Here is a 55678-nt window from a genome sequence, read left to right as displayed (position 1 = left end):
ATTAGTAGGCAAATGAATGAATATCCATACTCCTGCTGTCCCTATAAACTTGTTCACATATATTTGTATGTGCACCTGAGTGCATAAGCCTGCTCATATCTATGCACATACTTTGTGTTAGTTAGGACTAGGATTGGCTATAAGTAACAGAAACCTCCAAAGAGTAGGGCTTAAATAAGGTAGAAATTTGTTTCTTTCATAGAAACTAAGTTGGGAAAGAACGGGAAAGAACGGTGAGGCTTGGTATTGTGACTCCATCAGCTGATTAGCTACCCAGGCTCCTGTTTTGCTCCTTTACTGTCTTCACTGCACAGCTTCCACTTCATGGTCCAAGACAACTGCTCAAACCCAGATATTATGTTCATATTCCAGGCATCAGGAAAAAAGAGACAAAAAAGGGTATGCCATCTCCCTACAGGTACAATTTCCAGAAGTCTTACATAGGTATACCTCATTCTACTGCACTTCACAGATAATACATTTTATAAAATGTTTGTTTATTTATTTTGAGGGAGAAAGAGCATAAACGAGGAAGGGGCAGAGAGAGAGAGAGAGGGAGAGAGAGGATCCCAAGCTCTGTGCTGACAGCACAGAGCCTGACGCAACACTTGATCCCACGACTGCAAGATCACGACCTGAGCCAATATCAAGAGTCAGACATAACCACCTGAGCCACCCAGGTGCCCCCAGATAATGCATTTTCTGCAGATTGAAGGTTTGTGGCCACCCTGCTTTGAGCAAGTCTATCAGTGCCATTTTTACAACAGCGTTTGCTCACATCATGTCTCTGCATCACATTTTGGTAATTCTTGCAATGTTTCAAAATTTTTCATATTATTATATTGTTATAGTGATCTGTGATAAGTGATTATGACTTGCTGAAAGCTCAGATGGTAGTGAGCATTTTTAGCAATAAAGTATTTTTTAAATTATGGTATATCAGGGGTTTTTCTTTACACATAGTGCTACTGCACACTTAGTAGACTACAGTATAGTATAAACCTAACTTTAAATGCACTGGAAACCAAAAAATTTACTTGACTTGCTTTATTGTGATATTCACTTTGTTTCAGTGGTTTGGAACTGAACTCACAATACCTCCAAGGTGTGCCACATCTGCTTATACCTCACTGGCCAAAACTTAATCACATGGCCACACCTAGTGTCAAAGAAAGTTGGAAAATGTAGCCTTGTACCTGGTTAAAAATAGGCGTGTCCTTTTCCACATAAAAAGAGAATAAAGGGAGGTGCTTCAGTGGCTCAGTATTAACTGACTTTGGCTCAGGTCGTGATCTCATAGTTCATGGGTTCAAGCCCCACATCAGGCTCTGTGCTGACAGCTCAGAGCCTGGAACCTGCTTCAGAGTCTATGTCTTCCTGTCTGTCTTCTCTCTATGCTCCTCCCCGCTTGAGCACGTGTGTGCGTGCGCTCACACACTCTCTCTCTCAAAAAATAAATAAACAGTTAAAAATGTTTTTTTTTAAGGGGGAATAAAGGAAATTGGCATTTTATGCCTCATACTAGGAAGCAGACAAAAAGGCTGGAATGCCTCCAAAAGAGGAAGGGCTGGAATGCTGTGGCTAAAAGAGAGTGGAGGATGGGGAGCAGACAACAGGGGAGGTGGGTGGATGTAGGTGGTGGTTAGTAAAGGGACATACACACACACACACACACCACACACCACCCCCCAACCCCCCCCCCCACACACACACACACGGCTTTCCCCAGGCCCCACCCAGTCTTGCTGAGGGAGAATTTTGAGTTCATCTCTGCTGGGGAGTGATACCCATTCCCTTCTCCTCATGTTTTCCTAAAGAAACAACTTCTATTAACAGTACTACTAGCCTCTTTTTACCTGGGGCAGAGGACTTTCTTGATGGGTGGGCTTTTTACCTGGGACATGACTTTCTTGATGGGTGGGCTTGTAAGAAAGAACTATGTGCATGTGACTCTGTCCTTTCTCCCTTTGGGAAGCCAGCCCATTGATAGGACTTGGTGTTCCAGACTGCCCCTGTGGTGAGAAGGGCTGGGTTTTACACCTGTGCCTGAGACCTCTGGATTCTTGTGATTCAAGGGTAGAGGGGTAGCAAGCCCATTTTGTCTCCCAAATAAGCCATGTTCTCCAACAGGCTTTTAACAGTAATAAATCAGATATTTATTCCATCTCTCCCGTGTCTATTCTTCAATGGAATCAGATTTAAGCAGGAAAATGAAGAGCATTTATGGACTTACCCTTAGAGCCTCTACCCACACTGGTTCCAGACTAGCAACCCCTGGCAATTAGCAGATTAACTGGCCACCCAGTGGTAGGGAGGCTCCAGGGGCCCTGGTCAGCTCCTGGCCCCTCCAGGCCTCTGGAGGAAAGGAATAACATCTTTGGCACCACAATTAAAGCTAATGACTTGAAAATTGGACAACACAGACACAGCAAGTTGAAAAAATTCACTGCATATAAATAGCTGATGCTTTCTCCTATCCTGAAAGCAAGTTTTTCAAGTGGGAAGGAAGGTCAGTGCTAAAGACACTAGATGACAATGACAGGAGCAAAGCAAAGGCCCAAAGAGGGTCCTGAAGGCTTGGAACTTCAGCACATCACAGGGCTTCCTGCTCAGGCTCACCCTTCATGTTCTCTAGCCCATTGGTCTCCCCTGCTCAGAAAAATTCAAGACAGGGGATGTGGTCATGCTAATCCTGGGCTAAGGGTGACAGGACCTTCCTTCAGTACAGCTGAGCCCGAGTCTAGAAAAAGAGGCACTTCTGAGGACCTGTGTGGGCTTTCCTGGCACCAGTGCTGCAGCTGGTCACCAACCTGGTGACCCAGTCTCAGATGAATTATGTGACCCTAATTTGTAGTCAGGTGATATTTACAGAAAAACTTTAGGGGCAGGGCACCTGGGTGGCTCAGTCCCTTGAGTGCCCGACTTCAGCTCAAGTCATGATCTCACGGGTCGTGGGTTCGAGCCCCGTGTCAGGCTCTGTGCTGACAGCTCAGAGCCTGGAGCCTGCTTTGGATTCTATGTCTCCCTCTCTCTCTGCCCCTTTCCCACTCACACTCTGTCTCTTTCTCTCAAAAATAAATAAACATTGAAAAAAATTAAAAAAAAAAAAAAGAAAAACTTTAGGGGCACCTGTGTGGCTCAGTCAGTTAAGCATCCTACTCAGGTAATGATCTCATGCTTTGTGAGTTCAAGCCCCACACTGGGCTCACTGCTGTCAGTGCAGAGCCTGTTTCAGATCCTCTGTCCCCCTCTCCCTCTGCCCCTTCCCTGCTTGTGCGCTCTCTCTCAAAAATAAATAAACATTAATATAAATAAACAAATTAAAGAAAAACTTGAAACCCCCCAGGCTAAAGTACTTTATCCTTGAGTGCACTCGTTCAGACCTTTGCCCTCCTTACCCCTGGCTGCAGAGAGGGTGGAGGGGTGACTTTCTGACACTTTGTCCCATCTGTAGAAGAAAATGAAGAACTCACGGAGCCATCAGTCCACACTGATGGGTTCTCCTCACAGCCCCATGCTCCTGCTCAGATGCTCCTTGTCCCCAGCACTGCCAGTGTTTCTTGCCTTTGCCATGTGCTCTGTTCCCTTTCCTTTCTCTCCCAGTCACTCACCACCTGCTCCAGGGCACTCCAGCCGGAGAAGCCGGTTGACCCAGAGTGTGTGTAAGCTGTCCTGAATACCAAGCCGGGTCGTGCTTCAAGAGCAGGCTGTGAGGAGAGGGCTCCTCAGAGACTCAGGATATAAGCGGGCAGCTCAGCTTGGCACACCAGCCTTGTTCCCCCTGCCACACCTGTGCTCTGTCCAACATGTCCATGTGAAATGCAAGCTGATTTCTGAGGTGGGGATGGCAATTAAATGGAAAGGAGAGGGGTAAACGAAAGAAGGGGTAAACTGGAGAGGAAGAGTAGAGAGGAAAGCAAGAGACAAGACTGATCAAGAAAATGCTAAAAATCCTACACACAGAAGAGTGAAGGAAGAGGAAAAAAACAACAGAACGGAGAATCCTAAACATCTTGGAAGCATGTGATTCCAAGTGAACCCTTGGGCTGGATTCTCAGTAGCCCCAGGGGTCTACCACCCCTTGCTCAAAGCCTGTGGCCCTTCCTCTGACTTCCTGCTACCTGCCCTTCCTGAGCTTTTTTGTCTTTTTTTGTTTTTTTAATTTTTAGACTAGTCAAGTAAAGCAGTGGAAGTGGAGAAGGAACAAAGAAATTTGTAACTGGCTGTGATCAATTAATTGTAAAACCACTGTACCCAGACCAGCCCCTCTTAGGCATTTTCAGCTCCTCAGACCTTCCCTGGACTGGATCCCCAGGCTGCCCTGTACTTCTGGGTCAGGGCAGCACCAGGCCACTCCAAATATAGTTAGTTCATTGTTCATTCCCTCCTTTGAGGAGCCCTAAGGGGAACATTTACTCACTGCAGCTCAGCCCTCACACTCTTCTGCCACTGGCCCTCAGGGAGCTTCTGAGGAGAACCCACAGGGCCCCATCCTGCAAGCTCCATCCTGACTGACTAGCACACAGGTGTTCCATTCCTGTGAGCTCCAAGCCCTCACAAGGAGGGCTAGGGATTCAGGGTTGTTGGGGCCGGGAGGAGTCTGACTGCCCTCCAAAGCCCAGGCTCTTGAGTAGCTGAGCAAATGGAGGAGCTGCCTCTCTCCAAGCCCCGACTCAGTGTGATCCTCACCTGGTTGCTGCCCCTGCATCTCCAGCCCTGCACAAGTCACAGAATGCCTAGAGTGGCTGCTCTTCACTGGAATGCAAAGACCTAGGGACACTGTCTATGAAACAGCCCTATGGGAAGAATCACACCTATGTCTTATCAACACTCTAAGTGTCTGGGGTTCCTGGCTGGCTCAGTCAGTGAAGCACATGACTCTTGATCTCGAGGTAGTGAATTCGAGTCCTACATTGGGTATAGAGATAACTTAAAAAAAATTCTAAGTCCAATTGTCAATTTACAGGAAATATGCAGGCCAGAGGAACATGTTAAAGAATACTCCTGGGCTCATTTCCTTCCATGGACACCACTTGGTAACACCCACATCAGTATAAATAGCCCAGAAAACAACCAAAGACTGGCAGAATATACACGCCAGAGCTAAATATAAAGAAGCCACATCGAAGAGGGTAAGAAGGGTGGAAATGTGGTCAGGAGCTAAATGGACCCAAGGACTGTCTGCATTTGAGAGGGACACAACAGGCACAGAGAAGAGAGAGTGGCAGATCCCCAACTGGGCACCACAGGCATGGGGAGACCTGCACAGGGAAAATGAATCTCCAAAACATTTGGCTTTCAAAACTAGAGGGGCCCAACAATCAGGAGGGCTTAACACCTGAACTTTGAAAATCGGTTGGCTCAGCTCTGGGAGAGCCAAGAGGGTAGAGTCTCCACCCTTAAGAGACAGCATAACGAACAGCCCCATTGAGATACAGCATAGAATCAGTAGTTTGAAAAATGTCTGGAGTATATGGGAAGTTATATTTACTAATCTCAGAGTGTGTGATGGAGCAGCAGGGATCACTGCGAGACCTTTCCAAGAACAAAAGAGCTGGCAGGCACCATTTCTTTCCCCCACCTCAGCCAAGAGGCACAGACACCCACAGGAACAGGTGCAGTGGCAACATTCTCCACCTAACTTGCTAACTGTATGCCCTGCCCCTGTGCTCTTCTGCAGACCCACTCCTCCAACCTGGCCTCAGCAGGAATTTTCCCCAGTGGCTACAGGTTCCCCCTGGCAGCTGATTGGCTAGGACCTTGCTGGCATCATGTGGCCCATCCCTGCATTCTCCTATGGAACTGTCTCCTCCAACATGCCCTTGGTAAGAGTCCATCCAAACCCACACCACAAGCCTGGCAGTGTGTGAGCAGCCCCAAAAGGAGCCAGCACCACCCTCAAAATGACTACTACCCCAGGGAGAGGGGAAGAAAACGACACACACCAGTTTAACTGCAGCCCCAGCAGTGGAATGGGGGCAAACATCTGGTCTGACTGCAGGCCATGTCCACCATGGAAAGTTTCTCAGACGACAACACAGGGAGAACACCCAGAAGCTCTGGAAAACACTTAGTGTGACTCAACTCAAACCTGAAGTGGTCCCAGACTGGCCCACTAACAACACAGGGACCAAACCCTACTCACAACAGGCAATGCAGTTGACTAGACTGATGGCAAAAGTGGCTTAGCCACAACAGCAGGGCACACACAACACACATAGGAGAACATACCCACAACACAGCCCTGAAGCACCAGGTTCTAGTGAACGGGGGACACTGAACTGCAGAGCACTATAGGACCTCTTCTTCACAAGGCCACTACTTTCAAGAGTAGGAGACATAGCTGACTTTCCTAACACATAGAAATGACAGAGTTACACAAAATGAGGAAACAGAGTAATATGCCCCAAAGGAAAGAACAGGACAAAATCACAGCAACAGAACAAAACAAAACAGAGATAAGTAATATGCCTGATAGAGAATTTAAAGTAATGGTCATAAAGACACTCACTAGACTTGAGGTAAGAACTTCAGTGAGACCTTTAACAAAGAGATAGAAAACATAAATAACCAATCAGAGATGAAGAACTCAATAACTGAAATTAAAAATACACTAGAGGGAATACACAGTAGACCAGAGGAAGCAGAAGAAAGCATCAGAAACACAAGAAAGAGGTGTTGGTGAGGACGTGGAGGAAAAGGAACCCCTGTGCACTGCTGGTAGGAATGCAAACCGGTGCAACCTCTGTGGAAACCAGTATGAGGGTGCCTCAAAAAATTAAAAATATAATTACCATATGATCCATTAATTCCACTACTTAGTATTTACCCAAAGAATATGCAAACACTAATTTGAAAAGATATGTGCACCCATGTTTATTGTAGCATTATTTACAATAGCCAAGTTATGGAAGCAGTCCAAGTATCCATGGATAGATAAACAGATAAAGAAGTGGTGCAGGGGTGCCTGGGTGGCTTAATAGGTTGAGCTTCCAGCTCTTGATTTCAGTTCAGGTCATGATCCCAGGGTTGTGGGATTGAGCCCCACATCAGGCTCTGAGCTGATAGAGCAGAGCCTGCTTGGGATTCTCTCTGTCCCTTCCCTCTCTCTCTGTCCCTCCCCTGCTCACATGCGCTTTGCAAATAAATAAATAAATAAATAAACAGATAAATAAATAAATAAATAAATAAATAAATAAATAAATAAAGAGGGGTGCTTGGTTTTCTCAGTCAGTTGAGCATCTGACTTCGGCTCAGGTCATGATCTCACCATTCATGAGTTTGAGCCCCGCCTTAAGCTCTCTGCTGACAGCATGGACCCTGCTTCAGATCCTCTGTCTCCCTCTCTCTGTCCTTCCCTCTCTGTCTCTATCTCTCTCTCTCAAAAATAAATAAACATTGGGGAAAAAAGAATAAAATCTTGCCACTTTCAACAACACCAATGGAGCTAGAGAGTATAATATTAAGTGAAATAATACCAAGACAAATACCATATGATTTCACTCATATGTGGAATTTAAGGAGCAAAACAAGTGAACAAAGAAAAAAGAGACAAAAAAAAAGACTCTTAATTTTTTTTCATGTATTTTAGAGAGAGAGAGAGAGTGCTTGCAAGTGGGGGAGAGGGAGAGAAAAAGAATCTCAAGCATGCTCTGTGTGAAGCTGGTCATGGGTCTTGACCCCATGATGCTGGGATCATGACCTGAGCCAAAACCAAGAGTTGGATGCTCAACCATCTGAGCCACCCAGGTGCCCCTAGACTCTTAACTATAGAGAACAAACTGGTGGTTACCAAAGGGGAGGTAGGTAGGGGAATGGGTGAAACAAGTGAAGGGGATTAGGAACACACTTTATCATCATGAGCACTGAATAATGTATAGAATTATTGAATCGCTATACTGTAAACCTGAAACTAATATAACACTGTGTGTTAATTATACTGGAATTAAAAAAAAAGAAAAGAATACTGTAGGAATGCAATGAGCAAGTTCCAGACTGGGAATGTTCTACAGGTCAAACCTAGTTTTTTCTCCAAACAAATTTCAAGAAACAAAAAAAATAAGGAGGGAAGAGGGGGGAGGGATCACAGGCAGACAGATCCAGAGGTGTGGCTGAACTGACCTTCAGTCATCACCATTAGAAATCAGAACCATTATCTACCTCCCTGCAGAACCTGGACAGCAACAGTGAGCAGCTAGTGATGGAGCACTCATAAATGGAAGACAGGGTTGCAGTCCCATGGGAATGGAAAGAAAGAACCATGTGCACAACCATCTTAGCCCTCCCCTAGCTTTGCTTTGCTTGCGAGCTCTGATGCCAGGGTCTGAAGTGTAGAGTCAGGATTTCTCATCCTCAGCACTACTGATATTTTGAGCAGGATAAGTCTCATCCTCAGCACTACTGATATTTTGAGCAGGATAAGGCCATGTTGTCCACTGTAGGATGCTTAGCAGCATTTCTGTCAACAGCACCCCATCCCACCCTGCCTCCCAAGCTGGAACAACCAAAAATGTTCCCACACATGGCCAAAATGTGGGGGCACCATTGCCCCTGTTGAGAACCACTGGGGTAGACATTCCTCTAACCCTCTGAGTTAGACAGAGTAGCAGGAGTACCAGAATTCCCATTTCCTGAATGCTGGGCTTCACAATTCTGAAGAGGCCCCATGAGCAGAAGCTGAGTTTCTCATACTCAACCTCTGGTTCCCTCTTTTTAATCCCACACCCCTTCCTAGCAGTGGAGATGCTTAGATTCTCTATGTAATCATATCTCATTGCCAATTGGCATCACCCTGATTTGTATATAGGGAAGATGTGTTCATTTCTTTAAACTTTTTTTTTAAGAATCTTTATGCCATTTCTTTAAACTTTTTTTTTTTTAAGAATCTTTATGCCCAAGGTGAGACTTAAACTCATGACCCTGAGATCAAGAATCACATGCTTTACCTATTGAGCCAGCCAGGTGCCCCTCTGTTCATTTTTTTATAACCTGGGAGTAGGGAAACCTCTATGAACCAAAATTCAGAGGCAATTTTTTCAAAGGATTGATACATTCAGTTACATACCATTAAAAATCTTTTGCATGGCAAACAAAACAAAACAACCCTACCTGTTAAGTCAAAAGACAAATGAAAAGGTGGGGAAAAAATGATTTCACTTGATATCACAGCTCAAGATTGAATATCCCTACTATATAATACTCCTGAAAAGCAACAGGAAAATACCAAAAACCAAGCCCTACAGAAACATGGGCAAAATATAGACAAACAAGTTACAGAAGAAGAAATGAAAACGGACTTTAAACATATGAAAAGTTCATTTCATTCATAAGAAGAGAAATTCAATCTAATATTTTACTGAGATACCATTTCTCATTATCAGATTGTAAAAAATCAAGAAGTTTGATAACATACTCTGTTGGCAATACCATGTGGAAACAGGCATTCTCATTTACTGCTGGATTCTACAACCCCTAGGGAGGGAAATTTCTCAATATCTAACAAAATTACATATGCATTTTCTCCTTGACCCATCAATCCCATTTTGAGACTCTTTCCCAAACTTGTAGAAATACAAATTAATTTATTCATGACTTTTTCATTGTGGCATTACTTGCAATTAAGAAAAAAGAAAAAAGAAACAACTTAAGTATCCACCATGGGGGATTGGTTGAATATACCACAGGACATCTCCACAATGGAGCACTGTGTAGTCAAACCAAGAAATAAGTGACATCACTATGCAGATTATGGATTAATCCTGAGTATATAGTATAAAGTTAAAAAAAAGTCAAGTATACATATTAGGCTACACTTTGTATAAGAATTGGGGGACACACAAATACGTATGTATGTATATATGTATGTATATACATATATATAGTATATTTATTTTTATTTCCAAATATATGTGGCTTATAGTTTTGGGGAAATACAATTAACTGAAAAAGTTAGTAAGCATCCAGTTCATTCCACTGAGAGTAACACCATGGCAAAGATCATGCCTAGTTATACTTTTTAAGCCTGAAGACTCTGGTCTTCTACCTGTTGGATTTTGAGCTCTGACAGTCCCTTCTATGTCAAGTTAATGGCAGCCTCCATGAGGCTGGAGGAAATGTAGGCCTTGAGCAGAAAGGGCTTGGACAGAGGACTGAAAATCTCAGTCCTCTCTGTCCATGTCTGCTGCAGTCTCTCTGCTTTTGAATGAGGAGGCACTCGTCTTATCCTGCTGAGGCTGGAAGCAGTTTGAGATATGGAAGCAGCTGGCCTGTTCGACCTGACATCACCAACTTAGATACTGGTCTCCTGAAGAAAGCACCTTCCTGAGCAAAGCTGTAATCTCATTCCCATCTGTCTCTGCTTACCAAGTATCCACCCTTGTCTAGAGTTGACCTTCCTGAAAGTGGCAAGAAGAAGCCAGCAAATACCAATATTGTGAATTTTTCTTTCCTCTCTGTATAATGTTATATATAGCCTTGACTGGTGCATAATCTGTCTTCCAGAGAAAACAGACAACAGGTTGAATAGATCTATATTGAATCATACTACTAGCTTTCTACTAGCCAGTGATTTATAACGCCTCTACTGTTTCTCTGCTTCCACAGAACAAAAGCCCCATATTTTAGGTTATTTTACATGCTGCACTCAACTTCCAGGTATTATATTTGGTATAATTAGGATTGAGTTTAGCTATGAGAAACATAAAATCCGAGTGGCAATAGCTTCAACATAAGAAACATTTCTTTGTCTCTCATGTAAATAAAGGCTGGAAGTAGTCAATCCAAGGCTGGCAGAGTGATACACAGGTGTCAGAATCAAGACTTCTTCCATTGGTTTTTCAGCATACACCTCAACATCTAGCTTTAATCTCATGGCTTAATATGGCTGCCTGGGCTCTAATCATCACATCAACATTCCAGCTAGTGAGAAGGTAGAAGAGATAGAAGACAGTTGGTCCCTTTAAGGACTCCTCCCACAAGTTTTATACACACTTCTACTCACAGACCATTGACCAGAACTTAGTCATATGGCCACACACAGCTGCAAAGGAGGCTGGGAATGGTAATCTTCATTTCAGGCAGCCATGTGTCCAACTGAAAATCATAAGCCTCTATTTCTAAGGATACAGGGGTAACATATACCATGAGACAACATCAGTCTTTGCCATATTACTCCTGAAGCAGAGCATAAGAGAAGGAGTAGGTCCTCATCTCAGATCACCAGGCTGTACAGTTACCCAACTTGTCCTCACCAGGTTTCCTTCCAAGATTAACTCAGGGTTTGATTTTTTTTTTTTCCAAAAGGATGATATCTCCTTCCCCCATGCACTGTTCCTATTGGCCTTCCTATAGACCATGGTTTCTTCCTACAGTGTTAACTCTTCCTTAAGAGCATAGGAGAACAGAATGTCAAAGCCAGAAAGATCTCTAAGAAACACACAGCTCCAGAATGGGAGAAAATATTTGCAAATGGCATATAACATAAAGGGTTAGTATCAAAAATCTATAAAGAACTTACTAAACTCAACACCCCAAAAAACAAACAATCGAGTGAAGAAATGGGCAGAAGACATGAATAGACACTTATCCAAAGAAGACATCCAGATGGCCAACAGACACATGAAAAGATGCTCAACATCACTCATCATCAGGGAAATACAAATCAAAACCACAATGAGATACGACCTCACGCTGGTCAGAGTGGCTAAAATTAACAACTCAGGAAACAACAGATGCTGGCAAGGATGTGGAGAAATGGGAACCCTCTTGCACTGTTGGTGGAAATGCAAACTGGTGCAACTGCTCTGGAAAACAGTGTGGAGATTCCTCAAAAAGCTAAAAATAAAGCTACCCTACAACTCAGCAATAGCACTACTAGGAATTTATCCAAATAATACAGGAGTGCTAATTCATAGGGGCACATGTACCCCAGTGTTTATAGCAGTGCTATCAACAATAGCCAAAGAATGGAAATAGCCCAAATGTCCATCGAATGATGAATGGATAAAGAAGACGTGGTATATATACACAATGGAATACTAGTCATTGATGAAAAAGAATGAAATCTCGCCATTTGCAGCAACCTGGATGGAACTGAAGGGTATTATCCCAAGCAAAATAAGTCAGTCAGAGAAAGACAGATATCATAAGATTTCACTCATATGTGGAATTTGAGAAACTTAACAGAAAGACAATGGGGAGAGGGAAGAGAAAATAAGGTATAGAGAGGGAGGCAAGCCATAAGAGACTCTTAAATACAGAGAACAAACTGAGGGTTGATGGGGGTGGGGGAAATGGGTGATGGGATAGAGGAGGGCACTTGTTGGGATAACCACTGGGTGTTGTATGTAAGTGATGAATCATGAGAATATATTCCTGAAACGAAGACTACACTGTATGTTAGCTAACTTGACAATAATTTTTTTTTAAAAGAATAAAGAAAACACCCAGCCCAGCACCTGTAGTGACAAAAATGAGCTCTTTGAGTTTAGAGGCTGTGAGCAGGTTTGACAAGGGTCAATGCACACACACACTCACATGAGCTAGAGCTCAGACCTCCAGGGCCAGCACTCTGTTCTCTCTCCTGTATTGGTCTTTTCAAATGACTCCTATGTCCAGGCAGGTCTGCGCAGTCACCTAGATGGGAATCAATCCAGAGCAGAGTGCACAGCCCAGTCCACTTCCCTCCTTGGGAAGAGGTTCTGTTCTCCATCACTCTATTCTGCTTTTTTTTTTTTTTTTTAACGTTTATTCACTTTTGAGACACAGAGAGAGACAGAGCATGAGTGGGGAAGGGGCAGATAGAGGGAGATACAGAATCTGAAACAGGCTCCAGGCTCTGAGCTGTCAGCACAGAGCCCAATGTGGGGCTCGAACCCACAAACTGCGAGATCATGACTTGAGCCAAAGTCAGACGCTCAACCGACTGAGCTACCCAGGCACCCCTATTCTCCTTTGTTGCACTTGGCCTTAGATGAGTTATTCAGGGCTAAAGAAGAGCAAGGCTTTTCTGAAAGACGTCTGGGAACCTAGATGAGCTCCGAGCATCAGGACATGTTTGAAGCAAGTGAAGGAGGAGGTTCAGGAAAAGGCCTTTTCCAGGTACCTGGGTGTCTCAGTCGGTTAAGCATCCAACTTCGGCTCACGTAATGATCTTGCACCTGAGTCAGGCGTAGCACCTGCCTGGGATTCTCATTGTCTCCTTTCTCTTTGCCCCTCCCCCACCTGTGCTTTCTTTCTAAATAAATAAATAAATAAATAAGCCTTTACCAGAGCTCACCAACTAAGGCATTGATACCTTGGCCTTCCACCCCTTTCCAGAGCAGACAGTGATGCAAGAGCTCCTTATGTACTACAGAAAATTGTGTCTGATAGAAAAGAAAACTGAAGGGTGCCTGGTGGCTCAGTCGGTTGAGCATCTGACTCTTGATTTCGGCTCAGGTCATGATCTCATGGTTTCAGGGTTCTAGCCCCATGTGGGGCTCTGTGCTGACAGCACAGAACCTGCTTAGGTTTCTCTCTCTGCCTCTCACTTGCTTGCATTCTCTCTGTCTCTCTCAAAATAAATAAATAAACTTAAAAAAAAGAAAAGAAAACTGATGCCTCATTTTTCCTTAAAAATCTCATTTGCATATTTTTCTTTGTTCCATTTCTACTTCTAACCTGCCTGGCCCAGGCCTATGACCTATAAACCAAGACCCTGCTTCCCACCAACCAGTGCAGGGATGATGATTTAGCACCTTCTCTAGGCCTCACCTGAGCTGCTGTCATGAAAGAATGGCGGGGAGGGGGGGGGCGCGGGGGGAGACACAAGTCTATGAACCCAGGGAAATGCTCACAAGGCTCTTGTTACTTGGCCTTTTCTTCATTCACTGAACAAAGTAGGTACTTATTCTATTGCAGCAGTGTTTATAATAAGAGATATTTGAAAGCAATCCGGATGCAACTTGTAGGGGCTTTGTTAATTGAACTATGGCATGTTCCCACAATGAAACACTGAGTTAGAAAAAGGAAGTATTCCCCGACCCAAAATGGAAAAATCCCCAGGGCATATTGTTAAATAAAAAGAGCAAAGCCGAGAACAGTGTGCATAATATGCTGCCTTTTGTATCAGAAAAGAGGAAACAGAATATTCATATTTGCATTTGTTTATTTTGCATAAAGAAGCATGAGAAACTAATACGTATGGTGGGAAAAATGGGTGTGGTGGGAAGGAGGATGGGGTGAAGTTGGGACAGGCTTAAGACTTTCCAATCTATCCTTTTCACATTTTTAAAAATTTTGAAATGATATTGCATATGTATTCAAAATTTTTTATTTTAAATATAATAAAATTTAAAAATTATTATGGCACTATTCCCTCATCTTGTACTATGTACTCTAAATTTGTACAGAGCAACAGAGTAGGACGTCCCAAAGTCAAGAACAGGCCTTTCTACCTGGGAGGGGAGCTGAGGCAGCAAAAGCAAAGCGTATGAGTGAGGTAGTGGCAGGTAATAAGGCAGAAGCAGGGAGGGGGGCGGGGCGGGGAGATGGTGCTGGAACGAGATCCTGAGTACTATTTACTGTGGGTAGGAAATGGACCAAAATAGTAACAGTAGTGGAAGTATGGGTGATTTTTGTTTCATCTATACTTTTTAAAGTTTACAAATTTGCTACCATAAGCATGTTTTACAATCAGAAAGTATTATTACTGTAACTTATTATATGAAGTGTTACTCCCAGCAGTGACAGGAGGCGACAGCAGAGGATAAGGGAACCAAACGGTGCTCGTAGATCTTGGAGGCGTTTGTGGTACCGCAAGTGGCCACCAGGGGTCAGCAGCATGCCGCAGTCCCCCCCGCCGCCAGCCACAGGTGACGGGACGAGGCTCCCGCCGGGAAAGGTCTTTCCTGCTATCCTCAGTCTCACACTAATCGCCATTTGCTTTCCACATGCTTCTGTCTCGGGCCATTTCCCACTAAATGGCAGTCACGAGGGTCTCCGAGGGCCACAGCTGTCTGCAAGCTGGGGAGCGGTGGAGGTGGGGGCTGGTGGAGATTATCTGGACCTGCGCTCTGCCTGGAGACCCTAGACAAAGAGAAGGCTCTTAGGCTGAGGCCCTGAGCTCCAAGAATCAATCCATTTCTCCTGTTGGGGGACAGGAAACTAAGCCAGTTTCCGGGACTGGAACTCCGCCAAAGGAGAGCCAGGGGTCACAGGAGGGGTTAGCCTGTCCCAGGAGGAAAATCGCTGCTCCCAGTAGGTCTAATGGTTCTGTCCTCATCAAGCAAGGGTACGGGTGGAGGGGTTGTCTGAGGGTGGGTTAAGGGGCTGAGGCTGCCCAAACTCCACTGTCTGAGCCAGAGAACTGACCTAGGCTCACCAGGAGTTTATGGAAACCTGTTACTGAGAGGTGCTTCAGACAAGAAGAGAACAGCCCTATGTTGTATGAGCCCAGACCTAAGACTCTGGAAACCTGCTGTCACCTACCCTGTGACCTTGAGGGAGCTGTTTACCCTCCCTGAGCCTTAATTGAGGCCTCTGTAACACAAAGAGTTAGATAAGATGATCTTTAGGCCTCTCCCAGCTCTGATATTCTATGAATCTAAAAATTCCAGTCTTCCTACCCTTTCCCACCCCAGAAGGGGCTTAGCCCCAGGAAGGTCTGGCTGGACCAAGACAGACCTCATCCCCCTAACATGTGGTTTCAGGACAGTCCCCAGGCAAGTTCCCTTTGGAAGATTAGATCCAGGACACCCTGAAGGTAGAGGAGGAAAAGGTTCTTGGCTACAAGCTGGGACAAAATGAGACTCAGCAGCTCTGCCCTGGAGACAGTAATACCTGTAAGCATTGAGTGTTATGGATATTTCTCTGGCAAAGCCAGTTCAAAATTTCTCCCAGTCCCCACCTTGCTCCCAGACAGCCAGCAGCTCCCACACCTCTATTTACACCCTTCCTGGACAGAGATGAAAAGACCAAGAAGGTTAAGTTATTTTTCGAATAACAGCTATGCAAAGTAACATATATTATGTATGTGAAAATAATATTTATAATCTAGCATGCTAACTTAATGCTGGTCTATAGATGCAGTTATATATATATCCAATCCTCTAGTGATCAATTCTTATGAGAGGCAAGGATCACATCAGTCACTCAAACTCCTGACCTTGGGAAAAGGGACATTCTGGGATTCTAGACTGGGTGACTGGGGCAGGTTACAGAATCCTATTCTGGTGAGCTTTAAAAATTAAGCAGGCCTGATTATTCCTGATTATTTGGGGCAGCTCTTCCACAAGGGGTGATGGTTTAGATAACTTTCAGGATCCCTTCCAGGCTGAGAGCCTATAATGTTTTTCTCAGTTTTGCAAGTCTTTTCAACTCAGCATACCTTCCCTTGTTTTCCTTATTCCAAATGAAGAGCTGACCTAGAGAAAGACCCCAGATCCAGATTTTGTGGGACCCTGGGGCTTATACGTATTTGAAGGACCTTCTTAAAGAAAAAGAATCTTATTATTATTTTTAAAATGTTTATTTGTTTATTTATTTTTGAGAGAGAGAGAGACAGAGCGTAAGTGGGGAAGGGACAGAGAGAGAGAGAGAGACAGAATCTGAAGCAGGCTCCAGGTCCCAGCTGTCAGCACAAAGTCTGATGTGGGGCTCGAACTCACCAACCATGAAATCATGACCTGAGCCAAAATCAAATGCTTAACTGACTGAGCCACCCAGACGCCCCCCAAGAAAAATAATTTTAAATCACTAATACACAATTTCTCTTAGAAAAGATCCATGAAGTGCAAGCACCTGAAAGGAGAGCTTCAGTAACACCACAGTGAATCTGTTCATTTAATGATCACTTAATGATCTCTCCACGCTCTAAAATGTCCCTGTGTTTGTCTCCTTCCAAATCTTTTTCTCTTTCCTTCCCTTCCCTATTGTGTATAGCTTCCCCTCCCTTTCCTTGAGGCATCTGGGACCAGAGGTATCAGCAGAGCCAGCTGCAGATGAAGTGGCAGTGGGGGGGTAAAGATAGACAACACAGACAGGGAATCAGTAACTATAAAGACACATTGAGGATGGGGGAACCAGGTTTCTCACTGTTGGGGAACAGAGTTAGACATGGGAAGGGCTGAGGCCAGAATAAACTCATGGTATTGAATGGAATTGGAGGTATAGGTACACGTTCATGGTTTGTCTGTGGTTTTTTTTAATTATTTTTTTTTAACATTTTATTTATTTTTGAGACAGAGAGAGACAGAGCATGAAACGGGGGAGGGGCAGAGAGAGAGGGAGACACAGAATCGGAAGCAGGCTCCAGGCTCTGAGCCATCAGCCCAGAGCCCGACGCGGGGCTCGAACTCACGGACCACGAGATCATGACCTGAGCCGAAGTCGGACGCTTAACCGACTGAGCCACCCAGGCGCCCCTGTCTGTGTTTTTTTTTAAAAGTAAACTCTAGACCCAACGTAGGGCTGGAATGCACAACCCCGAGATTGAGTCACATGCTTCCACCAACTGAGCCACCGAGGCACCCTGCAAATTCAGGGTGTTTAAATGCACACAGAAAAATTTGGAAATAGATATAAATGTATATGTATAAATATGTGTGTGTGTGTTTTATTTGAGAGGAAGAGAGCATGCGTGGGGGAGGGGGCAGCGGGAGAGAGAGAAAGAGAGAGAGAGAATCTTAAACAGGCTCTGTGCTGAGCATGGAGCCTGATGGGGGGCCCAATCCCATGACCCTAGGATCATGACCTAATCTGAAATCAAGAGTCAGATGCTACCTACTGATCCACCCAGGTGCCTCTGTGCACGTGAGTTTTAATATATACAGTTAATGAAAAAAAATTCAACTGAGTAAATGTGAAGATCTAATTGGCTTTATTAAGCAATTCACAGGATCAGGCAGCCTCCCATCTAGCGGTAGAGGGGACCTCTGAGGAGTTGTACAAAATGGAAGGTTTTTATAAGAAAGACAGTGGGGCAAGAAGTTATTAACAAAAGCGAAGACTGTTCCAGGCAAGGTCACCTTCCCTTAGGGTGAAGGGCAGGGGCCGTTATTAGGTAGATTACCTCATCTTTGAGGGATGGAGAGGGCCCATGTGGCAGATTATCTCATTGGTGCTGATCAGAAAATTCCTGACTGACCAGTTAAGACTTCTATTTCTGGCACAAGTTGAAACTGCAGTGAAGTTAGGTATTAAGCTCCAATATGGTGACTTGGCCTAAGTGACACCATTTTGGGAGTGTGATTTTCTTTGTAATAATATAAATTATAGTTATGTATGCATATATATGAATCATATTTATGTGTGCATACACACATGCACCAGTAACAATGAGCACATCTAATGCTCAAATCAAGGCTTCTAAGTATTCTCTACTAAAAGGAATCATAGTTCTTTGGAGAAGAGCTCATATACAGCACGAGACAAGGAAAGTGCAAAATGAAGCTAAAATACTTAATTGTGTCAAAAAGTAAGGAAATTCTAAAAAAAAATCATAAGAATTTATTAGAGTCGCAGGAGCCAGCTTAACAGAGTTCCTTCCCAAGGTCAACCCTGGAACAGTGTGAGCATCTTAAAAGAAATGATGATAGTGTTAGATTATGGTCCACTGAATAGAGAATAAGGATCCATGAACCCTAGTAATAGATAGATAGATAGATAGATAGATAGATAGAGGAAGTTCTTCCTTATAGTAGAATGGCAACTAATAATTATGGAAGAAATCAATATTTGGTAATTATATTTTCTAAAATATTTTCTAATAGTATCTCTAATCCTACATGTTCTTTTTACATTGTGACTTTGATAGTCTTCTGTCAAAGAGTGGGATCTCTGTCCCCTCCTCTTGAAACTGGGAAGGCTTAGACTGGAGAGATATCACCAATCAAGGATGGCAGAAGTGATACCATGTAACTTCCAAGGTCATATTAGAAAAGACAATAGAGGGGTGCCTGGGTGGCTCAGTTGGTTAAGCGTCCGACTTCGGCTCAGGTCAAGATCTCACTGTCCATGAGTTGAAGCCTCGCATTGGGCTCTGTGCTGACAGCTCAGAGCCTGAAGCCTGTTTCAGATTCTGTGTCTCCCTCTCTCTCTCTGCCCCTCCCCCGCTCACACTCTGTCTCTGAGAAATGAATAAACCTTAAAAAAAATTTTTTTTTTTAAAGAAAGAAAGAAAAGACAATAACAGGGGTGCCTGGGTGGCTCAGTCAGATAAGTGTCTGACTTCAGTTCAGGTCATGATCTCGCAATTCGTGGGTTCAAGCCCTGCATCAGGCTGTATGCTGACAGCTCAGAGCCTGGAGCCTGCTTCAGATTCTGTCTCCCTCTCTCTCTACCCCTCCCCCACTTGTGCTCTCTCTCTCTCTCTCTCTCTCTCAAAAAATGAATAAACATTAAAAAAAATTTTTAAAAGGGCGCCTGGGTGGCTCAGTCGGTTAAGCATCCGACTTCGGCTCAGGTCATGATCTCACGGTCCGTGAGTTTGAGCCCTGCGTCGGGCTCTGTGCTGACAGCTCAGAGCCTGGAGCCTGTTTCAGATTCTGTGTCTGCCTCTCTCTGACCCTCCCCCATTCATGCTCTGTCTCTCCCTGTCTCAAAAATAAATGAAATGTCAAAAAAAAAAAAATTTTTTTTAAAAAGAGAAAAAAGAAAAGACAATAGCATTTCTCTTTTACTACCTGAACACTTACTCTTGAAGCCTTTGGCCTCCTCGCACACATGAGCCACCCACACGGGCTGATGTGGACACTCCATGGCTGAGCCCTGAGATTGTGTAGAAACAAGATGTCTGGCCAGCCCCCAGTTGCTGCAGCTCCACCACCATTTTGACTGCAACCTCATGAGAGACCCCGAAACTAGAACTGCCTAGCTGGTCCCTTTCCAAATCCCTGACCCACAAAACCTGTAGGAGCTAGCAAATTTATATTCTTTCTTAAGCCATTAAGTTTCGAGATAATTTGTTACACAGCAATGATTAAGTGGAACAGTGATGATTGGAGCAGTAGAAGATTCAGATGATAATCTTCAGTGACTGCAAAAACTAATGGGTTAAAGATTTGATGAGGAATAAGATGTTTACATAGAGTTAAAGTGTCTCCCCATTAAATATTTATTAATCACAAAGTAGAAAGTTTTACAGTGTCAAATCCTGGCAGACATTTCCTTAACAAAGTGATTAAAGTGAACATCATCACAATGGGACAGATTGACATTATATGCCTCAGTATACAGATAAATGTTTAACTACTGGCTGGGGGGGCGGGGGCTGGGTGCGCACTGATTTGTATTTGCTGATTTCTATAATGTAAAAATTCCTCCAATGACCCAGCTGCCTCGCTGACTCTTAACCTCAGTGTCATGAGTTTGAGCTCCACGTTGGGCCTGGAACTTACTTAAAATATATTTATACATATTACAAAAACTCCCATGATGACCAGTTTCAGACCACCATTGGTTTCACAACAGGCTGAAATTTTAACAATTGGCTGTTGCTTGCTGGTGCAGACCACCTCCAGGGGACACAATCCATGTGTCCCCTGATATGATGCACTGAGAAGGACAAAGATACTTCTGAGGTATTCCTCCTAAGAATGTGTAACTGGCATCTCTTCACAAGGAAACATTATATAGGCCTGAAATGAGAGACACTACAAAGTAACCGGTCTGTACTCTTCAAATCAAGGTCACAAGGCGCCTGAGTGTGTGGCTCAGTCAGTTGAGCATCTGGCTCTTAATTTTAGCTCCAGTCATGATCTCATGGTTTGTGGCATTGAGCTCTGAGGTGGGCTCTGTGTTGACAGCAAGGAGCCTGCTTGGAATTCTCACTCTCTCTGCCCCTCCCCTGCTCCTGCACACATGCACAAACTTGCTCTCTCTCTCTCTCTCTCTCTCTCTCTCAAAATAAATAAATAAAAACTTTTTTAAAAAATGTCAACATCACAAAAGACAAGGAAATACTGAAGAACTGTTCCAGACTGAAAGAGACAAGAGATAACTAAATGTAACATGTGATCCTGGGTCAGGTTCTGGGCAGAGAGAAGAAACATGCCTGGAAGGGCCAGGGAGAGATGGTAGTATCTTATCAATGTTAATATCCTGCTTTGGATGGTTAAACTGTGGTTACATAGGAGAATGACACTGTCTTCAGCAAATGTAGACTGGAGTGTTTATAAGTAATGGGCCACACTGTCTGCATCTTAAGTCTCAATTGGTTAGAAAAAATAGGATATATCATGCAGACATTGAAAGAGATACAGATACATAGAGAGAATGATACAGCAAATGTTATAAAATGTCAATAATTTGGAAACCTAGACAGAGTATGTTAGAGTTCTTTGTACTATTCTTGCAACTTTTCTGAAGGTTTCACATTATTTCAAGATAATAAGAAAAATGCTCCAGGGTTTTCTCTGAGTCTGGATCCCAAATTCTCACCCGTTGGGAAATAAGATGATTCACATCTCCAACAACATTCCCTCAGTTTGAATTTCCAGAAGTCTCCCTGCCCTTCCTGGGAGCTGTGCCAACTGACGAAAAGCTCCAGGACCCAGGAGGAGGGGGCTGGACCAGGGCATTCATCATAAGCCATATGATGGGGACTTGTACAATAAGCCTGGCAAGTCAAGGACTCTTGGTGCCCTGGACATTAGGTTTTTCCAGCCCAGACAATTCACCTGGCAAAGAAGAAAAAAGGATTTAACCTCACTCTAAGAAATAAATAAATATAGACTACATGAATTCAAATTACAAAAATATGTTTCATTAACAGAAGGCTTTACTTCAGATTTCCTTTAAATAAATAGTAAGCCCCAGGTACAGCATGATTTCGTTTACAAAAATTCAATTAATATGCAAGTTTTTCAAAAAAACATATGTCAGGGTACCTTCTGGGAAGTCCTACAGGAGGAATATGTGAAATCAGATTTAACTACCCCTAGAAGAAATATTACTCAGTTCCAAGGGGGCTACAACCTATTTCCCACATTTTCATAACTCAGGGTCTGGTTCTGTTGAGGTTTCTAGTTCTTTGCTAGGACTCAGCCTATTGAACCAAGCATGAAGACAAGACTTGTAGCTGGTTTAATTTGCCAAATCAGTGATCACACCAAGTCTAGGCCAGAGACCTTATGCTCCTGGGGGACCCCTGTAGCCATGGCAACTTGCTACAAAAGCCCATTCAGCTAAGTTCCATTTTCACCATTTATTAAATGTGAGTCAGTTGAGCTGGGACCTATGTGCTATCTACTGGGATTGGTTAAGGCAATAAATCAAAGACTGTCAGAATTAGACAGGATCTTAAAGGTCATCTTGTTCCATCTGGGTACCAGTCTGTGGTTGAGGACCCCTAATCAGCAAGACTTTTCCCAGTGTCATGAACCAAACAGTGATAAACAACTCTTGGAGGGACGGTTGGCTGCAGCCTATGAGCTCAGATCAGGTGATGGCTGATGGATGAGAAGATATTTGAATCCATCTGTGACTTTTAAGGAATTTTTTGATCCTTCTTCACATCCTTTAGTCAAGTGAAGACAGAGCTGGCTTCATGCCTTCCTTCTCCTGAAGACTAGGCTATGAGCCAGAATTTGATCACATGAGGTCTTTTCTTTGGGGAGACTCTGCTCTGTTCCCTCCTGCTTCAGCAACTGGCTCAATGCATACAGTTATATCCATTCATTCAACACATCTTTTGTTGAATACTAACTAGGTTTGGGGCATGGAGCTAGGCTCTGTGTTCACAATGTACATGAAATAATCATTAGCTCCTGCTCACATGGAGCTTACAGTCTGGTGGGAGGGAGACTATCAACACAGAAATAAATATATAATTACAAATTATGCTAAGAGTCATGAAGGAAAAAAAGCAAGGTGCCATGAGAGATATTAATAGGTTAGGGGTCTAGGAAACATTTCTGAGACAATGACATGAAATGTGAAACCTTAAGGGTGAACAGGAGTCAGTTAGACAAAAGTGGAAAGAAAGAATATCCCAGGCAGAAAGAATGAGAAAAGACTCTGATGCAGAATAGGGTTTGGGATATTTGAGGAACAAAGGACCAGTGAGGCCAACGTCTGGTACACTGGGGGAGACTGGGGTAGGATGATGCTGAAAGGAATCCAGGTTAAACAGGATGCCACATGCCCTGTTGAAACATTTGGATTTTTCTAAGAGCACTGAGTTGTAAGCAGTGTAACCTGATTTAATTTAATTTTTAAAAAGCCATTGCTCTGTGAAAAATGAAATGAAGTCAAAGAGAAGAAAGAGAGCTCAATTAAGAGACCGTTATAACTCAGACAAGAAGTGATAGTGGTTTGAACTCAGCCAATAGCAACACAGGTAGAGAGGCATGGAGGATTCAAGATACATTTTGTTGCAGGGAACAGGGGAGAGACCAGTATCAACAATTTCACTGAAAATTTCTGCTCTCAACACCTGGGTAGAATGGATGGAGGTGACATTTGCCAAGATGGGAAAGACCAGGAAAAGGTTAAAAGGGAAGAGATTGAGAATTGCACATAGTAGGTTTCTGAGATTCTTGTGAAGGATCCAAGTAAATAGATAAATTTGGGGATCATCAGCAAATAAATAGTATTTAAAAGCAAAGGAGTGAATGAGACTGCCAGGAAAACACTATAGAGTAAGAGAAAACGAAGAGGAGAAGAAGCAGAGACATGAATACAAGAGAGGCAAAACTAAGTCCTGAGGAAATCCAACACAGAAATCTGATAGAGAAGAGCAACTGACAAAGGGACCCCAGAAGCAATGGCCAGAGAGAAAGGAGGAAACCAAGAGCATTGATGTCACTGGGGTTGAGAGAAAAGAATATTTCAAAACGATGAGTCTGGTAGAATGTTTAAGTATTCCTGAGAGGATAATCAATGTCGAGGCCATTGATGACCTTCATGATGTCAATTTTGATAAAGGAATGGAGGTAGAAACAATACTGGTGTGGGTTCAAGAATGATTGACAGGGGGCGCCTGGGTGGCGCAGTCGGTTAAGCGTCCGACTTCAGCCAGGTCACGATCTCGCGGTCTGTGAGTTCGAGCCCCGCGTCAGGCTCTGGGCTGATGGCTCGGAGCCTGGAGCCTGTTTCCGATTCTGTGTCTCCCTCTCTCTCTGCCCCTCCCCCGTTCATGCTCTGTCTCTCTCTGTCCCAAAAATAAAAAAAAAAAAAAAAAAAAAAAAAACGTTGAAGAAGAATGATTGACAGAAGGTGAAAACAGCTTGCAGAGGGAAGCAGAGGAATAGGGTAATAAATGACTGTCTTCTCACTTTGGCCTCCCGGCCAGGTCAGCTACAAACTTATTCCATCTCTCCTCCCAGGTTTTCATGGCAGCTTTTTTATCAATATCCATCAAGGTGCTGAACCTGCAAAGAAAAGGCACTTAGGTCAGCCCCAGGAGAAACTGTTGGGAAACAGATGAGGGGATCTCAGATGCTTGCAGAACACATTTCTCCCCAGTCCGAGAGCAATAACAAAACAGAGGTGTTGTGGAGAAAACCCAAAGAAACCTTCTAAGCTTCTGCCATAAACCTCTACTAGAGATAAACACAAGTTGTGAGGTGGAAGAGGGAGTTGGGGATCTGGGAAGTACACAGGACCCTCACCTGATAGAGTTCATGGCCAGTTGTTTGAGTGTCCTCAGATCAGCTGCCATTCCCCCAATACCCATGAAGGCCTCATAGAAATCATAGGACAAGCCTTTGGCACCAAAGACTGCTGGGTCATCAGAACTGATCACCATGGGGTACCCAGTGGCCATCAGAACAGCAGCAGGATGGTTTCTCAAGTCAGACACCAGTTTCAGAACCTGCCCAACAGGAAACAAAGAAGAAAGACAAATTCTGACCCAAAAACATTGGGATGACTTCTGGGTACAATACAAGGAATAGAGCCAGTCCTCATACTCTTCCCAATTTTCTCCAAGTTTCTTCACCTTCACAAACATTTGGTCTCTCTCTTGGTCTGGCTCAGAGCAGCTCTCTGGAACACAGCAGGAGAGGCAGTGCACAAAGAACCCCAAGCAGCTGTGAAAGCAAAAGTATTCTATGGCCCCTCCTACTTCACTGGCCTTCCTCAATGTCCCTTTAGCTTTGTTTTTGGCCTTGCCCCAAATTCCACCCCACTGGGGACCCTCAACTGCTGCCTCAGTTCCCTCAACTGCTGCCATTATGAATGGATTAGGCAAAGGGCCATTCCTAAATAACTTACTAAGGGGAGAGAGACAGCAGAGGAATACAGAAAACAAGTGAGCTCAGGAGCTAGAAATCATACAGGAAAGTTTGGGAATCAGAACAGAGGTTGAGGTTGGAAAGAAAGATTGTATTGGGTTGGTGCCATGGATCATGCATACCTGGTTGGAGATGGGACAGACTTCTATGGGGATATCCTTCTTCCAGGAGTCAGCCCAGACTGCTGGGTGTTTGGTCAAAGCAAATCCATGGCCAATCCTGGTAGAGTTCAGTATTAGAGCAACCAGAAGGTTTCTATCTATGGAAGTACCCTGCCAGTCTGTGGATAAAGGGGTAGTCTCCAGTCAGATGGATCTGGCCCAATAGACTATCCTCAGATAAAGGCTCCAGATCCCCAAGCAAGAAAAAGAACATTCACACACACACACACACACACACACACACACACACACACACAGAGAGTTTCATATAACAATGCTAAAGAGAGGAGGTATGGCAAACCTTTAATTTTATGTATGTATGTAACAGATGAGGAAGTTGAAACTTACATAGGCTTTGTAAATTGAAGGAGCATACTCAAGTAGCAAGACTCAGTTTTAAACCTTGGTCTATCTGAATCCACAGCCTATATTCTTTCTTTCCATTTTTTATGTTTCCAGAGCTATTTTCTGGGAATTTTGTTCATGATTTTTTTACAACAATGTGTTGCAAACTCTTTCAATATAATTAAAAACAAATTTTAAGTTTATTTATTTATTTTGAGAGAGAGAGAGAGAGAAAGAGAGAGAGAGAGTGGGGGAGGGACAGAGAGAAGGGGAGAGAGAGAATCCCAAGCAGGCTCCATGAGATCATGACCTGAGCCAAAACCAAGAGTTGGACGCTTAACCCACTGAGTCACCCAGGTGCCCCTATAGTTACTTGTATGTACTTATTTAATTTATATCTTTAACAATATCAATTGCAAGACAATTGCAAGATTACAATGACCAGTACTGACAAAGTGGTGGCAGATAGTGTTGGCTGCCTACTTACCAGCCATCCCCATTGTACATTCCTTTCTAGCAGGGCTTTCTTTGGAGGGTGAAAATGACAGGTCCTGACTCTCCCAGCTTCCCTTGCAACTAGGATAGTCCTAATGCTGACCTGGAAGGTTATTGGTGGGGAGATCTTGGGCTTCCTCCCTGATAAAAGGAGACACCCTAGAGGAAACATCTTGTCTCACCTGAATGTGACTTCACTGACAACCAAGTAAGGTAAACCCTGAACTTAATGAAAACAGCAGAGGTTGCTTATTATGTGAAATAACAGATGACCTTGTTGTAAAACCTATTGAATGTGTGTATTCCATTCCTGGCAGCCAAAAGCATCCTAACTGACCCACATATAAAATATGAAAACTCCACTGTTCTGTTAGGAATAAAATCCAAGAATTCCCATTACTTTTTAGGGCATGTGTTTTAGGTGGATTTTCACTGGTTTCCTATCTAGAACTTTTTTTTCAAAGATTTCTTCCTTTTATTTTTTTTTTTAATTTTTTTTTTTAACGTTTATTTATTTTTGAGACAGAGAGAGACAGAGCATGAACGGGGGAGGGGCAGAGAGAGAGGGAGACACAGAATCGGAAGCTGGCTCCAGGCTCTGAGCCATCAGCCCAGAGCCCAATGCGGGGCTCGAACTCACGGACCATGAGATCATGACCTGAGCTGAAGTCGGGTGCTTAACCGACTGAGCCACCCAGGTGCCCCAAAGATTTCTTCCTTTTAAAAAATAAGAACATTAGGGACACCTGGGTGGCTCAGTCAGTTAAGCATCCAATTCTTGATTTTGGCTCAGGTCATGATCTCATGGTTGGTAGGTTCTGTGCTGACAGCACAGAGCCTGCTTGGGATTCTCCCTCTCCTTCTCTCTCTCTCTCTTTCTCTCTCTCTCTCTCTCTCTCTCTCTCTCTCTGTCTCTCTGTCTCTCTGTCTCTGTCTCTCTGCCCCTTCCCTCCTCACATGTACATTCTGTCTCTCTCAAAATAAATAAATAAACTTAAAAAAATAAAATAAATAAAAATAAGAACATTACTCTCAGGTATCAAATACCCAGCTCCTGGCAAAATCCTCTCCTAGGGCCATGCGTCTTGGAATTTGGTTAGATCCTATTACAGTGTTTCATACTGTTGAAATGATTTCACACAGGTAAGTATGATTTTCCCAACTAGACCACAAGCTCTTCAAGGTTAACATCCCCCTACTCCCTTGCCCCATCCCCCACAAACAATTCTTCAAATTTCCTAGAACAGTTTTGATCTAAATTGGGTCTAAATTGATTGAAATGTCAGGAAATAAGAGATTAAGGCACACATACCCTTCCTCTGAGAGATGGTGTGATAAACCAAGGTTTAAGCCTGGTTGTGAAATCCAAGCCCCAACACTGCTCTCCACTTATCTCCTTGGTCTTCTAAGGGTGACAGGCGCCTACAGTACTCAGGGACACCAGGTGGGGTGTAGCAGCAAGATTTCCTCCTGATCTAAGCCCCCCAAATCTTCATTTTAACCTGAAATTGCAGCCATGATCTGGGACTCCTTTTGCTTAGGGCTTACATACTTTAAGGACTGGAATATGGGAAGCTCTGAGAGATGACCTATGAACCTGTGGAGTGAGCTTTAGGGAGCAAAGGCATGGCTGGGCTAATGGCATTTCATAAACAATAGTAGTCAAGCTGTCTGGGCTGGGTGGGGTCTCCTCTTCAGCACTGATGAGTGTGGACAGAGCCTCCTAGTTGCCTGGTTGTAGTCCCTTTTCTGCCACTTACCCTTGTGTGACTTTGGACAGGTGAATTAACCTCTTAAGCACAACTTGATTATAAAATGGAGATCATCAGAAAGAATTCAAAATCAAATTCCATCAATGACTAGCTCTTTACCCTTGGGCCAAGTACTCTATGTTTGGAGCCTTGGGCTCTTCATCTATAAAATGGGGATAGAGGGTGGCTTAGATGGTTAAGTGTCCAACTCTTGGTTTCAGTTCAGGTCATGATCTCACAGTTCGTGGGTTTGAGCCCTGCATTGGGCTCTGTGCTGACAGTGTGGAGCCTGTGTGGGATTCTCTTTCTATCCCTCTCTCTGTCCCTTCCCTGCTCACCCATGCTCTCTCTCTCTCAAAATAAATAAATAAAACATTTTAAAAATAAAAAATAAAATAAATAAAGCACAGTTTAAAATATAAAAAATAAATAAAATTGGGATAAAAACACCTTCCTGGCAGGACTGGGGTGAGAATTAGAAATAACATATGTAAAGTGCCAGATACTGTTATATTATCTGTTATATTGTTATTCCTTCTCCAGGGGGAATACATATTTCTCCATATGAAATGGACAAGTGCCATAAAATGACTATCAACAATACTAATACTGCCCCAGGATCCCATCAGTTCTCTTGAGTGATAATAAGGAGCTTTCCTATCCATCCCACCTCTGTCCTGCTCGTCTCCACATGGCTCACCTGTCTCTCCAGCATGGAAAAAGTAAGGCAGTTTAACGCCATGCAAGGTGGGAATCATCAAAGCCTCCCTGTAGTCATACAAGGAGTGGCCAGTGTCCTCATGTCCCACCTGCAGGACAGAGAGGAGGGGACATGGAGCTGTCTTCTTGGTCCAAGCCTCAATTTGCTGATGGTACCCTCAATAGCCTGTGAATACTCTTCCTTATAACTTGACGTTACTACTTGAGGCCATTGTCACATAGCCTTTTAAAAATGACCGGCAGCAAAATTGGAAAAGAAAAGAAAGTATATTATTACCCCTAAATAATTCCCCCTGCTTAGTCAGTCAGAGGCTGTATCTCGTATCCTCCCACCCCTTTCCACCTTGTGTTCTGACATCACTTTCCAAGTCCCTGTGCTCAGCCCTGAGCTTCTTGCTGTGGGCAGAGAGTGAGGGAGAAAGCAAGAGCAACAGAGAGACACAGAGAAAACAAGACATTGAGATACTGACAGACCCACAGAAAATGGAGAGAGAGTGCGAGGGAACAAGAGCCCTGGACCAGGAGTCAGGAAGGCTCCAGACTCAGCTCAGTCACCCATTACCTGTGGGTCCTTGGACATGTCAGTTTCCTGGCAGGGTCCCTCTGTGACTCAGTGCCTCAGCTGTAACTACAACAAAACTATGCTTTTCAAACTAAACCACACATATCCCCAGGGCTTGTAGCTGCATGCCAAGAGCAAGGGTGCCTTAGGATAAAATGGGTACCTCCTTCAGAATGCCAATTTTAATTTGTTGGGGGGCAATGGAACATTTTTATAATAAGCCAAATACAGGTATTCAATGTAGTGGAATGGAGTACAGGCTTGAAAGAGAGTTGGAACTTGCAAGTAGACTCCTTTGAACAACTATATACCCCCCTTCCTACCCCAATTTCCCTCTAGAACTTGTCCATTACAGTCCTTGAACGAACTGTTCTGGAAGTTCTATACTAGAGGCTCTTCTTCTCAGCCCCCTTTGTCAGGGCTGCACACAGAGGGGAAAGGTGAGATGGGAGGAACTTCTGCCCCTTTCTGGAGAGGCTAGATCCTTGAGCACCGCCCAGAGATCCCAGGAAGGCATCCCAGTACAAACAAAATGATTCTTTGAAATCCACTCCTTTGAGCTCTGGATGTTCTGAAAGCAAAAGCTTAAGCCCAGTTTCAGGTAAAATGTACAGATATACTCCCTCCCTATAAGAGGGAGTCAGGAGTGCCTTTTAGCCAGTTTATTCAAACTAATTTAGCTTCCTTAATGAGATTGATGAGTTGCCACCTAGGAAGTGTGCCCTGGCTATCAGAACTCAGCTATGGCTTTGATTTGGGAGGGGGCGGGGGGTTGGCAGTGGTCAAGGCAGTGACACCACTATGGACGTGCAGCTTCAAAAATAGCTGAGGAAGCAAATGGATGAAGGGACAGAGGACACCTTTCCCATCCTTGACAGTTTTGCCCAGGGCTAGACCCATCTCTGCTTCCAGACCACCCTCTATGTGCTATAGTTTTAAGAGGCAGGTGTAGGTAGGCCACATGTGCTAGAAAGAGGATGGAGGGCAGGGAAATGGAAATAAGCCCACCATTACTACCCAACCTCATTGAATTCCTTCCTTATTCTGGAACTCCCCTTTTCAGGCTTTTGGCCCTGTCTGCTCTCCTTTCTCTTGTGACTATCATCCTCCTGCAGGCCCCTACACAAGGTCAGTGCTAAACCCTGGCCAGGCCTGTGGTTGACAGCCTGAGCCTCTGCAGAAGGTTTCAGTGCATGCTGCCAGGGCCTTCACAAAGAGCTGCCTGCTGGGCCCTGCTCTCAGACAGCTTTGTTGTGTAGGGTCTGTTACCAGGTCAAACCCTGCCACCATCTTGGGGAACATGGTTCGGAGCGTCATGGCTGTTTGGATGGATTTCATGATGAAGGACACATTTTTGGCTCTGTGGGAGAGACGGAGAAAAGCATAGGAGACAGTGTGACTTGGCATTGGCGGACCTATGTACCCCGGGGGGACCCCGTACCTCGGAGCAGCTCCCCTGGTGCCTGGGGCTGGTCTAGTCCAGATTACTCAGTAACCACTTCTCAGACCCTCAGCACATGAGCCTATCCTGCCCATGCTCTTGTGATCCCTTCCAGGGGATACATCTGAGAGATATTTCACCCAAATCCACCCTTTTGAGGAGTCTGGCTGGTTCTAGAGGAAACTTTGGTGTCTGAACAACAACTGAGGAAAGGAGACCCATGGGATAGGTTTCATCTGTCCACATTTGTATGAAGCAAAGAGGTCTTGTCCGAAACTTGGCCTGCCTCCCCGAGACGAAGGCTCCTGGAACGGGGTGCAGTACAGAGGCCAGCTCTCTGTTCACTGGACACCTGTGAAATGCTACAGAATGCCCAATTCCCTGTCGAGTCAGCTGGACCTGGCAACTGTATGTCCTCTCCCTCCAGCTGAATCAGCAAGGCCCTGGGCACTCCAGAAACCATGTAAGCAAACTGTCTTACTTCTGTCTGTACCCTCTCTGTTCAAGCCCAGGATAGGGGTGAGGCAAGCAGCACAACAGAAGCACCAAAAGAAAAGTCTGGCACAACTCTGTGACAGGACAAAGGTCTCTGCACAGCAGCTGGCTCACTTGTTCCTCAGTTCTATGGGCCTACATTTCTCCTGCCCCCTCCCTATGCCTGCCCATTCCCTCTCCTGCAGAGCCTCCCCCTCCTGCAGATCCTCTAAGGGATCACAGGAGGATTTACCACCTGCAACCCAGCCCTCACATCCTCCTGCCACTGGCCCCCAGAGAGCCTCTGAGGGGAACCAGTGGGGCCCCAGCCCGCAAGCTCCACCCTGGCCAACTAGCACACAGGTGCAGGCCTCTGTTCTCACAAACGGTGAAGGGGATTCAGGGGAAATGGGGCGGGGAGGGGTTTGACTGCCATCCAGAGCCCAACCTCTAAGGCTGAGCTGCCCCTCCCCAAGCTCTGACTCAGTGTGATCCCCATCTGTTTGCCACCCCTGCATCTCCAGCCCCGCAGGTGGGTCACAGTCCTTACACAGGCCTACCTTTGACAGAGAGCCTTCCTTGGATAAAACTAAGAAGGGAAACTAAGCTCTAAAGCTTTCTGTGCTTGCTTGGGGAAAGAGTGGGTCCTTGTTCTCACTGCCAGGTCACACATCCACACACAGACTCTGAGATAGCTGTCACTCAGGGCTGGGTCACCAATCAAGGCCAACTACACAGCCAGGGACAGCACATGGTTGACATGAAGCAGAACCCCACCAGCCAACTGAAACAAAGAAATAGGCCGATTATCTGAACATACTGGCAAAAACATACCCATAACTGAATCACCCAGGCCGACATGAGGTCAAGGCCTAGAATTATTTGGAAAATTGCCACACTTCTTCATTTCAGTCTGGTTGTGAAGATTCGAACTAGAAGTGACTTCAGAGATAGATTTTTGCTCTCATGCAGAAACATGCATGCCAAAGCCATGGCTCTTTGGCATGGAGGGTGGGTCTCTGAAGCCGGCCTCCCAGCCTCCCTCTTTCTCCCTTTCTCCTCCCCTTCCCTTCCAAGTCTAGTAGCTCTGCCTGCATCCTGTTCTCCCAAATCCTGCAGCTTCAGCCGTGTTCTCTCTCACCTGTGATCCGAATAAATGATTTTGATTCCAATAAACCCAGGATGCTTTTCTGCAAACATACAAGCCACTTCTCTGTAAGTCTTCACTGACCACTCTTGGCTATGGACAGTCCCGTTCAGTTCATACACCTGAGAGGGAAGCGTGGTCCTGGTCAGACATCAGAGGTGAGCAAAACTTCATTCCCATTGCCAATAATCTCTAAATCTCTACAATTTCCTTGTCCAGTGCCTTCAACAGCTTCTGACACTTATCAGAAGTCCTAGTCATGTCTGGGATAATGCTCTTGAATACCACAAAGCTGGGGTGTCTGCCTGTCTCATTCATTGCTGGGTCCTTGCATCTGTAACAGTGCCTGGCACATGGTAAGTGCTCAAAAGGTATTTGTGTAAAGAATGAAGAACAGGTCAGCTGGGGAGAGGACAGCCAAAAAGAGGAGAACAAGGACCTACTTTATCTTCCCATTCTCCCACTCTTAGGTGGGATGTCCCCTCAGGTGGACATGGTTAGGGGCAGAGTGAGAAGAGCCAGGATTGGACCGTGGGCAAGACAAAGTAGAAAGACACAGTGGAGAGGACAGGGGTATAAAGAAGTCCCCTCCAAAGTGCCCACTTAGCAGGTTGGGCCACACGAAGCCCATGGTGACAGGCTGGAGAGGGTTGGAGCAATGACATGGCCCCTGCCGCTCCCTCTGCCCTCTCCTGTCACTGGGTCAGCTCTCACCCCTGCACAAATCGGCAGGTCAGGATTCAGGACAGGATGCGGAGGTTTCCAAAGAGGTTGTGGGGCAAAGGAGGATGGGAAGAAATAATATGCAGAAGGTATTTCCACGAACATCAATTAAAAACACGCAGTATACAAGGAACCAGGCTAGGCATTGGAAGGGGTAAACAAATGTGAGTGAGACAAGATGCCTGCCCTTAAGGAGTTTCTAATTTAGTGTAGACAGACTCTATTCCTTTTTTTAATACAAAGAGGAAGAATTAAGTGCTAAATAGAGGTTTATGGGATCTTAGAGGAAAAAGGTCTCCTTTTAACTGGATAGGATCAGAGAAGCTTTCCAGGGGACATGGCGGTGAGGTTGGGCCTGGAAAGGCAAGGGGGATTTGATATGCAAGAAACTGAGAAGCCTGCTCTGCAAGCAAGCCAAGCAGCGGTCCCACTGGTGAAAGCATTGCTAGTGTCCTGGTGTAGTAAGCAATGGTTCCACACAGAGCGAGAGCCCACCAGGGTGCAGGGAGCAGAGGCTGAGAGGCAGAGTGGGAGCCACGAACTATCTCACCACCTAATGGAGAGGAATCCTTTCTCCTCACTGGGGTCAATTCTTGTATCCTGGCATCCCAGGAGCTGGGTGCTCTCCAGGACCCTTTTCTCCTTTCCCACAGGTCCCTTGCCTCACAGCACCCTCGCCAGCCTGGGGCACCTCCACTTTCCCTCTTAGCTGCACCCCGCAGGTGCCACCTTCTGTTGCAGGACAGCCTCCTCTTCTCCCCAGACACACAGAGCAGCTTTTTTGTTCTTTCATCTCTGGATTGGGGGTGGGGGGGTGTCTGTTCTGCTGCCTGGGTTGGGGGAAGTGGAACAGGCAGCTGTTTCCAGCCCCTTCTCTTGGCCCCTTTGGCCTTGGCTCTTTGGTTTCCTCTGCTGATGCCCCAGGGAAGCCTGGCCTCTCACACAATCTCTGGGCTCAACTATTGGAAGGTGTATCTTCTCTGATTGCATGGTCTAGGAATGGACAACTGTGCTTACTGAATGTTAAGGCTGCCAGAACTTTCCAGAGGAGAGAATTTTAGGTACTGCTAGCTCAGTATCTAGTATAACCTATTATTATTATTATTTACTGAAGGGGATCAGACCATGCCACCCTAAAATATGCCACTTTTGCATAATAATTTAAAAAATTTTTAATGTTTATTTATTTTTGAGAGAGAGAGACAGAGTGCGAGCAGGGGAGGGGCAGAGAGAGAGAGAAACACAGAATCCAAAGCAGGCTCCAGGCTCTGAGCTGTCAGCACAGAGCCTGATGTGGGGCTTGAATTCAAGAACTGTGAGATCATGACCTGAGAAGAACTTGGATGTTTAATGGACTGAGCCACCCAGGCGCCCCAGCATAAGAATTATTTTGAGTGGAAGGCAATTAAGCAGCAAACACAGAGATCTTTGCTCTCCCCCTATCTGCCTAAAAGCAGGACATAAACTTCTGTTGGTGCAAGTTCCCCCTTTCATCTCCCACACCAGGAAAACGACCCTTATCATTGGAGACAGAAGGGCAGTCCTGAGATGGGTCTGCACAAACAAACCTTACTAACATAACTCTTATCTTCTATTAGTCTCCCCCATATATTTACTATCCCACAATTTACTGCCCCAGAAACCCAAACCTATTGCCTTGTCATTTCTCCACAAATTATCGCCACTTGTTAAAACAGTGTATAAGTACCTGTTCTACCCACTTCTTTGGGTCTTCACTTTTTTCTACAAAGGTCTCCATGCACAGAAAAATTAAATATTAACATCAAATAAAATGTGTATGCCTTTTCTCCTGTTAATATGGCTTTTGCCAGTTTAACTTGCAGGCCCCAAAAACAGAACCTTAAGAGAGTAAAGAAAAAGTTATTTTTGTTCGTTCCTACTTCATCAGATATTTTTTATTAAAATTTTTTTAATGTTTATTCATTTTTTGAGAGAGAGAGAGTGCACAAGTGGGGAAGAGGCAGAGAAACGGGGAGACACAGAATCCAAAGCAGGCTCCAGGCTCTGAGCTGTCAGCACAGAACCTGATGTGGGGCTCAAACTCACAAACTGCAAGATCATTACCTGAGCCAAAGTCAGACGCTCAAAGGCTCAACCAATGGAGCAACCCAGGCGCCCCTTCACCAGAGATTTTTAAAAAGAGAATTCTTCCTGTCACTGATCAAGGCTTCAACAGACTTCCAGGCACTCTGTTAGAATGTTCAAATCTTTGATGCTGAAAGAGCTTATTGCTGTACCCCAGCAGTTCCCAAAGTGTGGTCAGAGAGCCCCTGTGGGTCTCCTAGACTTTTACAGGCAATCTGCAAAATCAAAAACTCTCCTCATAAAAATTTTAAGATTTAAATTTAAGATTTGTCTTTTACATCCTCATTCTCTCCTGAATATGCAGAATTTTCCAGAGGTTGCATCATGTGTGACAATATTAGTCTGACAAATAATGGATTGTGTGCTTATGTAGGCTTGTGTTTTGGAAAGTTCTCAGTTTTAATTTCTAATGAAGGCTATATTATACAAGATATAGTAAATAATATCCACATAAACAAAAACTTTTTGGGATCCTCCAAAATTTTTGAGTGTAAAAGTTTGAGAACAATTGCATTAACCCATCCCAGAACTGATACCTGAAGCTGTCTTGGCCTTACCCAGCTGATTTGCAGAAGGGAAGAACATAATTCTTCACTGTGACTTGACTGCTGTGTCATTACTGAGTCATGTGCCCACACAGCCCATCTGGATTGCAGGCCACTGAGGGCGGGATCCAGGTCATCTGGGTCTTCCCACCTCCCCTCCTTTAGCACCAGAGAAGGACCTCCATAAATAAGCATTAACTGAGGAAGAGCACTGTCCACTTGGAGTTTCAAAACTACTCAGCCCCAGGCAGCATGTTTTGGAGAATGGATAAATAGATGGATGTTGGAGGGGTGGTAGTGCCAGCAGAACAGAAGGGAGACAAAAGAATCTTTTAGAAAAATCAACAAATGACAATTCTGTCTACAAGAAGATCCTTGGCATACTAAACAAGGATGCACAGATATGCAAATGATACAACCAGAGGCTTGGTGGGGGTTTGCCTATGGCAGCAGTTCCAAGCCATTAATTCTATCATTGCAGTACTTATTGCTGGAGAATCTGGGACCCCTGCCTTGCAGGGTTCCAATCCCACTGCTAGTTCCCATAGCATGGAGAGCCACGAAGATGGAATCTGGCTCCTGGGGCGGCAGATACAGAAGCCCCTGGTTTCTTGGTGCCTCAGTAAATCACCACCAGGGCCGCCTGTGCCTTGTGTTCTTGGGCTCCTGGCTTCCAGCCAAGAATCTGCAGGCTTTGTGGAAGCACCTAGGACAGGATCTGAATGTTCAAGAGCACCCCTATTTCAAGGATCAAGAGACCCTTTTCAGGGGGAGACCTGCAACTCCTCCTGGCGTCACAGCTAGACTGATTAGAACATTGCTGTGAAGCATGGTACTGGAGGAAAGTTCACAGCTGGTTAGGGGATTCTGGGCAGCCTTCTGGGTTTAGGCTCACAGTGGAGATACAATCTGCCCCAGCCAATCATACCTCATAGGATCGTTGCAAGGATCAGATGAGTTAATATTTGTAAAGCACTTAGAAATGATAACTACTCAGAAAAAATAAAAAGAATAAAAAAGGAGGAGGGCACCTGGGTGGCTCACTTGGCTAAGCGTCCAACTCTTGATTTGGGCTCAGGCAATGATCTCACGGTTCGTGGGTTGGAGCCCCACGAACATTGGGCACAATGGGCTCCACACTGACAGCACAGATCCTGGTTGGGATGCTGTCTCTCTCTCTCTCTCTCGAAGAAAGAAAGAAAGAAAGAAAGAAAGAAAGAAAGAAAGAAAGAAAAGAAAAGAAAGAAAAGAATTTATAACTATTGGGTGCCTGGCTGGCTCAGTTAGAAGAGCATGCTCTTGATATTGGGACTCTTGATATTGGGATCATGAGTTTGAGCCCCTCATTGGGTGTAGAGACTACTTAAATAAATACATAAAAACTTAAAAAAAAAGGAAATGATAACTATTAATAATATTATTATCATCAATCTTATTATCATCACCAGATGTAGAAAAACAACCCAAAATCTGCAGTTATCCTAGAAAGATGAGTTACTAGAGCACCGTTCATTTAACAGCCATTTACTCAGCTACTATGTGCCAGGCATATGCCCACACTTTTATGTTATCATCTCATTTAATCCTCAAAACTACAACATTAGGTAGTTCTCATTTTACAGATGAGGATTTTGAGGCTCAGAAAGCTTAAGAAACTGAGTCGTACTCCACAGTGGGAGTGAGGGCTGGAGGTCTGCCGAGTTTCAGAATCTTGCTGACCCTGAGTGTCTCCAGTCATCACAGCAGCCCATCTTTACCTTTCTGTGATAGTGACAGTTAGGGGGGCTCAATGTCTCAGTTCTGGCTGCACTTTAGAACCACCTAGGGAGAGGGAAATGCTTGGGTCTCACCCCAGACTAATTAAATCAGAATCTCTGGGGTAGAACCTCTGGGGTGGTTTGTTTGTTTGTTTGTTTGTCTGTTTGTTTGTTTTTAACCTCCTCAGGTGATTCTAATGTATAATGTACAGCTGGGGTTAAGATCTACCATTTTGTGGATTTGAAGTAAACAGCATGAATACAGCATAGTAGGATAAATGCTATTATAAAGGAGAGCAGTTAAGAGGGTCCCTCCAGTCTCGATCGTCAGTATTCTTGCAGTTATACCAGGAACACGAAACAGGGGTCACTTCAGCAACAAGCCAGGTGGAATTTTCAGTGGAGGCTCTGCCAAAAATCCAGGAAAAACCTTGGCGGGGGGGAGGGGGGGGAGGGTGGGATGCGTAGAAGTGCCAGTAATGTTTGTTATACAAGTGACAGCATCCAAGAAAACATCTGGGAACAACCATCGTGGGTTCTCTGCCACTGCCTGTCTCTCTCCCAAGACCCCCCGTCAATAAGTACCAGCAGGGCAATCTCCTGTTGATAATCCTCTGGGGTCTTATAAGAGCTCCACTCTGAGGACTGGCCAGGACCCAGTCTGGGCCTCAGATTCTGGCCGTGGGGGAAGGGACTGGAGCCCAGGAGATAAGACCCGCCTAGCAACTGTTGCTAAAGGCAAGTAGCCTTTGTTATCAAGCATTAGTAACACAATAGGAGGCTGAGCAGCCAGGATAGTCCATCAACATCATCCCAGGCCCTGAATTAGCCCCACTAGCAAGAAGGGGGAGGTTGTGCGGCTCAGCAAAAGAATTCCAGTGCAGACGGTTTTTAGTTGTTAATGTGTTGATGGCTCCCCCTACTCTGGCTAATGGGGGGCATTAAGGCATAGACTCTCTATTGCAAGAGGCCTTTGTTCCAGGGTCAGAGCAGAACAAATGGTCACATCCCATCCCCCTCAGCCTCTCCAGAATCCCAAATCCCAGCAGCCTTCCACCTTCTAGGATGGTGGGGGGTGGGCAGAGTGGGAAGAGAGGTTAGGAGCGAGGCAGGGTCCCCAAGTTAAATGTCCTGGAGCCCACTCAGCATGGTAAGGAGAAAATACCCCCGCAGAAAAGGGGGAGCAATGGAGCAGGAAACTGCTCCCTCCAATTGCTCAGCATCTTCCCCTAAATGCTTCTCCATCGGGCTCAAGATGAAAGTCACAGCCCTCAAACCGACCAAGACCCAAACCCTCCACAGTTTCCCCCCTCCCTCCTTTTCCCTCCACCCCCTAAGGAGCCCAGGGCTCCACCAGGATTTGACGGGCTACCTCCCCCATGCCCCACGCTGAGAAAGCTGTCGGAATGGCCCAACAGGAAGCAACCCCCGCCCCCGGCCCCCAGCAGGGGCCAGCAGCACTCTGGGTGAATCATCAGCTCAGCCAATCCTAGGGACTCTCTTTTCCCTACAGAAGGATGAGACTTACAGCAGAATGCCTTCTCTGGGGCTCCTTTTGAGATGAAGCCTGGCTGCCTTAGTGCTCAAGTCCAGCACCCTGACATCTATCCAGTCACCCAATCAAGTCACCAACGTGATCTTGGTCAAACTCTGGCTTTTCCAAGCCTCAGTTTCCACATCTGTAAAATGCAACCTTGCTATGCACCTCAAGTGCTTTGTAAAGGTCAAGGCAAAGAAGGCCTTTTCTCAAAGTGTGGTCTGGGTCAGACCATCTGCATTAGAATCACCGGGACGAGAGGAAGAGGCTAGTTAATTTTGCAGCTTCCTGGTCCTACCCAAGAGCACAGAATTAGAACCCTGGGAGGTCGGGGTCCAAACACGAATTTTAAAGAGCACCTCTGAATTATTCATATGAACAGCCAAGTTTGAGGACCACAACCAACAAGCATGATTATCACTCTTGGTGCCTCTTGGCAATATAAGATGTGGTGCCAGTCTGGAATATCTCACGATCTGACATAAATAACGAGGCAACAACTGCTCAGTGCTGAATACCCACATGACCAGGAGACAAAGAGGGGACATGCGGACAGACACGGTCCTGGGAAGGGGGTGAAAGAGGGATTGGCCAACCTACAAACCAGCCTAAGTGGGACCCAGACAGGAGGAGGGGCTTAGATGGGGGGCAGGTGGGGAGTGCATGCTTGGAGACAGAACGATTTCCTAGGCAAAAAACATGGGAATAAATTGTTCCAGGAAGCGCAGTTTCTTTCACCTTACCTAGGCCAGGCCCAGGGCCAGCTCATCTCTTACAGAAATTCTTCTCTTAAGAGGTTGTTGGACACTCTCTCTTCCTGGAAAAGGATCATTTGTGTACTCTGCTCCCAAAACCAATGGAAGCTCTACTGAGGGACAAAGGTCAGCCCCATTCCCACTTCCCAAGAACTGTGCTTAAAGCTTTAACTATCAAACAAACATCAGATCCTGGGGGAGATAGGCACCCTTACTTGAGACCCAGCTCACCAGGACCCTCCAGGGCCTGGCCTTGAGCTAACCTCAAGGAGGGTATTAACATAACTAAGGGAAAAGGTGGGTCATTTGGGAGAGTTGAGCCTTGAGGAAGCTTTGTCTCAGAAGAAGGGAAAGGGAGCCCTGACCCACAAACTGGAATTACTGGTTCTTGGGACACGTAAATCCTTCATTAGAAAGTCCTTGAACACTTTAAATCAAACTAGGGGTAGTAAAGTCAGTTTAGGAATCCCACAGAGAATTTTTTAAAAATTTTAGAATGCAAAAATATCACAACCTGTACATTATATTGTTTCCTAGAAAGTTTCATAGATACATAGGCATACATGTGAAAACACTGTCTTCAGGATGCCTGGGTGGCTCAGTCAATCTCTCAGTCAGACTGTGAGAACTGTCTCACAGTTCATGGGTTCGAGCCCCGTGTTGGGCTTTGTGCTAACAGCTCAGAGCCTAGAGCCTGCTTTGGATTCTGTGTCTCCCTCTCTCTCTCTGCCCCTCCCCTGCTCATGTGTGTTCTCTATCTTTCTCTCTCTCTCTCAAAAAAAAAAAAAACCAAAAAACCAAAAAAACATTAAAAAAGAAAAAGAAAACACTGTCCTCAATAAAGTCAATTTATTTGAGCACTTTCCACCCTCCCCCCCACCCCGGGAATTCATTGGATTTTTCTCAAGGTTAAGTCCACTGTCATGGACTCCTGTAAATTCTCAGAGCTCAGTGACCAGGCTTATGAGGGCTCTGGTTCAACAACACATTTCTGGCTATCATTTGGCTTTAGGAAAGGCTACAATTTGCCTTCAAGGAGAGAACTTACCAATCAAGAAGCTCTAAGTGTCTGGTCTGATTGATTTTTCTCCAAAAAACAGCATTCTGCCTTTCTTGTTTATACATCTGCCTCTTATGAACTTGGTCCATGTGTGTCAGTCCTCTGGAGCTCTATCACTTCTGACTGTACAAACAATACAATTTCTGAACCTATAAAGACCATGGAATATGGTAACAAAGCCAAAATAATGCCATCCTGAGGGCCTTGCCACAAACTTGAAGGTCAGTCACCAAGGTGTTGACGCACTCAATAAATATTTCAGTGAATGAGCAGACTAGTTAGGATACAATATAGGGGAGAGCTCTATACAAAGGTTACTTTCCCCAAGCGTCTTAGAATCTTTAACCATCTCCAACGTTTGTGAGGATTCAGAAATCCTTCCCATTCCCACAATACCCAAATCCTTCCCACAAATAGTCCTCAGGGAAGTTCTCTCTAACAGATATCCCAGAGGAATGGTCTGGGAGCATCTGATCGCCTGGGGCTGCTCTCCTGAGTGAGGCCTCCCCTCTTGTGGAAGCCATCCTAGTTGTCTCCTGCTTTTAGAACAGCTCCTTCTGAGTCCACTTCATGAACTTTCCATCTGATGTCTGTGTGCAGGGCCCCCTTCCAGGCCCACTCCTCCTCTCATCTCGCAGCTTCTGCGGGAACCTCATCCCTCTCACAGTTTTAAAGATTACCTTTCTGCAGACAAATGTCAAACATATATTTCCAGGCTAGAACCCTCTCTCCTCTGGGTTCCAAAGTCATATATTCAGCAACTTCCTGGACATCTTCATAGGGATGTCTCATAGGCACCTCCATTCTACAGGTTTAAAACCATTTCTCCCTTCCCATCCAGCCCCTCCTCTTATATCCCCAATGTCACCATCAATGTCACCACCAGACAACCCAAGACGAATACCAGCCAGTTGCAGTAGAGTCCTCACCACCAGAGTTAGTCAGTAAAACCTCTAGATTCCTCCTCCAGCACACGAGCTCTTCCTCATCATTGCTACTGTGCCTGTGGCCTTGTCGTCTCATACCTGTGGTCTGCCTACTCTCCCAGCCTCCATCCCCACCTCTTTCACTGGGTGACCCTCACACAGCAATCCGTTCTCCCCAGGCTACCAGGATGATCCAATTGCCAGACCCAATAGCTGTCCCAGTACCAAGAGCATGATCCTGAGGGACTCTGGGAAGCTAAATTTTGATATGAAAGGAGACAGGGCAAGAAAGGTCCAGGCATGAGGCACTGCTCAGAGCCCAAGGGCAGGAAACTCTGAGCAACTGGGAGGCACTGTGTATCCGGAAGAAGGGGAGAAGGGGAGAAGTGGAAATCATGAGAGAAGATGGGGTAAAAGGGCAGTGAGGGTGAAGGTCATAATTTTGTGGGAGCCAGCCAAGTACAGTTCAGGTTTCCTTGCTCATGGTCATCCCTGGAAGGACACATGTCCCCTTTGAGATGAAGGCAGCATCCAGTCCCTATCCCAATACTGGAATTGGGAGCCTGTGAAGACCTACAAGGTAACATCTGAAAGTCAAGCCAGAGCAGAGGAGAGGAGAGGTGGGCTCACCGGGAACAGCATGGCTCTGAGCTCCAGGTAGAGTACATTGTCCTGGTAGAACTCCTCCAGTGCCTGGAAGACATAGTCTCTGAACACTGGTGCATAGTGGACAAGGCCAGAGATTGTGAAGAAGATACTATTAAACTTGGACCAGACAGCATCCTGGTTTGCATAAGCCACCTCAGGGTTCTCGGTCATCAGAGTGAAAGTCTGAAGAAGTCTGCATAAGACACAAAGAGGGTAAATTGAAGAAGTGTGTTTCAAGCCACCACCTTCAGGCATCTGCAGGAGTCCTGCCCACCTCGTTTCTCTCACCCAGAAGCAAACCCAGATGCATCACAGTGAGCAGTGATGAGAGGCCAAGGAAAGCACCCCAGGCTTTCTGATGGAGGCCCCCATCCCTAAGACCTGCTTTATGCTCCTCAGGGCACAGCTTAGGTAGGATGCTCCCACCAACCAGGCTCTCTTGCTCCCCTGTGCATGTTTGGCCAGTCTGACCCCATTGCACCCTAGACTAAGCCTCTGCGGGGGGTGTTATGCACTGAATTGTGTCCCCCTAAAATCCATATGTTGAAATCCTCACCCTCAATGTGACTGTATATGGAGATAGGTCCTTTATGGTGGTAATTAAGGTTAAGTGAGGTCATTACAGTGGGGCCCAAATAGAATAGGGCCGGTACAAGAGATGCCAGGAGTGTGCACACAGAAGAAAAGCCATGTGAGGACACACTGAGAAGGCGGCTGTCTGGAAGCCAAGGACAAAGGCCTCAGGAGAGACCAAACTTGCCAATATCTTGATCTTATACTTCTAGCTTCCAGACCAGTGAGAAAATAAATTCCCATCGTTTAAGCTACGTACTGTGTAGTATTCTGTTGATGGAAATAACTCTGACTCAGGTTTACATCCCTGAGTAGCCATTTACTAGCTGTGTGGTCTTGGGCAACTTCCTTAACCATACTGAACTTCACATTTCTTACTCATAAAGGGCAATAATCTCAAAAAAGCACTCGGTAGATGGTTCTATGATTAAAAAACAGTTATTACTTATAATATTACTTTACAAATTTGTTAGGAAGTTGCTTCATCATGTTTTCAAGCTGTTTCACCCACCAATGGACCATCATTATTCCAGGAGCTGGGAACTTTTCCTCTTGCTGGAAATTAAGCATCTAGACAAATCTCATTTGATGCAACAATAGTGTCACTTTTAATACCTTTTGCGGATCAGATTGAATTTTAAATGAACCAGAAACTTACTATTTGAATGCTTTTGTGAAGCAAAGTATCCTGTAAAGTTAAAAGAAAAAGCCTCCTGATATATATATATATATATATATATATATTTTTTTTTTTTTTTTTTTTTTTTTAAGTAGGCTTCTTGCCCAACACAGAGCTCAATGCAAGGCTTGAACTCATGACCTTGAGATCAACACCTGAGCTGAGATCAAGAGTCGAACTAGACGCTTAACTGACTGAGCCATCCAGGTGCCCTGATTTTTTTTTAAGGAGAGATTTTCATAAATGGGGTTGTACTAAGACATACCTGTACACCACCCACTACCTATGATGAGCATGTGACACATTCTTTCTGAACCACACTCACCTGTTGTCAAACTCAGTGACATTCTGTAGCTCCTTTCGATATTTCTCCAGCAAAACCCACTCCGAACACTCTGCTGGTTTAGGAGTGGGGGGCGCTGGATAAGCAAATTTGAACTTCAAGTACCCGCTTGGGGTGACACAGAAATGGCAGTGGGGCCTGTACGTGACATTTTTCACCAGCCAGTTCATACTCAGGATGCTGAAGTCATGGACGTGTAAGGCAGCCCCTGGAAAGGGAAGGAGGGCAGGGGTAGAAGTGAAGCAAAAGAGGTGAAATCCAGATTCCAGGGCTCAGAGCTGTGAGGACAGTGTAGATGGACAAGAAGGGAGAATCACAAGGTTGCCTATCTGGCAGAGTTCCCCACAACTGCACATAACATACCTTTCCCACTCCAGTGCAAAGACTTCCCAGGCCTATGTCTGCCATTATCTCCCCAGGATGGCCTGCTTTGCTCTGGTTTAAGAAGGGAGCATCCCTCACTAGTCAGAAGCCATGGTGACCTCATTCAAGAGAGGGAGCCCAGGGGACCCTGGGTGGCTCAGTGGGTTAAGCGTCAGACTTGGGCTCAAGTCATGATCTCACAGTTTGTGGGTTCGACCCCCACGTTGGGTTCTGTGCTACACTTCAGAGCCTGGAGCCTGCTTCGGATTCTGTGTCTCCCTCTCTCTCTCTCTGCCCCTACCCCACTCACACTCTGGCTCTCTCTCTCTCTCTCAAAAATAAATAAACATTAAAAAAAGAGAGAGACAGGGGCGCCTGGGTGGCTCAGTCGGTTAAGCGGCTGACTTCGGCTCAGGTCATGATCTCACGGTCTGTGAGTTCGAGCCCTGCGTTGGGCTCTGTGCTGACAGCTCAGAGCCTGGATCCTGTTTCGGATTCTGTGTCTCCCTCTCTCTGACCCTCCCCTGTTCATGCTCTGTCTCTCCCTGTCTCAAAAATAAATAAAACGTTAAAAAATTTTTTTTTTTTTTAAAACAAGAGAGAGACAGAGAGAAGCAGCCCAGGGGCACCTGTGTGGCTCAGTTGGTTAAGTGTCTGATTTTGGCTCAGGTCATGATTTCAGTTTGTGAGATTGAGCCCTGCATCAGCAATTCTGTCAGCGCAGAGTCTGCTTGGGACTCTGTCTCTCTCTCTTTCTGCCTCTCCCCCACACGTGAGCTTGAGTTGTGTGTGTGTCTCTCTCTCAAAGTAAATAAATAAACTTAAAAAAAAGTGGGGGAGGGATGAGCTTCAGCCCTTGCTCCCACCCTGGTCCTGTTTGCACAACTGTCAGTCCTCTCAGCCTGCTCCCAGCGCCCACGCATTGGTTTTGCATTCCCTGCTTCCAGCCAGTATCTAGGCAGCTTCTGGCCTGCAGGCTTGCCATTGATGCCCTATGCTGCTTTCAGACCTGACACCAATCTAGACTACAGCGCTCCTCAAGTCACAGTATACACTGTCCCTCTGCTCTTCCTGCTCTGTCTTAGCACCTGGCCTTGACACGGGCCACTTAGGTGTCACAGCTGTGTGAGCTTTGGCATGTCACCTCTCTAAACCTTATGTCCTCCATCACGTGGAGATGTGACTTTACCAACTGCACAGTTGTTTCTTTGTTTTTTTAGTCTCCATATTTAACATTAAAATAAAAGAGGTATAGGGGATCCTGGGTGGCTCAGTCGGTTCAGCGTCAGACTTCGGCTCAGGTCATGATCTCAAGGCTCCTGAGTTTGAGCCCCGCGTCGGGCTCTCTGCTGACAGGTGTGTCTTCCGCTCTCTCTGCCCTTCCCCTGCTTGTCCTCTGCCTCTCTCTTTCTCTTTCTCTCAAAAATAAACATTTTTAAAAACCCAAAATGTTATGTTATAAATGTAATGTTATAAATAATGTTATAAAATAAGAGGTATAGAAAAGTCCTTGTAAGCTGCAAACTGCTATTTACGTGTGCAGGATGGTAATTTTTTTACTTCTCATAGAAATGTATATATACTGTAGACATACACTACTAGAAATGTGTTTATTCAAGAGAAACATTCACATCATACTCTGGTACCTCAGCCTGAGACGGGGCAGAAGAAGCAGATGTGGGAAAAGCTGTGAAGAAAGCAGTAGTTCCTATGGGCCTAGATACCCGCTTATGGGTGGACACATCAGCTTTGTCAGGAAAGACAGTGATGCCCGGCACCCACTCCCTGCTGTCTGTCTGAGGCAGAGTCCCCTTGGAAGCAGGGCTCTGCGTTTCCAGGGTGAAGTAGCAGCCCCCTCAGACTGCCCCCTTCCTAGTCTGTGAAGCAAGAACAAAGGTGCAGAGTAGACAAGTGGGGTTCTTGTTGCTCCATTTATTTATTTATTTATTTATTTATATTAAATTTTTTTTAATGTTTATTTTTTTTTAATTTTTTTTAATGTTTATTTATTTTTGGGACAGAGAGAGACAGAGCATGAACGGGGGAGGGGCAGAGAGAGAGGGAGACACAGAATTGGAAGCAGGCTCCAGGCTCTGAGCCATCAGCCCAGAGCCTGACGCGGGGCTCGAACTCACGGACCGTGAGATCGTGACCTGAGCCGAAGTCGGATGCTTAACGGACTGAGCCACCCAGGTGCCCCTATTTATTTTTGAGAGAGAGAGCACAAGAGGGGGCAGGAGGCGGGGGGGGGGGGGGGGGGGTGTGGGGAGGGGGGGCGGAAGGAGGGAGGAAGACACAGAGAGGGGAGGGGCAGAGAGAAAGGGAGACACAGAATCCAAAGCAGCCTCCAGGCTCTGTCAGCACAGAGCCCAATGTGGGGCTTGAACTCATGAGCTGTGAGATCATGACCTGAGCCAAAGTCAGACGCTTAATCAACTGAGCCACCTAGGCGCCCCTACTATTATTTTTTTAAGTAGGCTCCACACCCAATGTGGGGCTTGAACTCCTGACCCTCAGAACAAGAGTCACATGCTCTACCAACTGAGCCAACCAGGCACCCCTCACTGCTCCATTTAGAACAATAACAGCTCCAATAACAACACTAGCTCCAAGTTTAGTTCTCCCTACCTTCCCAGCACCCCCAAACCACCATCTCCAAACCTCTACCTTTTGGCATCTTCTTCAGGATATTAAACACCTCACTTTTCTCAATGAGAGTCTTGGCCCGGAAAAAGTGCATGCTGGGAGGAAACTTCTGGGTCCTCATCGCCTGTGTCACCTCAGCCTTTTTGAGGGCCATGAGCCTCTCATTGGCTAGCTCCTCCTGTTCGGTCAGCACCAGCTGCCCCCCCAGCTGCATCATCTTCTCTCTCATCAACAGCTGGTTCCATGCTTCATCTATGGATATGGCTGAGCAGAAAAAAGGCATCGCCACGGCCAGAAGCAGGGAGAGCAGGGCTGGCCACCCAGATGGGCCATCCACAGGCATTGGGATGCTTGGAAGAGGAAATTGCTCAGATGGAAACCTGACAGGACTAAAGAAGGGAGTAGGTCAGCAAAAATGTGCAGATTTAAACGTCAAACTCTGATTTTCCTTCTACCACACTGTTTTCAGATTACCAGGAGGCAGCATACAGAAGGGTTCTTCTCTGAGACCCCAGAGGAAAGACTTCCAAGTACAGACATGAAGGGGTTTCCCAAATAATAAGTCACCATAAGACCTTCTTTAAAAAAGTGGACCTTTTCAGTCAGCAAGCCCTGCTCACACGTAGAGGAAGACATTGCAATCAGATTTTTAGTGTTTCACTTTTTTTTTTAATGTTTATTTATTTATTTTGAGAGCCAAAGAATGAACCGTGAGATCATGACCTGAGCTGAAATCAAGAGTCAGAGTCGTTGCTTCCACCAACTGAGCCACTCAGGCACCCTGAGTGTTTCACTTTTAAAATCACCAGAGAAAAAAAAAAAAAAAAAAAAAATTAAAAAAAAAAAAAAAAATTAAGCGTCCGACTTCGGCTCAGGTCATGATCTCGCGGTCTGTGAGTTCGAGCCCCGCGTCAGGCTCTGTGCTAACTGCTCAGAGCCTGGAGCCTGTTTCAGATTCTGTGTCTCCCTCTCTCTCTGACCCTCCCCCGTTCATGCTCTCTCTCTGTCTCAAAAATAAATAAACGTTAAAAAAAAAAAAAAATTTAATAAAAAAAAATAAAATAAAATAAAATAAAATAAAATCACCAGAGAGTAAGAGATCACAAGACATATAAAAAAGCCTCTAACGTGATAAAGAAAGTTAAAAACAAACAAAACAAACAAACAAATAAACAAACAAAACCACACATGTACAGAGAAGGAAGACAAGAGAAGGAAGACAAGAGAAGGAAATAAAAGAAAAATTCAAAAGAACTATACTTAATATCCTAAGAAGGATATGAAAAGATATTGTGTCCATAAAACAGTTACCAAGAATTATTATTATTATTTTAATGTTTATTTATTTATTTTGAGAGAGAGTGTTTGAAAGGGGGAGGGACAGAGACAGAGGGAGAGGGACAGAGAGAGAGGGAGACAAAGGATCAGAAGGCGGGCTCTGTGCTCACAGCAGAGAACCCAATACAGAGCCTGAACTCAGGAACTGTGAGATCATGACCTGAGCCGAAGTTGGACCCAACAGACAGAAACACCCAGGTGCCCCAGCCACAGGGAATTATAAAAAATAAGCAGCATGAGGGGTACCTGGCTGGCTCAGTTGATGGAGCATACAACTCTTGGTCTCAGAGTCATGAGTTTGAGCCCCATGCTAGGTGTAGATTCTTTAAAAAAAAAAAAAAGAAAAGAAAAAGGGACACCTGGGTGGCTCAGTTGGTTAAGTGACCAGTTCTTGGTTTTGGTTCAGGTCATGATCTGACGGTTCATGAACTTGAGCCCCAAGTCAGGCTTTGTGCTGACAGTGCAGAGCCTGCTTGGGAACCTCCCTCCCTCCCTCCCTCCCTCCCTCTCTCTCTCTCTTTTTCTCTCTGCCCCTCCCCCCACTTGATACCCCCCCCCCTCTCAAAATAAATAAATAAATAAATAAATAAATAAGAATAAATTTCAAAATAGGGGCACCTGGGTGGCTCAGTTGGTTGATTTCAGCTCAGGTCATGATCCCAGGGTTGTTGGATTGAGCCTCGTGTCATTAAGATTCTGTCTCTCTCTCTCTCTCCCTCTGCCCCTCTCCCCCTCTTCCTGACTCTCTCTCTCTCTCAAATAAAATAAATTAAATAAACAGAATGAGAAGAGCTTTTAGAAATTAAAAATACAAGAGCTGATATCTTAAAATTTACTAGCAATATTATAAGATGGAATTGAAGACCATCTTTTAGAAATTAAGATGAAATAAGAGAGAAACAAATGAGATGATTATTGGCTCAGGAAATCCAACACCCAAATAACAGACATATCAGAAGAAAAAAGAAAAAGAAAAAGAAAAAAATAGATTGGAGAAAAAAGTAAATAAGTAATACAAGAAATTAGACCAGAATGTAAGACCTGCATCTCTGGATTGATGAGACTCTCTGGGATCCTATCACAGCACGACAATTACTCAATAGTCACACCATGAGATATCATCTTGATATTTCAGAACATTAGCATTCAAAGATTCTAAAAGCTTCCTAAAAGCTGCTAGTCCAGGTTGACAGTGAGTAAGGATTGAACAGCGGAAGGAAAGAAACTCACCTTTAGTGGTCTCCTCCTTCTAGACACTGTTAGCACTTTATCTGCTTATTTATTTGAATTATATTTATGAAATATGGGGCACCTGGCTGGCTCAGGTAGAGGAGCATGAAACTCCTGATCTCAGGGTCATGAGTTTGAGCCCCATGTTGGGTATAAAGATTACTGAAATAAATAGATATTTTTTTAAAAAAAGGAATTGTTTCTTCATACTTCATAGTAGGATATGGTAACCTGGAAAGAATCAAGACTATAAATTGGAAGACCTCAGGATCAGTCCCAAATTAGGATGTCTTTAACCATGAGACCTTGGACAAACTGTTTAGTGTCTATGGGTCTCAGTTTTCTCATCTGTGAAAAGGGCAAATTATACTTGATCAGTGGTCCTCAAAGTGTGATACATGTGTCATTAGTGATACATGATATCACTGTTTAGGTTGAATAAAAAAATTTAAAAACAAGTTAATTTAAAGAAAGATATGAAATAAATAGAAATGCAGGGATATGATGAAAATGGAAAGCTTGCTAATCATTGAAATACATTATCTCCAAGGTCCTTTCCAGGGCTAACATTCAATTATTCAATGGTACATCAGACACCAACAGGGGATTTTAAGAAGGAACTGGATACTATTTACTCTAGTACCACAGCTATGGTAGGGTAGCTACCCGAATCAGAGAGTTGGGCTTTTGAGGAACCCCCTCAACTTCATGAAGTCTTTGACTCTGTCTTGAGGCTACAGTGTTTGCCAACAGCTAAAACCTCTAGGACAAGAGGAGAGTGACATTTGTGTCACCATCCCACCCATCTCATGCTGTGTCTTCCAATCGACAGCCCCAGCCCCTTCCCCTCTCTCCTTACTAACACATAACAGAGGCCACTAAGTTCCTAAATCTCCAACTCTGTCCTCTCCAAGGACACCAGAAGTAGCTGTGTGCCCCAACATCTAGCAACTTCTCCTGGTCTGACAGATAAAAGTTTATCTAACACTGGTCCAGGACCAGACTGCTCAAGCATAAGGAGAAATAATCCCTGTGATAATTACTGCTATGCTTACTTCATCTCTCTCCTCATGAAAAGTTTCTTTTACTTTTAAAAGAGGGTGCATGAAAACTCTATAAAAATAGTTTGTTCCCAGAGTAAGAACGAGGAAACAGACCATGTGCATCTGTGACTCTGAGTGAATGTCCTTGGGCCCACAACCATTTTCAAAAGCCTGTTGTAGAGAAAGGCTATGCACTGCCTCCGCACTGAAAGTCACAAACTCACCTAAGGTAGGGGGCAGGGAGGCTGCTGCCAGGGAAACAAAGCCCGAGTGCCCAGCTTCCCAGCTACCTACTGGAACCTCATGAGCTGGACCCCCACCCCAGGGGATCCCAGTTACCTCAGAGCAGCTCCAGAAACTGCAGACTGTTTGCTGAGTCCCCCGACAGCTGTGTCAGAAGCACCAGAAAAGCTCACCATCCTCTTTTCACTTCCTGTTGGGGCAGGTTTCACTTCCTCTCAGCCTCATGTTGCTCCGGTCTCCAAAGAGAGGCAAGGAAGATAGTCTGGCAGAGCTGAGGCAACAAGTAGGCCTGCGTGTATGGGTTTACGTTTGTGTGCGTGTGTGAGCATTTATGCACTTGTGGGGTGATTTATGTGTGTGTTTATATGTGTTCAGGTGCATTTTGTGGCAGGTTTTTGTGTGCATCTTTGTGTGTGTGCATCTTTGTGTATGTGCATGTGTGTGCATGTGGGTTTATGCATGTGGGGATTATGTATATGTTTGTGGGGGCAGTTGTATGCATCTTTGTATGTGTCTATGTGAGTTTATATGCACGTGTGGGCTTATGTATGTTTTGGGGGAAGATATATGGGTGTTTGTGTGCGAGATGTCATTGTAGGGTCCAGAACATAGCTTAGACAACAAGCACCACAAAGAGGTACTCCAAAATCTGCTCATAAACTTTGGGCAGTATACCCCTCCTTAAAATGTGACTGTCAATTGTGGGGCAACCCACTAAACAGCAGGTAAAAAAGTAGATATAATAGAAGGTACGTTTTAGGGGGAAAATCAGGGATCTGGAAGCACAGCAATTGAGGAAATAAGGAGGGGTGAGGCAGGAGCTAGGGCGTAAGGAGGAGAGGCCAGAGGCAAGAGGGATAATGGCTCCTAAGGGAGAGCTAAGAGAACTGAGCCTGGCCATTCGTAGCTGTATGACCTTGGCCTTGTTATTTAAGCTCTCTATACTTCAGGGGTGCCTGGGTGCCTCACTGAGCAACCAACTTGGGCTCAGGTCATGATCTTGGGTTTGTGAGTTTGAGCCCCACGTAGGGCTCTCTGCACTCAACACAGAACCTTCTTCAGATCCTCTGTCTCCGTCATTCTCTGTCTGCCCTTCCTGCTGGTACGCTCTCTGTCTCTCTCTCTCTCTCTCTCAAAAAAAAAAAAAAAAAAAAAAAAAAAAAAAGACTCTCTATGCTTCAGTTTCCTGATCTGAAAGTGGAAGTCATAAAAGCAATGACTACGTGGGTGCACTGTGAGAATTAAATGAAGAATGTGTGCAAAGTTCCTGGTGCATAGTAAGTTCTCAAGAAACAGTAGCCATTACTATTACGGGAAATAACTATCGTGATAGATCATCCAGTTCAAGGTAAATAAGACATGTGAGACTGTACCAGTGACTTCTACAGCACGTGCCTGCCATGTGCCCCTCTCCTTCCCAGCCCTGTCTCGGGCCGTCTGCCTCCAAAGACACCCACAAATCCTCCAGCACTTCCACTTCTGCATCTCCTGAACAAATGGAACTTCAGGGGCCCCTGACATCATCTTCTCCAAACAGTAAAAAGGTCATCTGTTTCATAAACAGCAAGAAATTCGCAAGTGAAAACACAGAGGAACTAAGAATTCCCTCATCACAAGTTCAACATTAACTTGTTCAAAAGTCAGTGAAATCAAAAGAAACAAACAGGTAGTAAAGACAGACAAAATTGACTAAAGTACAAGGGTAAGAGGGCAAACTGCCAAATTGTGAACATAAATCACTGGAATATTTTTTAGGATACCCGATCAGAGCTAAAGATAAAGCTTTTCTTGGTGCATCTGGGCAACTCAGTCGGTTAAGCATCCAACTTCATCTCAAGTCATGATCTTGTAGTTCATGGGTTTGAGCCCTGTGTTGGGCTCTCAGGTGTCAGCACAGAGCCTGCTTCAGATTCTCTGTCCTCCCCCCTTTCTGTCCCTCCCCCACTTGTGCTATCTCTCTCTCTCTCAAAAAAAAAAAAAAATTAAAAAGATAAAACTTTTCTTTCCAAAAGCTTTGGTTAAGAGTAAGAGCTAATGTTCACATCCCAAAGGCTCTGGAGACTCCAGCTCACAACTGGGCCAGGAAGTGCAGTAAGCCAGGGGAGGGAGGGCTGTGGGTCTTGAGGCTGGAGTTATTGCATCAGGCTGAAGCTGGTTGGCCCAGGGGAGTGGGGACCCAGATCTTGAAACAGAAACAGGGAGGAGAAGGGCAAGTGCATACCCGGACACAGGATCAGAAACAACAAACCCAAGCAGGGTCAGACCCGAGAGACTGACCAGCAGGATCTGCACACCTCTCTGCCTTCTGGGGCCATCAGACACCCTGGGGCTGTGGCTGTAAGCACTGTTTAGCAGAGCAGGTGTGGCATCTGATGACAGCAAGCCCCAGTGTACAATGGTGAGAACATGCTGGAAGAATATTCTGCCACATGAGGAGACCATAAAATATGGAACAGGGCTCTGCTTTTTACGTTTTATTGAAGACAACCATCGGAAACAGAACTGGCTTTGTGTTCAGAATCTGAAAATCTACAGGGCAGAAAAAGGGAACCAAAGCATCTTTTAGTGACTACAAAGCTTAACCTACATGAAATGAAGTCTGAAAGGACAGGTGGGTTATGACCCTAAACTGGAGACAGGAGAGGATTTCAGAATTGAAGATGGTGTTTGACTACATAAATATTTGAGAACTATTTTCATTAAAACATTTCCTTCTCCTGTCAATACCATGAATCACATGCCATTGAGACGTGTGACATATGGCAAAGCATAGGAGAGTTACTTGTGGTTGAAGGTGAGAAGTGCTGGATCCACCACTTTTTTTTTTAATTTATGTTTGAGAGAGAGAGAGAGAAAGAGACCTTGAGCAGGGGAGGGGCAGAAAGAGATGGGGGGCGGAGGATCCAAAGTGGGCTCTGCAAGCACTGTCAGCACAGAGGCCAATGCAGGGCTCCCACTCACAAACCTTGAGGCATGACCCGAGCCAAAGTCAGAAGCTTACCAACTGAGCCACCCAGACACCCCTGGATATGCCACTTTTATACAAGATAAATAAGGTTTTCTGACCCCCAGAGTTAAAAAAAAAAAAAAAGTGAAATAATATCAGCTAAAACTTCTTGAGAATTATATATATTTCCTATTTTAATCCTTTGGTTGTCTTATAAGGTAGGGACTATTGCTAGCCTCCTCGACAAGAGAGTACACTGAAGTATTTGGAGAGAGGTAGGTCACTTGCCCAAAGTCACACAACTGGTAATGAGTGGAGTGTGGACTTGCACTCAGGCAGTTTCCACCTACTGCCTTACCTGCTGGCAAGGAAACAGGTCTTCAAGGTGGCAGGGAGCCACTGCTGTGGGAAAGTGGCCCTTGAGACAGAAGGGCAGATCCGGGCAGGAGAGCCCAATTAGCAAAGGTGGGACACAGGAACAGGTATTATCGGGCATAAGATGATTTTTCCAGATACTGGGAGCTTGCGCTTTTTATTTATTTATTTATTTACTTATTTATGATGTTTATTCATTTATTTTTGAGAGAGAGAGGGAGACAGAGAATCCCAAGTAGGCTCTGTACTGTCAGAGTCTACCCCGATTTGGGCTCAAATCCATGAACCATGAGACCATGACCCGAGCCAAAACCAAGAATTGGACACCCAAGCAACCAGCTGAGCCACCCAAGCACCCTGGAGCTTGTGCTTTTAATGGCCAAAGCAAAAAAAATAGCTCTTTCAAGGAATTGCTGATTGATTTTGAAAAAAATTCTTTTTTTTTTTTATTTTTTATTTTTTTTTAACATTTATTTATTTTTGAGACAGAGAGAGAGAGAGAGCATGAACAGGGGAGGGTCAGAGAAAGAGGGAGACACAGAATCGGAAACAGGCTCCAGGCTCTGAGCTGTCAGCACAGAGCCCGACGCGGGGCTCAAACCCACAGACTGAGATCATGACCTGAGCCGAAGTCAGATGCCCAACCGACTGAGCCACCCAGGCGCCCCTGAAAAAAATTCTTAACATCTATCATCTATGAGCTTAATGCCTTCATCTGCAATAAGGGGAGAATAACAATATTCCTCCTGCTAAGTTTTTTTTACCAAGTAAGTGAGGGTGTATGTTAAATTAATGCACATGAAAATATTTCTAAAACTACAAAGTAACTATGCAACTATGCAATATAAGTAATGTTCCCTATACAAATCTTTCTAAACTGTTTTTTTTCTGGCTTCTTAGAGCATGATGAACATAATTTGACCTTTCATTGATAAGATCATCATTATGAACATTTATTATTATACTTTGTATTGCATACTATCACTATATTTAGTAATACTGTGACACTGTTTGACCCTGTCCTAAATGGCAGGGCTAGTATATACTTTTTATATGATTTTTCTGTTCCTCCCCATGCAGTTAATATTTACTTCTGATGGGTCTCTTATCTAGCGATCTTCCCTGTAATGTGTTACTCCTTGTTGACTGTGGACTGAGAGTCAGATAACTAAACTTGCAAGGAACGTGGGTCCTAAGTGAGACCTTCTCCAACTGTCTTATGAATCAGGGTATATTCATAAATGCATGGACTGATTTTCAGTTACAGATGGGAGATCAAACATGTAAATTAACCTTAATTCCCCTCTAAAGCCTCACTAAAATGACAGTGAAGAGATTTATTATTTATTTGTTTGTATATTTATTTAAAATATTATCTATTTATTTTGAGAGAGAGTGTGGCGAAGGGGCACAGAGAGAGGGAGAGAGAGAATCCCAAGCAGGCTCCACACTGTCAGTGCAGAGCCCAACATGGGGCTCCATCTCACAAACCTTAAGATCATGACCCAAATCAAGAGTTGGTTGCTTAACT

At 44.8% G+C, this 55678-nt stretch overlaps 1 protein-coding gene across 6 annotated transcripts; it reads right to left on the bottom strand.

Moving 5' to 3' along the window:
- Positions 1 to 14734: 14734 nt before the first annotated feature.
- Positions 14735 to 51017, bottom strand: ADA2 (adenosine deaminase 2). 6 transcript variants are annotated; one of them, XR_006204642.1, is made up of 12 exons: positions 50922 to 51016; positions 46993 to 47360; positions 43945 to 44170; positions 42350 to 42560; positions 32305 to 32432; positions 30518 to 30608; positions 28667 to 28775; positions 25337 to 25494; positions 24591 to 24793; positions 24255 to 24350; positions 21418 to 21656; positions 14735 to 15066 (listed from the first exon to the last, which is right to left on the bottom strand). XR_006204642.1 is itself a non-coding variant. In XM_042945411.1 (11 exons), the coding sequence occupies exons 1-11, from the start codon at positions 50999 to 51001 to the stop codon at positions 21653 to 21655; spliced, it is 1674 nt and encodes a 557-aa protein (XP_042801345.1). In that variant the 5' UTR covers positions 51002 to 51016; the 3' UTR covers positions 20859 to 21652. The 6 variants fall into 6 exon arrangements, 2 of the variants coding, with proteins under 2 accessions (XP_042801345.1, XP_042801346.1); XM_042945411.1 differs by lacking the exon at positions 14735 to 15066 and having other exon boundaries at positions 20859 to 21656; XR_006204641.1 differs by lacking the exons at positions 14735 to 15066; positions 21418 to 21656 and adding an exon at positions 21847 to 23952 and having other exon boundaries at positions 24193 to 24350.
- Positions 51018 to 55678: the final 4661 nt, after the last annotated feature.

The sequence above is a fragment of the Panthera leo genome, chromosome B4, assembly GCF_018350215.1.
Source record: "Panthera leo isolate Ple1 chromosome B4, P.leo_Ple1_pat1.1, whole genome shotgun sequence".
Lineage (NCBI taxonomy): Eukaryota > Metazoa > Chordata > Mammalia > Carnivora > Felidae > Panthera > Panthera leo.
Note: the sequence above shows the minus strand (reverse complement) of the source record. Positions and strands in the feature narration are given on the sequence as shown.

Coding starts and splice junctions, on each gene's coding strand:
- ADA2 (XM_042945411.1), bottom strand. CDS start 51,001: ATGGTGAGCTTTTCTGGTGCTTCTGACACAGCTGTCGGGGGACTCAGC. Junction 47,361..50,921: donor GTTTCTGGAGCTGCTCTGAG/GTAACTGGGATC, acceptor TCCCTTCTTTAG/TCCTGTCAGGTTTCCATCTG. Junction 44,171..46,992: donor CCTGAAGAAGATGCCAAAAG/GTAGAGGTTTGG, acceptor TTCCCTTTCCAG/GGGCTGCCTTACACGTCCAT.